General features: G+C 35.8%; 1 long non-coding RNA gene across 2 annotated transcripts; it reads left to right on the top strand.

Moving 5' to 3' along the window:
* The first annotated feature begins 13,176 nt into the window (after positions 1–13,176).
* LOC145686027 (uncharacterized) lies at positions 13,177–52,573 on the top strand. 2 transcript variants are annotated; one of them, XR_014131508.1, is made up of 4 exons: positions 13,193–13,378; positions 17,068–17,240; positions 49,679–49,818; positions 52,487–52,573. It is a non-coding gene; the product is annotated as an uncharacterized LOC145686027 (long non-coding RNA). The 2 variants fall into 2 exon arrangements; XR_014131509.1 differs by lacking the exon at positions 49,679–49,818 and having other exon boundaries at positions 13,177–13,378.
* The last annotated feature ends 19,516 nt before the right edge of the window (positions 52,574–72,089 follow it).

Below are 72,089 nucleotides of genomic sequence, written 5' to 3'. Positions count from 1 at the left end.
TGTATCCATATTTGTAAATATTATGTATCCAATTTTTTCCTTTTGTAAATATTGTACATGCATTTTCATCTGTAACTTTAAGATCTGACGATTGTAATGCTTTAGATGTCCTTTGAAGTTTCTGCAATAAAGACGATATGAATATGAATATGAATATGAATATCTACCGAATGGACTGCCTACTGTATTCTTTGATCTGCAACTAAAAGTGGTAGTAGATTTATGCCATTTAAGGATTTAAGATTTAATGCGATTTAAGATGCGATCACACTATCCAGTGAAAGGGAAGGAGGGAAGCGGTCTGGAACCTATATGTTAGGTATCACCCCGGCATTTGCCTGGTGCGAATGAGGAAAACCCAAGTAAACCTCATACAGCATGGCTGGCCTGAGAAAACATTAAAACGTTTCAACCGAATGTCTCCACCGGGAACGCTAATACCGAAGGAGAGAGCGTTAGTGCATTTCTCGTTTAAGTACAGAAACTTAAGTGGATATGTAACATATTTTTGGAAGCATACTTGATCACTGGAAACCATTTCTCCCTATTTGTCATCATTCTTACTCTATAACGATCAACGTTATGTCGTATGTGGCCGATTTCTGTCACTTTCGGTTTGAATGGTAGTGTAAAAGAAAGATTGAACCTTTCCTTAGAACGTTAAATAAATTCCATAGAACACAGTATTGATTCTCTTATTAGTTTTGCTCTATGGAGATGAAAATTAAGACCGGAAATCGTTGTCCAATTCTACCACTTCGGATCTTAGGGGATACTTAAAAATGGAAGTGGAATATATTCTTGGATGTTTAGCTGATTACAAGATTCGCTCTGTTCATTACTGGTTTTTACTCTATAGTGATCACCATTAAAATTGGAAGTGGTAGATTTTCTCCCAATGCCGTGTGGTAGAGATAATACAGCGGAGATGGAATATACTCTCGAGCCACTTAATGGATTGCTGAAAACCCCTTGTCACTATATGTTACCATTTTCACGATTTCACTATCAACGTTGAAACCAAAGTTTATATTTCCCACTTCCGGTTTCAATAGAGAGATTACGGTGGAAATGGTATACACTCTTGAAACGTTTATTTTATTCCTGGAAACCGTTTATCCCTATTTCATATCGTTTTCCTTCTTTAATGATCAACGTTAAAACCACAAATGGTTAATCTGTACCACTGCCGGTTTGAGTATCGGCTCGGAAGTCTTAACTCCTCTCCTAGCTTTTGACGTTTTACATTTTAGGTTTTATGATTTGGATTTCTAGGCTCTCGGCATCTTAGGCTATTTAACCCTTCAGGATTTGAAGTAATAACGTCCCTCGGCGAGAACACAATCCGGAGAAAGAGAAGGAACAAAGCGGCCTGGGACCTATAAGTTAGGTACCACTCCGGCATTTGCCTGGTGTGAATGAGGAAAACCCAGGAAAACCTCATTCAGAATGGCTGCCCTGAAAAAGCGTGTTACTCTTTCTCGACCGAGTGACCCCACCGGAAATCGAACCCGGGATCTTTTACATTTTGATCAAATTTGGTGATGATCTATGAACTAGTTCTTGATACTTTTTAACTCTCTGACGGGAAGAAAAGTAAATATGCAAGAAAAATTTTAGTAAACAAAACCCAATAGGGACTAATTCTCTCCTATACACTGAGAAAAATGTATGTGGCCTAAATAAAATCGCATGTTACATTTGTAAATCTTGTAGCTTTTAGACTTAACGTACAGCAAACGTATAAATGAATACGTATGTTTAATAATACTTTCTGTTTAACTGTTCCATCTGTACGTACTTTCCATATGAAACAAGGTAGGCGGTCAGGGTCTCATATACAACTGGACTTATATAACATGTAGCATGACGTAACATCTAAAGGTACTGAATATGAAGCATACCGCTGTCCGGAGAACGGATTTTTCTTAGTGTGCTGTGCTACATATTGAAATATAAAACATCACATTCACCTAAACGTGCATATTCCGCACGAATATAAAACAATTTAAATAATGCTACACGTTAACTAACTCTGTCCACAACATACGAATCTTATTTAAGAGACAAAAAAAAATGCCTGAGTGTGCAAAATATAAAGATTTAAAAGTGCTTTCAAATTAACATAATTATAGTCTAGAAAGAGAAGTAATTACAAAACAAATTTTCTATAGCTAAATAAAATCTGAATATCTAACAGACCAAAATGAAAAATAAAAATACTGCCTCGTTCATCAAGTTCATCGCCGTTGTCGTGTCTGATTATTAGTTGTTTCGTAACAAGTTGTGGGACTCTGTATGCTTATAAGAATTTACTATGACCTACACAGTGGACAGAGTTCTGGAGTTCGTACTTCACCAAATTCCAATTTGTCTATAAATGTGGTTTAGTTCATGAATAATTTACAAATATTAATACAGTTTTTTCTCATATTGAATTTTAACCTTCGAAAACCTTCGGACCCCTCCCCAAATTAGTCCCTGTGTACGTGCATTGATTAGAATGTTGGAAAAGTTTCCACGAAATACTATTTTGTCTCATATGAATACGTACATTTCCTGTAACTCGTCTAGTCCCGTACGTAACACTAACACTACGAGTCCGCCACCCTTAGTTCATTGTATTCAGACTACAGACTCGTTATTTTGTATATATATGTTTAAAATACCGACTACTTTCAAACTCTCTTCTTGCTTTCCTGTATCTCTGAAGGCGGGATTTCTTGAATGGAAAAATCAAGTATTTCGACTACAGGTTACGAATTGATCTAACATGAAATAAAATGAATGATAATGCAACTGTCATTTAGATCTTTCCTGTAAGGGAGGAACGAGCCCAGAAGTTTGAAAGAAACAGCAGGCAGAGCACGGTGAACTGAAGGAAATAAATAATTTGTTGTATAACATAAAGAGATTTAGTATTCCGGAAATTCTCTTGTCTCGTCGCATTTGAACGAATCATAGTTATTTCTTCACTTGTTGGGGCTAAAACTAATATGAAAGGTCAATGAAAATTTGCACTTCGAGTTAGAAGTCTTACCTCAACAGCTTATAAAAATAAATGCAAACTGTTTTGCATACAGTATATATTGACATTTCCTTACTATTGTGTGTGTTCCATTATTGTGTTTGATTTTGAACTAAACTTGAATAGTAATCGTTCTCGTTGTATTATATTTTGAACATTATTTGTTACTATAGTGTTTAAGTATTAATGTTGAAAACAGAAGAATTTATCTTAAATTGAAAATACATATTTATAATGTATATAAATTTACTAGTAAGATGCGTTGTATTCTCAGAAATTATATTGCTTTTATCGTTCTAGCAGTTTACTAATCAATATCTCACTGTATAGAGAATGACTAACCTATAAGGTTCTCGCAGGCTATTTCTTGGATTATTATTGTTTAGGGAATAATTTTTTCGCGTGCCTGTCATAAGCAAGAATATATACAGGATTTGGCCCTACCGTTTAAAGTAGGATGAAACCACAAGAGATCATGGACGGAATCAAACCCGAGACTCTCGGGACAAAGATGCGTATGTTTACCACGTATTTAGGAGCGAAGGAGCTATTACTTGGAATTAAGACATGTGGGTCTGTTCATATTTTGTGAAAGAAACATAATATAAAAATAATTTGATGTTTGCGTTCATCTGCACGAAAAATAGCTTTATTTAAATAAAGATATGTTTGTTTCTGATTTCTAATAAGTGTATATACGTGACGAGAAAAGAATGTGAAAGAAAAATGAAATTGTTCTCCATTTTTCTGATTTTAGCTAAAAAAAAAAAGAAAAAGAAAAAATAGACGCTGCTGCGTCAATGAAAGCTGGCTCACAAAAATATCTCATGCCATTGTTCAAAAGCGGACTACTGCGGACGAAGCTCAAAGTTAATAAATGTTACTTTCTGCAGTCTACTACAAGAGAGAGAGAGAGAGAGAAAAGGTTTCATGAATGTGCTATTCAAATTGTTACATATAAAAATGGGACAAATGAATAATTTAAAAATTGTAATTGTAAAAGTAAAAATCCATATGTGTAGTCCTTTGTTATGGATTGGACTTCATGAAAATATTTGTAATGATTTGTTCATTCGTAACTGAAAAACTGCCAATATGTGTAAACACATTACTAGATATGGGTTTCCAAATCAGAGAAGGCTTTGCTGCTGACAGAAGAGAAGATAATCAAACAATTAATATAAGAAGTTCTCAAAATATTGCTATATATATTTATTTGAAGGGATTTGCTGAAGCTTGGCGTCCCGAGTCTACATGAGACGTGGATTTACAGTTTAAAGCTGAACCCTAAATATCGTATTGCACTTTAAACCTCCTCATCTTGAATCAGATTTCAGACCTACTGCACGCAAAGCAAGCGCAGTGGCCATTATACAAGGGAGAAGGGCATCTAACAGTATTTCTGTAAATAACTTGTTGATTTTTTATGTATTTTTGTGATAATCTGCCACTTTATATAAGAAAAATAACCAAATAATTTACAGTTTCTCAATTCTTATATCCTGACGATTTAGGAATTTCGGAAAAACAAGAATAATTATATAAACCTATTTTACTAGCATTGGAACGTTCATTTTAGTGTACGTATATGCCAGGTTAATTATATTTGTAATGTATAACGATTTAAACTATTTAATTGGAATGCCTGTTCTTTCGGTTTCAAAACAGTGTGGAAGATATTCTTTTGGGAACTAGTATCAATGGTAATTTGAAAAAGTACTGTATTCTTGGGAATTCAACACTTTTTCCCTAATGTCGTGCTTAGAAACGCACGTCTTACTTTTCTGTCAGACAGTGTGGAGTTTCTCTCAAAAGAATCATGAAGTTCAATTAAGCAATAACTCTACTCTCCGCCTCATCTAGTACTTTGAACGTTCGCAGATCCAGTGAACGAATCCAGTTAGAAAGATTAAAGAACATATCTGTCTGACACGATTATTAGTATAATTTTAATGTAACTTACGAAAATTTTCTCAGTACGTGCCGTGGATGTATTTTTCGGAGGGCGTCATTTGGAAAGGACAGGGAACCATTACCTCTCCTTGATTTTGAGGAATACATGCTTCCAAAATATATTGTTTAGCTCTACTAAGATCCTACTAAGATACGCAAGACTCGTATGTTGGAGGACAATCTTGTTACCCTGGCAAAATTTAAAATGACATTACAGATTTCTTGTAAAAAATTGTTAAAAAATAGGGCGGTCATCTTGGACGCGGTGTCATTTAGGATACAGAAATATACGCTAATTTCTAGTCTTATTCTAGTAAAAGAAGACATACTTTGTTCCAATGTGAATATTTTTCAGTGGAAACATTTGGTCTCCGAAGTAAATGGGCTGTTTTAGAAACAGGAATTGAAGAAAAATGCAAGAAAAATAATCGATACAGTATCACTGGTGGTAGAGGTTGTAAAAGACCTCTTGTTTCAGACCAATGACACAGATAATAGTACCTGATAATAATAATAATAATAATAATAATAATAATAATAATAATAATAATAATAATAATAATAATAATAATAATAATAATAATAATAATAATAATAATAATAAATTTAAGGGATAATTCGGTGTTTTATTTGATATAATTTTCCGAAAGTGCACTGAGAAAAATGTAGGTGGTGTACTTAAAAACGTAGGTTACATGCTTAATTCCTGTAGTTTTTGGATTTAACGTAATTACACACGTATATAAATCCTCCAACAAACGTGTAGCTGAAAACGCATGTATTATATGTACTGTCCATATAAGTGTAATGACGTCAGTCATGTGACGTCATCTGCAGTAACATTATATACGTATAGGACGTGGGCAACATTTAGTTTTGTGATGCCAGGACCGTATGTAGCATATGGGTTCATAATGAGGACACATACTGATTATCAGAAGAGATTATAATTTCAAAAAGTTTGTAACATATCGTCATATGAGAAGAATAGGAACGTAATTCCAAAAATCGGATTTTTTTATATACAACTACATAATTTTTGAAAGGCCCACTTGGTGCCAAATCAATGTGACTCAATCTCTTCTCCTTACCGTTAAAAGGCAGCACCGTATCTCTCATTTACGAACTGATCTTAGAATCAGAGGAGAGTAACATCCAATACGTTCTTTTGTCTCATAAGAGGTCATTCAATTTTCAGGACCAAAGGGACATATTGGATCATACGTTTCTCTGACTTGAAAACAGATTAATTTTGAAAAAAAAATACGTTTTACTGAGTAACATTGTTCTAAGCTGGGATAAGTAATATTTACACTCAAAGCACAATGTTGTATCTTTATTTTAAAAAAACAAGTAAATAAAAAATAAATAATTATTACATAAGCGAAACGAAATGTCTGTTCACCTTTTACTCCCTAGGAAAATGTGCAAATTACATTTTTGACAACTACTAGTCTACAACAATGAAGGTTATTTTAGAGAGCCTTTAGTTGCCGACTTTTGATTTTTTAGTGATATTTTCGTTCCTTAGGAAGAATTACAAAAAAGAAAGAGTAGCAAATGAAGTGTAGTGCTGACTAGCACGTCATCCTCCACAGTTCGTTTACGAATTACAAAATGACTTCGAGGGAGAGAAGAGTTCTTGAGTTAATCAAATTGGATAACACCGAGAAAACGGTACAAGAAAACTTTGAGTCTTTACAGAAAACAAACAAAATATTTTGAGTTTTTTTTTCTAGTAATAATTATGTGCCTATTGCTGATCCAGAATCGTTACCATCAACATTAGAATCGAATAACGCCAAGAAAGCGGGCGAAGAAAACACTGAAACTAATGGTATAGTAAACGAAGGTCATTTTCAGTTCATGTTTAAGTTAAGATTATGTACCTAGTGGTAGCCCGGAATCATTATCATCAATATCAAATAATGACAACCCTAGATCCAAGTGGAAAGAGAGAACAACTAACCCAAAGGTGATAATACTAGGAATAACATGTAATATATATTAGAAAACTGGGTAAACAATAATTTCATTTGCTTCATACTGCTATCTAGTTCCCTTCTTCGAAATTCCGATATATTTTTTTTAAATATAGGCTTACTGGTACTACAATTTTACGCAATATTGTCGACATGTGTAAAATATAAAATTTATTCTGAATTTGGGTGTCCCCAAAAGCCTTGAACCCAGGCCCGTGCTGGCCCATCGGGACACCGGGACGTGTCCCGGTGCGCCCTCCGAAATATCACAGTATAAATAAAGGTACAATTTTTAGTAATACATTATTACAGTTTCATTGGTAAAGAACCCGTGAAAGGCGCAGTGCGCCCTTTACATTAGGCGCCCTTCCGAGACCACATCAAAGATGAACGATTTTATTTACTCTTCTGGTATAGCAGTTCTGTACAATAAATACACACAGTTACTGTTCGCGAAGAACCCGTGAAAAGCACAGTGCGCAGTTTATATAAAGCGCCCAACGAAACATCACATTATAGATAAGTGGTTTTAGTTATCCTGTATACCAGCTTTGTTTAATAAATACAAATACTGACTGGTAGTACAGAACCTGTGAAGAATACAAGGCGCCCTTTACATAAGATGCCCTGCGAAATATCGCTTTTTATTTTATTTCATTCTTCTGTATTTCAGTTTTGTATTATAAATTCATACAGTTGCTATTGGCAGAGAACAGGTAAACAGTATAATCACTTACAAAAATATTATAAAGTTATATAGCTATAAAACGAAACAATGTGATGCATCAAGAATGGTTCGGATAGTCAAACGTACGATGCATTTATGTAATACTACACTGACGCTAGTCTCTAATTTACGATTTTTACGGCATCGAAGCTTTCACAGTCTTAATATGCATCCATATATCTGAGCATATTCATTGTTCCTGTGTGTTTTAAAGCAGTGTTCGGATAATCAGTACTTGTTGTATTTCTGAAATATAGCTGTATTAATTTCCGTAAAATGTGGTCTTCCTGTCACCACAGCACGGCGCGTCCTCAGGTTGTGGATCGAGGAGAAGGCCTCTGGGATATATCATAGAGGTTAGCTGCGAATATAGTGAGTAAGCAGTTGCGGACAGACAAGGGGTGATAATCCAGCTTGAGAATTCGGTGTGAGGCTAACAACTTCATCCTGTAAAAAAAAGATTGTTCAGATAAGTTCGCAGAATCCTCGGATCAGAACTGATAACTTGGCACGAACTCCGCAAAGTAAAATCGACATGAGATTTGGAACATGAAACATAAGAAGTCTCTATAGGGCAGGCGCGTTAAAATTTGTAAAAAATGAGATTAGAAATAGAGGATGGACCTAGTGGGACATCAGGAAGTTAGATGAAAAGGAAATGGAGGAGTAAGTCGGGAAATTTTACAATCTCTTATGGAGAACGAATTAAAAATTACCAACTAGAAACAGGTCTTTTCGTTCACAAACGAATAATATCAGCAATTACATGGGTTGAATTTGTCAATGATAGAATTTCTTTTACTTCTCTTAAGAGTCGGTGATGTAATATTATTGTTTTAAATGCACATGCCCCAACAGAAAATAAGGATGACAATAATAAAAAGAATGACAGTTTTTTACGAAAGAATAGAACGGGTATTTGATCATCTCCCGCAATGCTATATGAAAATTCTGTTAGGCGGTTTCAATGCGAAGGTAGGACGAGAGGGTATTTTCAAACCGATTCCCACACAGCAAGGAATATTTTCTCAACCAAAAGAAAATATTTTCCTTGGTTTCCAAAAGGTTTTCCTTCTCTGGAGATTTCCATGCTGGTTTCCCTAATGTATTCCGAATATTTCCGGAAAATATTTTCCCAAAAATGTTTAGAAAACATTTTAGAAATGACCGAAAGTACATTTTGAGAATGCTAGCCGGAAAGTATATCCAGGAAAATATTCACAAAATGTATCAGAAATATTTTATTGGATGTAATCTAATATGTTTTCACTATTGAGAAGGAAAATATTTTCGAAATGATAATAAAAATGTTCTCAATATATGATATGGGAAACAATGAAAGGAAACATATTACATATATTTGAAAAATGTTTTCTAATAGGTTATTTGCAATATTTTCTATTTTTACAAGAAAACATATTGAATATATATATTTTTAAAACGTTTAGAATATTTTAAAAATAAATTCTTTCGTAATATAAGAAATATTTTTCAGAAATGTTTTAAAAAGGTTTACTTAATTTTAACAAAAGTATTTTGGTAACCTTCTATTATAACTTAAATGGAATATTTTCGTACAATATTTTAGTCTTATTTCCAGAATATTTTATCGGATTTTGAATATAAAACTCTAAAACAGGGAAAAGTAAACATATTAAAAATGAATAGAAGATGTTTCCCGTTATATTTTGGAAAATGTTTTGTGTTTTTAGTAAACAACATTTTCTGATATATTATAGAAATATTTTTACATTGTTTTCAGAATATACTCTTCCGTTACTGGAGAAAATACATTTCTTGTTATATCTGAGAAATATCCCAAATACTTACCGGAAATATTTTTAAAAAATGTTTGGAAAACATTTTATGAAGTACAATAAGTATATTTTTAGAACGTTAGAAGGAAAATAATCTAAGGAAAATTTTCACAAATTCTACTATTGTGTTGAATGTAATGCAATATGTTTTCAATGTTGAGAGAGAAAATTTTTTCAAAGTAATACTGAAAATGTTTTACATACATTATATAAAAAACAGAATAGGAAATATATTCCATAGATTTTACAAATGTTTTCCAACTTGTTACTTGCAATCTTTTCTATTGTTACGAGAAAACGTATGAAATATAATTTTAAAAATGTTTCGAATATTTTAAAAATAAATTCGTTCGTAATATGAGAAATATTTTCCAGAAATATTTTCAAAACATCTATTAATTTTGTATGGAAATGTTTTTGTTACCTTCTACTGTAAATTAACCCTAGGAAGTCCAAGAATTTATTTTTGTCTCAAGTAGGTCGAAGGGGGGGTTCCTTGAACCCACAGTATAACATACTATAACTCACATAATGCCATCAAACAAGAAATGAATATAGAATAAGCATTCAGAACTTACTCGTGGCTGATATGTTGTTTCCCAACATAAGAACACAATCCTTGTTAAATGCAAACGAAAAAAATCTAAGTTCAGGAAGTATACTTGTAGAAGAAAATATGTCACATGGAAGTCCAAGGAGGGGGTTCGATGAGCCCACTACTTAGAAATAATTTATAATTTACAAGTTATTAAATAATACCGCACATTAATGATGTGGATTTATGAAAGAAGTAATAATAGACAACAAATAAAATTCTCAATATTTTAATCAAGACTTACGACGGAGTTTTTCAGGAAATATACTTGTAGAAATTATGTCACATGGAAGTCCAAGGAGGGGGTTCGATGAGCCCACTACTTTGAAATAATTTTTAACTTACAAGTTACTAAATAAAAATGCACATTAATGATGTGGATTTATCAAAGAAGTAATAATACAAAATAAATAAAATTCTTAATATTTTCATCAAGACTTACGACGGGGTTTTTTCAAGAAATATAAACGAGTGGGCTCGAGAAGCCCCTCCCGGTTACTGTTTAGAATAGAATATGAATAGAAACTGTTTACTATCATGTTTATGCTTTTAGCTGATAGTATTTTATTATATATCAAAGAAATACTTTTACATTATTCTCATAATATATGCTTCTGTTACAATAAAAGTACATATTCCTTGTTATACCTAAAATGAATTTTATCGCAATTGTTTCTGAAACATTTTTCTAATTTAAATATGTTGGAGAATATACATAATTATTTTTTTAAGAAGAAATAATGTACATATTATAACTGAACGATGATAATTGAACAAAGAACAATACACTGTCCATCGATACATATTTCATATATTCTCTCACACTTACTACTAAAATTTACGCTACTCACTTCAACAAATGTACATCGCATTCCATATATACAAGAAAGTAAATCCTGATACACATAAGTATGCATACTAATACATATATTTTCACCATTCAACTATATCTGAACCAAACAAGATTTTTTAAAATTTCACTAATCGGCTCTACGAACTGAAGAAAGGAAGACGAAAAGATCAGGGCCAAGTAGCCCTTCTGCAAACTTAGTCTGTACAATATTTATATGAACCTATTTGGAAAATTTCTCATCACATATTCTCTGTATAAATATTAAAATTTAAACTCAAAATTCTTTTTCCAGCTTGGCGCTCTCTTCACCTAGCGCCTCCTGCGAACGCGTAGTTCGCGGGTTCAAAATGACCTTATTATGAAAGAAATGGTGGAGTTTGAATATTTTAGGAAATGGAAAAGAACCTTGAAAACGACGAAAAGTATGTTGTCCATCACAAATTTGCGTGGTCGGGATCAAACCAGGGCCGCCTCACACTAGAGGTGAGCACTGTACCGGTAAACCACCATACGGTCTTTCAAGCGAAGAAGATCGTATTGGAAATGATGGATTAACTATCTTATGTTCTCAGTCTCTAACCTTGTATACAACTGAAGAACTGTACACATTCCTACACGAAGAATACTCGAACAAAGAAAGAGCTTTTAAATACAAAAGTGGAGAAGAGTAAAACATTTATTTTACCTTGCCTTTCGGTAGTACATGCATAAATTTAACATGTAAACTGAAAAGAGCATACAACACACAAAGGGAATAGGTTAGAATTAGCAGATTAAAAAAGTTGATGAGATTTGCTAAGTACACTTTGAGAAATAAATGCATTTCGTTCGTTGTCACTTGTGATCAATCTTAGGAAGATTAGTGAAGTAACTGAAAATACTTCTGAATACAAATAAGCGTGTTTGTGGAAGTTAGAGAAATATAATTAATATTTTTTATTACAAAATAATATTCACATCTATGCAACCCATGGTTAGTTTTATTTATTTTTAATTTAATTTTATGTAAGTTCATAAGATCAATATAGCGATGTAAAAACAAAATAATACAAAGATTTACGCTGTCAGCCGTCAATCCAATTAATTTATCATGACGAGTTTCATGGATAGAGTAATAAAACATAGAAACTATATTCTCTTTCACATTAACAACATGAGTCGAGTTCCGGCAGGAGCGCATGTGGTCGGATTCCACGTTAATCAGTAGGTCCCGTACCATATAGCCTCACTGCTGAAAGGGACATTAAACTCAAAATCAACTCAACTCAATGAGGCGAGTTGTGACCATACTAGTATGTAGCTGCATTTGCACGCTTTTAAAACATGTATTATTGTAGATATCAAATTTGCAACTTAAATTTTCTAATATACTTACTTCAGGGTTACACAATTATTCTAAATAGTTTGTTAATATTCCTCAGAAACCTTTTAGTTGTTGGCATATGTTTACACAAATAATTCATGACAGAAGAATGTGTGTGAATGTATAGTTATATTTGTGCGTGTGTGATGGTCAGTGAAAAACACACAAGTTATTTTGACAGTACAATATAGCCACCATATAATGGTGGCTACGGTACAGACGGTCGCGTTCAGTGCTTACCATTTTTCAGATGGAAGTTATCTCTTTCCTCTTAATATGTTTGGACAGCTCTGCGGGGAAGTCGTGGCTGGCGTTTCTTGATATTGAACGTTGCTTGCTTCATTAAGGTGTCTCTGAATACAGAAATTAGCATCACACGTTATAGTTGTGACATCACTGAAATTGACTCTCCACAGGACGTTCAGTCTTGGAGCCACTTTTCATACCGATTTGCGTCAATGCAACGCAAAAGTAGTGTTTCATTTGGCCGCCTTTGAAGTCACGCAGAGGTTGGTATAGTTCTGTTCACGACATAAAATGGGCTATTTATGTATGCTGTGATATTTTCAGTTGAAACATGGGCTGATCCTGAAATACGAATTTAATTATTAGTGAAGATTGAGATACAATATAAAGGAATGTTCTTTGCCGGCCTGGCATCATTGGAATTTTCGTATGTTCCTGTGTCGTGCGTGTGTATTTTAAAAATTTTATTCTGAGTGTTATGCAGGATTTATACTGTACCAATTATTATCCGGTGAAGTAAAGTACAGGAAAATAATGTATGAAGCTTAAATACTGTCAAGTTAAGTTGTGTGAAGCGAAGAGTTATCTGAAAGAAGGAATCATGTATTCTCTGACTTCTGATACGAGATCTATAGGGAAGTTAATGGATCGATTCAGTAGCTATGTAGGTACTGAAAATACTTTTCCGAATAGACCTATAGCCACAAACTAAATTTTGACGACACATTCGACCTCTTAAATAAAAGGAAAGGGGATAGTGATGGCCAAAGACAATTACGGAAAAAGAAAAAGGAAGAACCATCAGCAGAGGAAGGTAGATATCGACGTTGGAGATATTTTCGATAAAGTATCTTGTGAGCATAAAGTTAATGTAAACGGAAATGAGTGTGCAATGAGTCTGAGAAAGCAAACTATAGATTAGTCTATTCCGTGCAGTTTTACTATCCGGATCCATAGTGTATGCAGTATTAGGAGTAGCCGTAGAAAGGTTAGAAGCTCCCCCCTCCCCCAGGGATTCGTTGGGTTCTGTTCTCAACATAAAATGGGCAAATTAAACACTTTCCAAAATTTTTCTGTACATTTTACAATGTGTGGATCCGTATAGTAAAACTGCACCGTCTTTTCTGTTCTAATTTGAGGTTCCTGATTGCAAGGGCCAGGCTTGGGTAATAAAATGTGGGGTCAATTACATAAGGCGAGAATAAAATTAATCGTAATGTACAGAATAAATCTGCTTAACACTGAAAGATCTGGTAAACTTCCATAGTTTTTTTCTTTTTTTTTTAGGTTGATAAACTAACCCAAAGTGGAGATGAGTTGTCAGAATACAGCAGCAGTAATGTATTAACGTATACTGCGCTATTCTATTTTAGGTCAGATACTGCCAATATTTATGTTAGCTTCTTTAATCGGAAAATTCACTGTTTACTAGCTTAGAGAATATTTTCAAAGTGAAGAGCTACATTTCTCGAAGCAGATTCAGTCTAGGAAGGCTTTAGCTTTGTGCGAATAAATATAGTGTCGTAGAGTTCGGATATACACCATGCTACAGTTCAAAATGACCCGTGCTGTGTGGGAACTAGCAAGCACTAGTGCTGTCTGAATCAGAACGGTAAAGGTAGAGGAGGCAGCAAAGTGTAGATGCGACTGCGAGTAAAGAGTGATATTGAAAAATAGAACAATTTACATATTTCTCCTGTACATTTTAATGGTTTATTCTCGCATATAAAAAGCAATTAAGAAGTTGTATTTTACTGGAACATTGCCTTCATAACTTGAGTTCATGGTGGCTTCCTTGTGCAGTATGTAAATACAAGCGTATACTTTGAATTACGTTTTAAAACTTACACGTCAGATTACGATTTTCATCTGATTATTTCATCCATATTCACATTCCTTATATTTTGATTACTTATATACATTCTTGAACAGAGTCAAATTTTAACTTTCCGGGATGAGCGCTGTAGTAGTTTATGGCAGAACGAGCGGTGTATTTTTTGTAACAGTAGAGGTTATACAACTTGATTTTAATTTGTATTGTAATGTATTTGTTTTAGTTTACATTTACGTGGGAATGTACTATTTTAGGTCCGTATAGATTTGCAAAATTTACAAAAGGAGTACTACTTTTATTTCAGTGTGCAATTAACAGTGCAGTGTGTAATTAACAGGGTTGGCTGGTTTAAACCAGCTGTTTTTTTTTTTCAAAAAAAATCAACTGGTTTAAACCAAAAAAAGAAAAAAAACGAAAAATGCTTTAAATCGTGTGAACTTCATGGTGACGTTTCCACATATCAAACCATCCGCATTACATTTATCTACTTTCCACCCTTTAATCAAGGGGTCCCGTGTTTAATTCTCGGTCGAACTACAACCCATCTTTGAAGTGTAAACCAAGTAGCGATTCGAGGTGTCCCTCTAAGCAGAAGTCTTCTCCGTGATAAACTTGGTATTTCATAAGGATGTTAAGCCTAAACATACGAAATGAAACCAAATGATATATTTCTACTTGAATGAATGCCTGTTGTTTTATAAAGAAGCCAAGGTTGCTTAAATATATTGATAGAAATTGCCAAATTTATCAAGTGCCTACGTAGCTTCCAACATCAGCTTGGATTTGACTTGGTTTTAATTTTATTGAATGATATATACATACCAATTTGTAATTTAATACTTCAATTTTAGCGTAGTGATTATGATCCGTTGACCTTAAAATTTTACATACAGATACATGTATAGTAATAACAGAATTTTCCTAATGGTTAAGGCGGGAGTTTACCGATTTATATATAATTCTTTATAATGTTTTTACTTGTGTAACTGTTTGTCTTTTTGTCCTTCTGAAATTACTCTTGACAATTATATTAACAAGTAGGACCATGTAAAGATCGGTACAACGTATTTTTATCAGAAGTCCTTCGTGAGTGAGTCGGCAATCGCATTTGTGACCAATTAGTCCCGGTTTCGTGTCCAAATGGACAATTTCTCTTGGATGTAAGTCGAGAAGCGGTTTGGATTCCGCTTTAAGCTTGTTACCCCTTCCAGCATAACCTTGTTGTTGCATAATAACACCAAGGGAAAACAAACTAATTTCTGTCCATATTTAATATGAATACATAGAGTAAATTATTTAAACCAAAAAACTGGTTTAAACAAAAAAAAGTTTAAACCCCCCCCAAAAAAGTTTTTTTCAATAAAAACCATGGTATTGGCCAACCCTGGTAACTAATAACAATATATGATGATTTTTAGTCTTTACGTAATCATTAGCTTACGCGAATACGTACCCTCGCTGACGCACATATTCCTTACGGACGCAAATTCACGCTGCCCCATTCCTTGTTGCGCTCCTGTCCTGACTCGATTATGTAGCATTTGTAGTTTTTAGTGGCAACCACATACCCATGTTGGTTGGTGTTTATATCACAACTGTTTCAATGGCATTCCTTCGAACGCGTATTTACACCCGTAACAAAAAAAATGAAATGAAATCTTTAAGTTTTACGTCCCACGGTTATGCCGGTTAGGCTAAAGGAGACGGTGATTATGAGAGATGAGTGAAATGGTGGAATGAAGGAAGTGGGAGGAAACGGGAGAACCCCGAGAAAACCCACGAGCACGGTGTTGGTCCACCACAAAGTTCACTTGGCGGGGGCTGGGATCGAACCCGGGACCCCAAGCACCAGAGGTGAACGCTCTACCACTGAGCCACCGCGCCCCCCCACACCCGTAACAAGTAAGCCTTCCTAAAGTGTCTTTCGCCCAGTAATATAACTCTTCCCGTAAGAAATACTTTAGTTGCTGAGAATGAATTTACTGATCAAAGATTTGAAATGTAATGAATTTGAGTATGTGGAGCTAGGACAGTACTTTATACTTGTTATCTGGCGTATATTGTCTTTCACTTTGAGTTCTGTTATTACGCTGAATAAAATTAACAAGTCAAAATACAGATATAGGCGTAGTAACAATGCAGAACGGGCTGTTCTTTTTATTTTTTTAAATATATATATATATATATATATATATATATATATATATATATATATATACAAGAAAGGGAATTTCCATAAGTGATGACAAATTATTGTTGTGTTTGATCTAGTTACGCATCGTGGTTTTAGTTGTTAATTATAGAAACGAGCGTAGCGAATCTTCTACAATTCGACTCGATCGGCATTTGTTTATTTGTTTTTCGTTTGTTCTATGTTAATTATCGTAAAAGTTAAAATGAAAACGCGGCGTGTGTCTTTCTTCAACTGGTGGAAATAGTACTATTGCTTGGGGTTGTAAAACTTCAAATGAAACGTTTGTTTTATATCTTAACGCTTATGCCATGTAGTCTAAACAAGACGTGGGGATCACCGTGGTTCATTTGTAGAATGCTTACTTCTGTTGCGTTGGGTAAGCAGGTCACAATACTTCCTTGAGAATTCTTACATATTTATACAGAAAGCAAATTTAGGAAAATGATAATATTTATTTTTATTATTATATTTTCAGTTTTAGCTGAAAGGTTAGAAACAGCGGAAATGGAACTAGCTAGTTGTCATGCGAGGAACAAAGTGCTGGAATGCAACATTAGGGATCTTAAGACGTCGAAAGAAGAAATGGAATGTAAGCTGAAGCAAGAAAGACAAGCTCTAAAAATAGAAAGGGATCATGATAAAGAAAAGGTGAGTGAACTATGTATGTTCAGATAACGTTCCATAGTTATACTCTTTATGCTAAACGAGATGGATGAAGAATGAACGTAAATAATTAAGAAATCACATTTTTGTACTCTCCCGCAGGGAATCGAACGTGAGACTACGTGCCCGAAATGCACACACACTAGTAACTAAATCAGTGGGCAGTACTATGTATTTTCAGATTACGATATTCATTTCTTCTTTTTGTATTAGAACAAGTGTAATTTGTCAGTTAATTACGTTACACAGACACAGTTTATTCAACTGAGTGTGAAATTGGGGGGTGGAGGGGCTGTAGGCACGGTATTAAATAGTAGATCTCTCAATGAACCTAGTTCGTTCCTAGAGTATGTGAGTTTTAATGGACAACGTGATAAGCGTGAATTTTCTTTTTCCCTTCACAGTTTCTTTTCACCAATTCTTTCATCAGTATCCCTAGTTCGATCCTAGAGTATGTGAGTTTATGATGGACAACCTGATGAGCATGAGTTTTCTTTTCACCGATTCTTTCATCAATATCCCTAGTTCGATCCTAGGCTGTGTGAGTTTATGATGGACAACGTGATGAGCGTGGGTTTTCTTTTTCCCTTCACATTTTCTTTTCACCGATTCTTTCATCAATATCCCTAGTTCGATCCTAGGCTGTGTGAGTTTATGATGGACAACGTGATGAGCGTGAGCCGCAGCTTGAGGCGTGAACGTGAGCTTTGGCTAAAAGTGTAATAATTGGTTTCTTTCTTTACCAAAGTTTTACATTTAATTCACATAATAATGCCGAGTGAGCGTTAGCGAGTGGAGACGGGTTAGTGCCCCGCAGGGCACGTTGTTTTCTGTTTTTATTACAGCTAAATGGGAAGACGTTCCTGTGTTCTATAAGATTGCTGCCTTCTTGGTTATGTCACTAACCGTTACAGTAAACAATATAACTTTCTCCACGTTTTTTTATATTAGTATGTATCAGGGTTGGCAAGAACCATGGTTTTTATTGAAAAAAAAACGGTTTTTTGGTTTAAACCAGGTTTGTTTGGTTTAAATAATTTGCTCTATATATTCATATCATATATGGACAGAAGTAAGTTTGTTTCATCTTGATGTTATTATGCAACAACCGGGTTATGCTGGAAGGGATCACATAAGCTTAAAGCGGAATAAAAACCGCTTCTCGAGTTACATCCCAGAGAAATTGTCCTCCATTTGAACTCGGAACCAGGACTAATTGGCCACAAATGCGATACGTCTGCCGACTCACTCACGAAGGAATCCTGATAAAAATACGTTGAACTGATCTTTACATGCTTCTTGATATAATTGTCAAGAGTAATTTCGGAAGAGCAAAAAGATAAACAGTTGCACAAGTAAAACTATTATAGAGAATTACATATGGACAATTTCTAAGTACTACGGAGTACAGAACTAACTTAGTTCAAGTTAGTTAACAATGACTTTTATTGGTCCAAATTAAAGAAATACAACGACTTAATTTGCATATCAGTAAGAAAAGTGAATAAAGATACGAATTATTTGAGTCCACTTTGGCTCAGACTCATTTATACATAAATAGATACCAAAAATAGTTCTCATTTCACTAAATGCCTCTCGTGGGGTCTGTATGACCCCCCCCCCACACACACAAAGTACGGCATTTCGAAGTATTTTATCAATAGTAAATATTGAAACGAAACAATATTTAGAATTTTTCTTTAATTGCAATTACATAACAATAATAACAACTACAAAAAAATCACAAACATTTATAAACTTAAAAAAAGTTGCTTTTGTAGTATAATCTTTTTGAGTAATGAATGAGGAATTTAGGTCTGAATATAATACGAATAATATACGGGAGTGAAACGTGATAACCCACAAATGTGTGTTCATCAAGATTCTACAAACACTTACACTTTTACGAACATTTTTCGTTTTTTGGTTTAAACCAGTTGGGTTTTTTTGAAAAAACCAGCTGGTTTAAACCACCTTGGTTTAAACCAGCCAACCCTGGTATATATATAGGGTGTAAAAAAAATTTAAAGCATCAAACCTACAGAGGTGATTTGTCACATCAGAGCAAAGGAATAGTTCATATGGACCTGTGGTAAAAAGTCCATACTTTTCGAAGCTATAGACTGTCAAAGACATAAGAAAATAAACTTTAAATATCTATAGCTTCAGTGTGGGACCGAGCGCAGTCAAGGAAGACATCACTTAAGAACTAGTATGTGCTCTATTCAAATACCCATGTTTCAGAATTCTGCGGTGCTTGCGTATCAATGGACAGTTTATGAGCACTTCAACTTTTCTGAGTATTCCTCAACTGGCTCTATAAAAATTAATGTGTAAGTGCCGCAAGATTCTGAAATATGGATATTTGGATAGGGCACGTACTAGCTCTTAAGTAATGTGTTGATTCGATTGAAATCGGTCTCACACTAGTGGAACTCTGGACCTCTAAATTTCCTTTTCGCACGTTTTCGGCAGCCTGTAACTATAGACGTTTGACCACGGGTCCATATGAACTTTTTTTCTTTTCGTGTGCAGAGTAATAATTAAATGATAACTTAGCTGCTGATAGTCGAATTTCGGTTAAAACTACGCTAGAAGTCGTGTAGCCGAATAGTAACCGAGTAGTACTCAGTGATACTACACTTTGCCTTTTCCTGGATTAGTATAGTACGGAAGGTATAACGTCGTTGCTTTCTCGTGAAAAGTTGTAGTGACGTTTATGGGGAGTTGTGAGCTTGGTTACTCGTGGCTCGCTGAGCGCAGTGAATGGTGGCTGGTGATTTGCTATCCTCTTACCACACCTCCAGTGACGAGCAGGTCCAAGTGCCGGAAGCCAATGACGCTATACCTTCTGACCTTTAGTTACCAAAGAAAATTGTCAAAAGGTGTTAACCAACTTACTTGGTTACATTAAGCAAAAGGAATAACAGCTGTACAGTTTTGCGGTAAAAATAGCCGTCTCGTCTTTGAATTTGCTCATTGCACTTAATTATTGCCGGTACTTGGGCTGTTATAGACAATTAGTTATTTTAACCCCTCTTCCTTGGTTGCGGGACTCAGTTATTCAGGATAAATTAACACGTCTCAATTGATCTTTCTTCTCGAGTATCGAAATTCATATATAATATTAAATTAGCTGCAGTATGTGATATTTCGAAGTAAATTTTTCTGGTCACAGTATGAAACATCCTCAGATATGCTAGTTGTCATTGTCGTTTATGCGATGCAGTAACCAATTAAAGTGTATACACTAGTGTATGCTAGTTACGGCTCTCGATTAATTTAATCGTGTGGTTGGCATAAATATATTCATATTTATTAAAAATTAGTTGCTATATAGATGTATATGTAGTATATAAGCGAGTTTTAAAGGGAAATGTAGACATAGTAACTCCCACAGGATTTTTTTACAGAGGGGAGTGGGCAAAATGACCGACATACAAGCAAAGACGCGGATACAAATACCTAGAACCACATAATATTTAATGTAAAAAAACAATTATTACAACTCACTACTAACTTCACTAACTGTTGTATGTGAATAAAAAAAATTAGCATATTTTAATACTAATTAGGAAAATCCATTGTTAAAGCAAGTGCTCCCTGCAGCGGGCGGCTATGGTTACAGAATACAGTTTTAGTGTTATTGATACTTCGTAAGTGAAATCCTCATTTAGTTGGGCGAGGAATCTAGAATATAATAGTGCTATGATAAAGAAAAGAGTAAGTTTTTATATTTTAGGTATGTTTTGTATTTGTAACCTGTTCTTCTTTCCGAAAGTATATTCTCCTTTAGAACAACTTAACTCTGTGCTTGAGAAGTGCAGAAGTACAACTCTTATGTAAATCAGGCGCAAATATATATGTATTGAAAATTGAAAGTAAAGATTACCATGAAAAAAAGCAATGATAGAACGACAGTGCGAAAAATACGAACCAACCAGTGCTAGATAGCCACTGAAAAGCACGAATTTTATTAACAGAGTGAGCACAAGGGCGTAGCAGGATGAGCTTGGTGTGCTTCCGTATGGAGCGGGCATGTCAGCGACGGTGGATATGCACGTAACCGAGGGTAGTGTAAAAATTTTATATCCCATACAACTATGCCTTACATCTAATAGAGCTTTACTTTACTCCTGTGGTTCTGCATCATCACTTTACATAATGCCTTGAGTACATAATAGCTTCCTTACGGAGTACTATGCATTACGTATTTTTACCTATGATAAATATAATAGATATAAGGTTCCGATATATAGTTACATGTAGATTGCTATTGCAAAATGAATCAACATATAAATAAAATAAATAATGGTTTGCGTCTTCCATTTCAACTCAGCCAAAAAAAGTAGCATCACCATCTCAGATATTGTTGAAACTTTTTTTATAGCAACTAGACATGTTTTATAAATGACCCGTATTTTTTGTTGTCGGAAAAGATTTTCCCGCCAAGTAATGGGCCATCAAAACGGGAAGTACAATTTACGAATTTTAGAGGACGTGGAAAATGGTAAACTTCGTAGCCTCACCATTTAGCTATGGAGACATATAGTTATAATTGAGGACCTTGCCGGACAAAGGGCACATAGAGTAAAAGTGTACTTTCGGGAATGAGCTCTCAAAGTTAAGAGTTGTAATTTATATTTAGTTATAATTAAAGAAACACCTGTGATGAATATTTTTTGGTGGGACATTTCATTCTTTATATGTTAGTGATATTACTATGGTGATTACTGAAAAGTACTTTTAGTAAAAAATAAAAGTTGTAAGACATGTTATGTGCCCTTTTTCCAGCAACCAGTTATCATGTTTGGAAACAAAACACAAGTTTTAAAAGAACAAACTTTATTACAAAATTACATACCTAAATCATAGAAAGGATGTTTTGTTAGGTCTAGTTAGGCCTCAGCGTTCTCTTCAAGCAAACTTTCCAGCCAGTTTTGGTCCTCAGCGGTCAAGTACTTCATCAGACTTCTAACATCAACCATTTTAGCTTGTGACACTTGAGGAAATAGCACTGTTGTTGGTTGAACTTGTGCTAATGTTGCTTTATTAACATTTTTCATGAACTTGAAAGGCGAGTAGGTAGGGATGAAATTGGGAGAACACAATACAGTTCCATCACATTTGTATTTGATCATTACATATTTCATGATAGTGAACTTCAGATGTTTTGAAGTCTTTTGAATGTTTAAAAAAAAAGGCTCAAGGCTCTCGTCCCAACTTTTGATCAGATTTCGATCCATTATTACAGTAAAGGGGCTGGGTTTCTGCCGAGCTTGAACCATAGCTTGAAGCCATGGTTTTGCAGTTCCAATGACCTCTTTCTTTTTTATATGAGACCGAACGAGCCCAAAGTTCCGATCACACTGTGTGAAAGAATGTCCCCTAACTGGAAACAACTGAATTAGTTCAACATTAAACACTTTGCTGAACCAAGAGCAAAACTTAATCATTGTAGCATTGCGGTTCTGTCCTCCCGCAGAGTCTGATAACAAAACAATAGTTTTTACTTGTGATGTTTCTACATATTTTTTAAGGCAATCATACAAAAATGAAGCCACACTGTTCGAGTTCTTACATGCTTGTGATTCCATGAAACAGTAAAAGTAAGACTCGTCATCATTAAAAACATGTACATTGAATGCATATAGCCATAAAAGCCTTTTATAGAATTGGCTGTTAACATTCAGCCTTGGCACCGCGTAGTTTTGTGCATAATCAAATTCACATACCAAAAAAGATGGATCATTTTTTGCTTTTTCAATGTACTCATTTCTTAAAGCTTGTCTTCTCTTATACTTCCTCTGATGAACCTGATACGGTACTTTGATTGGGTCATTAGGATTTCTTGCCAGTTTTTCTTTGCACTCTGTGCAATAATCACATACATCACTTTTAGGTGCTCTTATACCAAATTCATTACTAAACTTAGACTTAAAACACTTAAAATAGTGGGGGTAGCCCATTTTCAAGTTTTCATTAGTTTCAGCCCTATAAAACTCTTGAAACATAGTGTACAACGTTTTAATGTTGAGCTCTGGGTTGTCAAAGTATTTGAGAGAGGTTTTATTACCACTATAATGGCTTAGGCTGTGTGGAATTGATTCAAGGTGCGTCTTCATCAAATGCAAAACGTTCGGTTTCAATTTGTGGGGCCGGTTGGTGTGATGACCTCTCCGTTCTGTAAAGTCTTGTGAATTCAACATTTTTTGTTGGATTACCCTTATTCTTTTAGGACTAACTTGTAGTAGTTTCCTTAAGAAACCCTGACAAACTGATACATTCAAACCACCAACGTTTAGGCTATAGGTCCATGTATTGATTCGGGCCTTTTTGGGATGAATGGCGTGAGTTTTAAGTTCTGTTTTTGTTATACAATTAGAAATAAATGAGTCTTGGAGCTCTTTACCTTGATTATAAAAGAACGAAAATAATTCTTCCTGATGTTCTTTAGTAAAACGAATACAACACTTCTCACTACAACAATCAGGAACATAACCAAACTGTTTGCCACTTACAGTCTTCCCACATCTGTTTACATACATTTCACCTTTAAGTCGATTCACTTTAGCATTTTCACGTTTAAGATTTATATTGTTACTGTATGATTTACGTTTACGTTTAGCTTTTGACTGCTCCATTGCTTTAAATATCTGTTATTTAATAATAAACTTCCTTTATAAATGTAACCTCAAAACAACAGGCAAAATACGTAAACACCACTGTTGTCTGCTGCCGACTATTTCTTTGTTCTTTCCAGCTGCACAGATTCAAAAAAAGTTTTGCCACAGACTAACGAATAGAGATTTTTGTTTGAAACTTTCTGGGCACAATCACAACAACATGGCGGATCGTTTAAAACGATTGCCGGAAAAAGGGCACATAGACCTATGTTCCCTTTGTCCGGCAAGGCCCACAATTCTTGTTGTGGTATGTACACTCATGACAAAAATTATTGTCGCATGTCTATAAATATGTTGTTGTAGGAATATAATTTGATAACGAATTCGTCCGGTATTTCTTATAATGTTAGTATGTGTATAATCGGGAAAGACGATGTATGTGGCAAATTTCATGTCAAAAGAGCAGTAAATAAGAACAATAAAACGAAAATAAAACTTTCTTGTCCATTTAGCAACATTTTGTTCTACTCATTCTAATTTTCGTGTTTGTAATTCTTTTCTTCTGAAATTTACTACGAATATACATTTCCCGATTATACATGTAGTATCAGTATCAGTAGTACCCTGCAAAATCATTATCAAATTATATTCTTACAAGAAGACCGTTATAGATATGCGACAATCATTTGGACATGAGTGTACATAGGGATATAAATAAAATATATTTTATTATAGTTTGGTTTGCGCATACGTATCTTTTGGTACACCTTGTCTCAAAAAGGTTGAGCGCATTCTTTATTGCTGTTTCGAGGCAAAAATTTTCTAAGTCCAACTTCGGGTATCTTCGGGAAAAAGTAAACCAGGTTCGAACCTCGAAGCCAACCTTTGCAATCGGGAAAAATCTTGCAGATGTGTTTTTCTTCTTTTAAATATAATAAAACTTGTTACCAATTATATATAAAAAAGCAACATTGATTGAAATACTTAATGATACAATATTTCGAAACTGTATTAATGCCAGCACATGCTTCTTTTTCATTTTGCTCTCCATACTTAATGGAATATTTAGATACGTAAACGAATCTTTCCATATGTAAAAGAATGGTGAAAGTTAAGACATAGAACATTATTCTCTCCTGAGTACTAAAATAAAAGTCAAAGTAGAACAAAAACAGCGTTTGCAGTGGATATGAATGTAATTATTATCTTAAATACAGTTATATATCGCTAGAAGTATCATTCGTGGAGCGCTTGTGTTAGCTCAGTGGTACGCCGTTGGATTTCAAATCGTAAGGTCGAGGGTTCGATTCCCATCTGAGTCAATGTTTTTTATGAAATTCTATTTTCCGCAATGCATGAAAAAATATATAAAATAATTACATTAAAATACGTCAGTTGTATATATATAACATATAATCATTGCAGAACATAGTGATTATTATGTTTAAAATATAACAGGTGTTCACAGTACGTTGGTATTCTATGATATATGTGAATGTTAAATACAAATTAAGAAAATAATATCATCGCAATAAATAAATTATGTAGGGTATTTATTTGCAGCTGTTTGTCATATAGGGGGTACTTCTGAACATTCGTATATTACAGCATGTCATTGATATTCTTGAAAAATTATCCGAGGCATAAAAAGAGGGTATAAACAGAGAATCCAAAGTCGGAACGCTCGCAAGAAATTCATGAACCCCAAAGGTCACGTGAGCAGACTGGAATTGTCCTTATGAAGCATGCCACAGCAGAAGGTCTTTACATAGATTTTCAATTCAATACCTGATATATGCTTTTGCAATGTGGAAGTGGTGATGCCTTTGGTCGCTCTCTCTCACTTTCTCGCTCGCTCACTCTGTATTTATATATGAAAGTGGATGTATGTGTGTGTTTCGACATAATTCTGATATGTCTAGAGCAATTTTAACCATATTTCTTACAATCTGGAAAAGAGTACTGTCGGGATATATATCAAAAATGCTAGAAAAGGATCGATATTAGTATCGAATCCATAGTTTCGTGGTCGCTTAGGTAAACAGTTCTACTTTCAATTCAAGTCCAAGTAAGCTCCCATTAGCACCCAGGGTGGTTACGTAGCAACAAAAAAATATCGAAATCAACCAATATTAGAGTCGAAGCGTAAGTTTTCAGTGCCGCATTTCCCATTAGTCCAACTAGGCCCGTGCCTAGAGGGCAACATGTTTGAAGAGCGCAAAGTTTAAAATTTTAATTTTTTTCGTATGAAAAAGTTAAAAAAATAGAGAGCAAATATACTATTTCATGAGCAGTTCTCTTTTACTATTCTAATATATTTAATGATAGCGTAAGAAATCTGAAAATTATTCAGAACATGTTTCCGATTTATTTTTTGTTACGTAATTGTAGCTGTAGCATCTAGTGAGTGGTATTTAACTGCAATAAATTTACTAATTAAGCATATTCGAATTAAGTTTTATTTGTAAGTTAGGGATCAAGGGACGGAGAAATGTGTAGTTATTGGGGGCGCCGAGAGCAAAAGTGCGTAGGGACGCCGAGCTTCTAAATTCAGCACTGTTCGCTAAATTAATTGGTAGAAATTTTAATGCCATTTAAGACCAAATTTAGTCCTAGCAGTGGCAGTATCCGTTTGCTGTCCTAGGAGGGATGAAAGGGACTGACATCAAAATTATAAAAAAAGACCTACATTAGTGTCGAATCTATAATTTTGGGGGTCTCTTAGGTAAAGATTGGAACTTCAGATGCCATGTAAGTTAAGCCCTCATTAACACAATGAAGGAGTTTGTGAAATTTGTGACATGTAGAAATAATTGAAAATAACCTATGTTAGTATACAACCCATATCTTTCGTGGTCGCCAAGTTCATTGGGAGCAGTTCTGATGACCTTTAAGTTTAAGTTCAACTTCCAGTAAGAGTAAGATCCCCCAGCACATCTAATAAGGAGAGCGTAGTTCTGGAATGTCTGGGACAACCTTTAACAAACTTGGGGGACATATTACTTTCAATCTAAGAAGAAAATATTGTAGTAGTATGAAGTTATGGAAGTTGGGAGGTGTGACATGTAAAAATAATGTAAAACGATGATCTTAGTGTTTTATCCATAATTTTCTCGGTCGTTGAGATGGATAGTGATGCTCCTAATGGAGGTTACATCCAAATTCATCCCCATCTTCACAGGATGATGGCCTGGGAGAGCTAAAAATAAAATCTCAAAAATTACTAAAATATTTGTCGAATTCATAGTTTTCGGGTGAGGAAGCGTTTCTAATAACTTTGGAAGGTAATTTGTACCAAATTTCACAATATTAAATCCCCACGTTAAGCGGGTTTGCATATCCAGGCTCCTAACTATGAAAACATTTACGCTCAGTCCAACCTCAATCATTTCACGAATTCAACCTGTTTTACGTATGTTATTTGGACATAATATCGATTGTGATTTATTCTAAAAGCACTTTTATACATTGCAAGAGCTGTAACGTCCAAATATTTACTGAGAACTCATAGTCGTATCGGAATAAAGAAAAGCGATTATGGAACAGTAAACTGCAATAACAAAAGGCAAAAGAAGACATTCAAAGGCATAGAAAATGGTCGAGTGTTTTGGGTCGATACACTATCAATCACATGTTTATGTGTTCAAACCCGGTAGCAAGTTGTTTCTTTTTTTTAAGTGTCTTCCTATTTTCATCCGGAGGCTGAAAATATTTCTTTGAGTAACTCGTTGAAAACTTCTTTTGTTTCAAATTCGATTAGAACGGAACATTATATGAATTGCGAATCTTAAATCCATAGCTAAAAAAAATGAAGTATACTCACTACTCTATTATCCTCTGATTTGTAACGATAAACTATTTATAAACAGTGGTGACTTCAGAAAATTATCCTCGGGGGGAATTTCAATATGCGGGTGGAGGGCAAACATTGGTAGTCCACATTGAGCACGATCGAACATATGGTCCTGAAGGCGGAAATTTCTTAGCTCGAGAGGGGTCTCAAATTTTCCCTCAGATCACGTCCTGAAAGCATCATTGCTTAAAAGCTTTTGGTAACAAATATAATATTACACTTGTTTCTCGTTCTACATTTAGAATTGGTAAAATCATAACTTATAGAGGATTATAATAAAAGCATAAAAATTACAATACCAATCATGTATAAATTATCCTGTAAGTTACCAACTTTGGGTCAGATTAAAACTCAAATATTTGTTTTCGGATTGCACTTAGAAGTAAGTCCTCTCTATATAATCCTGATTGGAAAGCCATGTTTAACACTAATTAATTAATCAATATTTATAAGAATATTTTTTATTTTACTATTTTTATTATTCAATAGTATATACACTTCATTTCCAAAATCAAAATCTCGAAAATGTATATTGTACGAGTGCAGACTCGCGAATAAATTATTATTTATCATATATATTGGTGTCTATTCGAAATTCTATTTAATCGAATACGACAGGAACACAGACAGAAATATCGAAAACAGGTGAAAAAAAGAGAGAAAAAGACGTTGTACCCGGCGGGGACTCGAAGTAAGTCCGAATGGTGCTTTACAAGCCGAACGCCTTAGACCACTCGGCTATGGTAACAACTAGTGATTGTAGCAAAGGCTTCGAGTAGTAGTTGTTATTACAGAATAACATTTTCTATTGCCTAAAATTTAAACCTAATTTACTTTGATATAATATATCTATTAATTTGTTACATGAACACGTTTTTGTTACTTTGATGAATGATGTATGGTGTTGATATAGATTCTATTACACGTTCTTTCGTAAATATTATAGAAAGTATCAGGGTTATTTATGATCTTTTATGGAAATTGATTGACGCATGCGCAGTACACAGACAGTTCAATTGGAAGGCGAGGAAGGAAACGCTAACACACTGTTAGAATGTTTCCCTCGCAAGCAGTAGTTCCCAACCGAGGGACGGCAGGACACACTTCGTCCTCCTGGGGTGGCGTGAAGGGTTTACGAAGTCCCTTCGTTGTCTTATATTTCTTGAATGATTATACACAAAATCCAGTCACATCTTCTACACATTTGGAAGTGATAAATCGTAATATAAATAAACCGTCCTGCACACACAGTGATTGTTGCTTTTCCAAGATTATAAACTGAAACACTTATTATTTCAATAGAATATAAAAGTTTCAATGGGAGGGGCTACAACCCCCTCAACCCTCTGGGTCTTCGATATGTCACGGCCTAAACTGTAACTTTCAAGTTAGAATCGAAAAATGGAAACATGTGACCTACTAAATATATTTTTAGTTCATTATACATTTTCATAAATAAAATATCCACAATTACAATGACAGTAAATGCTAAGTAATTATTGTAAATCTTTGTACTTTCATTTTCCCTCTTTCTTCTCAATTGAGCTTGAAAAATGTAAAAATGGGAGGTTTTGAACTTCAAATATTACGTATATTTTAGCGTATTACGGAATTATATTTAATAGAATCCGGAAGGATCACAAACGGAAACGTCAAGAAGAGGTAAAACCAAATTGTACTGGGGTTGGTTTCGTTGTACTCTCGAATGGTGCCTCAAAATCTCTAGCCGAATGCCTTAGTCCACTCGGCTAATGTGACAAGTTGAAAATATAGTAAGCGTGTTCATGTTCAATCTTTTTTTACAATATGAAATTTATTTTGTATTCTCTAAAGTTTAAGCCTATTTGGCCTGATGTAATAGTCTGTGGAAATTGTTTTATGTTTACGGTATTCTTTACTTTGACGAATGATGTTAATATAGGTTCTATTACGTATTCGTTCATAAATATTACAGCAATTGTCAGGATTATTTATGATCTTTCATGAAAATTGACTGGTGCATGCGCAGTAGAAACAGAAAGATGCACTTTACCAACATTTGCCATACACGCCAGAACGCAAATTTCTAACAGGTTCTCAAAATGCCTCATTCTAAAGGTTGTGGAGAACTGTCTGTTGCTCTGAGAGGAGAAGTCATAGGCCGAGCAAAAATGGGACAAACTGTGCCTCAGATTGCTAGAGATCTGGGATGTGACAAGAAAACGGTCAAGAAATGGGTTCAGCGACATGAAGAAGGTGGTGAATGGTTCAGGTCTCGGTCAAGAAGTGGAAGGCCAAAAGTGACAACTGCAGCTCAAGATCAAGCTTTAGTTACAGAAGTAATCAACAGACCTCTACGCCACACGTCAATCCTCTTGGACAAAGCCAGAGAATTAATTGTTCTCACGAAACAATAAGAAGAAGATTATTGGGGGCTGGTCTACACTGTTCAAGACCCGCTAGGAAGACTCTCCTGACTGAAACTCACAAGGCCAGACGAATGGAATGGGCACAGAATAACATAATCCAACCTCAGTCATATTGGGACTTAGTCATCTGGACCGACGAGAAGGTTTTCAAGTCTAACCAAAAAGGCAGAGTTATATTGTATAGACCGCGCGGAACCAGGTATGCTGAACAAAATATTATCAGAACTTCTTGTTCAGGACGAATATCAGCACACTTTTGGGGTACATGACGGCTGCTGGTCCTGGAAATTTGGTTGCGGTGCCTGAGAGAATGAACAGCAGTGTTTACTTTAATATCCTCGAAAATACGTTGTTACCGTCCTTAGAAAGAAACTTTCCCGAACAGGAAGAATATATATTTATGCATGACAACAGTGCTGTTCACACTTCCCGGCAAACACGAGAATGGCTAAGTGAACATCCAGAATTAATTTGTACTGAGTGGCCCCCTCTAACCCCAGATTTGAACCCAATTGAACATTTGTGGGCCTACATGGTGCAAGAATGGGAAGAGAGACGTGAAGACAGAGACCAAACGTTTCTTCAAAATCATGTTATGGAACTGTGGCAACATTTTCGTGACACACTGTCGTATTGCTCGAGACTTGTATCTAGTATCCCCCCCAGACTTCAAGAAGTTACTGACTCTGGAAGTGACTACACGAAGTACTAGTGTGTTATTTTTTGTGTAAACATTTATTTAAGTTTCATTTATTTATTAAATTTTTTCAAGAGCAATACTTTCGTTCTTCATTCTTTTCCTTTGCTTGTTTACTTATTAGTTCGTTAAAACGTAAAGGAAGAGTAGTATATCTTCAAAAAGTATTCGGGAATTTACTTTGAACGTTTCTAAGAATACGTTTATTTTTTTCTTTCTCTATATCATGCCCAATATTACTTTCATTTCAGTTAATTAATAACTTTATTTCACATCTCGGATAAAAGTATTATTGTCTTTTTAACGATATTTTCCCTTTTGATTGTGTAATTTCTAGTTTCATTGAATTATCTCAATTCGAATGAATAAATCACATTTTGTTTATTGTCCCTTCCTTAGCTAAGTTCGAATTCGAGAACAATGTGGTGTAATATACGTTCTTTATTCTTCATATTGTGCAGTAATGACAATATTAATTATTTCTCATGAGTCCAGTTGATTAGTGAGAACTTGGACAAACATTAACCTGCTGATTCTGTACGCAATGACAAGCGTAAAATACATTTTAGCTGTTCTTTATACTTCACAGCGATGAAACATTCTAACAGTGTGTTAGCGTTTCCTTCCTCGCCTTCCAATTGAACTGTCTGTGTACTGCGCATGCGTCAATCAATTTCCATAAAAGATCATAAATAACCCTGATACTTTCTATAATATTTACGAAAGAACGTGTAATAGAATCTATATCAACACCATACATCATTCATCAAAGTAACGAAAACGTGTTCATGTAACAAATTAATAGATATATTATATCAAAGTAAATTAGGTTTAAATTTTAGGCAATAGAAAAATGTTATTCTGTAATAACAACTACTACTCGAAGCCTTTGCTACAATCACTAGTTGTCATACTGTGTTTGCTTGTTGAAGTGTGTAGACGTGTCTTCGCTCTGTGCAACAAGCTCTGACGTGTTTACTTTCAACGCTGCCTTCCTTAGCAATCAGGTTTGCTGTTGTTTTTTTTTTCTTTCTTTTTTTCTGTGTTCTTTTTGTGAGTGAATTAGTTGAATGAACCATGTCGTTAAAAAGGGTAAATACTCTTAAATATGATTTTGGTGGTGTTTCGCAGCGACCAAGCACCTTGAGTTTGCATCAGTGGCTCAGTGATAACTTCAAGTTTACTGTTGATGATGTATTAAGTATCGAAATGGATGTTTATCGCAAATTGTTATATGTGAAACTTCGTACCGAAGAGCTTTGTGAATCAGTTTTGCGTACTTCTGACGGAACTGTGTACTATAGTGATACAGATGGGAACCATCCAGTACCAGTTTTGTGGGCCGATGTGCAAATTGTAACCGTTAAGTTGCTTTGTACGCCAATGGAACTTGATGATGCTGAAATTAGAAGAGTTCTTGGGGACTATGGTGTTATTTCTAAAATTTCAGATGAACTTTATTCTGCTGATCATGTTTACCCTATACGAACCGGGCGTAAATTGATACGAATGGAAGTGAAACGACCTATTCCATCGTTTGATGTAATCCAAGGACAAAAGTTTTGTGTTACGTACCCCAATCAGACCCGTACATGCCTCAGGTGCAATGGGGCACATATGTATTCTAATTGCCCCCTTAGAGTTCCCAGTGATCCCAACAGTTATGCAGCTAAGGTTGCCCCTACACTTCGCACTAATAATTCTGCAGATCGTCTCATGCCAAAATTTGACAGTTTGCCCATTACTTCCCGCCCTTGGAACAAACCCACCATCAGTGTATCATGCTCATCTGACCCAAGTGTGCCTACAGTAGATGCAACTCACTTTCCAGAACTACCAACTACGAATGTTTCCTGTGAGCCGAACAATGCTACTAGTGTCTCTTTAGAATTGCCTGTACGTACGTGTCCTAATTCTTCCACTGAAAAAAACAGAAGCCCCACAGCAGTTACCAATTACATCTGATGCCCACTTGTCTAATTGTGATACGGATGTTGAACCAGTTTCTGGAGAACATGACTTCTCATCGATTACGTCGGCTTCTACGATCGTTCATCGTAACGAGTGCTGTACTTCTGGTTCCCAGGACAATTGTGGTTCGTCTGAGGATATGCTTCGTGCACCATCCACCCCATCCCCGCCTAGTGAGATGCAGGGTGCTTCTCCTATCACGGACTTCAATGCAATTAGTGACGAAAATCGAAATCGCCGCAAGCGTTCCAAACGTAATGAACTGAGTCAAAAACTGTTTAAGAAGTGTGAAAATGACCCGACCACATCTATTGTATCTACAAATATTGATACTATGTAATGATATCATGGTTGGTGCATGCGTTATGTGTCAATGGCTCCAGATTAATTGTGTTACGATCAGTTAGTATCTCCTATACTGCGTTAGATTGACTTGTATGTCATTCCGATGTTCTACGCTTCCCTTCACAGTTTTACTTGTTTTTAATTATGCTCTTATCTTTATTTTCTTCGCTCTTTCTTTTGTATTGGTGGTGTTATGTGCTTTCTAGTGTGATGATGCTTAAAATTGCTACGATTAACATTAATAACTTGCAAAGTTCTGCCAAACAATCTGCACTACGTGACTTTTTGCATGTAGAGGGTATTGATGTTGCTCTTTTACAAGAAGTTGGTCTTTTTGAACTGAATCTCGGTCCAACCTATACTGCAGAAAATAATTTTGACAATAGTGGCACAGGTACAGCGATTGTTTTTCGCGATTCAACAAGTTTCTCTTCTCCTGTGTTCCATCCGTCCGCTCGAATCATACGTTGTAACCTAGGCGATATCAATCTTGTCAATCTTTATTCTCCGAGTGGTTCACAAGCTCGAACCAGGCGAAATACCTTCTTTTCCCAGGACGTTACTCTGTCGCTTGGATCCAATGTTGAAAGGTTAATTTTGGCGGGAGATTACAATTGCGTTTAAAGGCCTGAAGATCAAACGCCGGGATTTAACTACTGCCATGCTCTCCAGGAATTAGTGACTAGACTTCATTTACGAGACACATGGATCTGTCTGAAGCCGCAAACACGGGATTACACCTACTTATCACACCAGAGTGCGTCACGCCTTGACCGCATATATGTATCTCCCGTATTGGTGCCCTGCATTAAGCAAGTTGAAATTGCCCCCACCTCCTTTTCTGATCACTCAGCTTATATTGTATCCTTCACCGTTCCTGATCTAACTGTTGAACGAGGTCGCGGTTATTGGCAATTCAACGCATCGTTATTGGAAGACGATCAATTTTGTGCTGAGTTTCAATCCAAATGGCATTACTGGCTTAGACAACGTCAATACTTTCCTACTGTTAGTGATTGGTGGCATGCTTATTTCAAACCACGATTTGCAAGTTTCTGTCGGTGGTACTCAGCTGAAAAGTCCAGAGATCTTCGTAATCTGCTTTACTTTTATACCAAGTGTTTGCGCGAATCTCGATGTGCTGCTGTTTCTGACTTCACTATGTTCTCTCAGGTTAAGCGTTATCAAGCCTTGCTTCTCAATTTGCATCGCCGCCGTATAGCAGGTATCAAGGTCAGAAGCAAGGTTCCAATAATAGGTGCTGATGAAGAGCCATCATTACATCATATTCTCAAAGAAATCAAACGAGGCCAAGGAAAATGGATCCATCGAATCACAGATGACGAAGGACATCTTCATCATAATGCTGCTTCCATTAAACATGTGTTTTGGTTGCACTACTCCAAACTTTATGGTATGGCTAACATTACTCCAACGTCTGAGGAATTTTCTACACCACCCTTTGCTCTTCTTGATGATGCTGCACAGCAATCTCTTGTTCGCCCTTTTAGTATTGAAGAGGTACAGCATGCTGTCCTTGCAGCTCCCAAAGGTAAATCTCCAGGGCTCGATGGAATCTCTGCAGAATGGTATGTCAAGTTTTTCCCTCTCATTGGTGAAATAGTGACCTGTATCGTTAACGAGTATTTCAGTACTAACCCACAGCGACTGTATCGTAGCCAAGGTGTTACAGTATTTATACCTAAGCAAGCACATCCCACAAGTGTTAATCATTATCGCCCTATTACTCTCCTCAATTGTGATTACAAGTTACTTGCCCGCTGTTTGAACAATAGACTCAGACTCTATATTGATATTCTCGCTGGACCATTTCAATATGCAAGAGTAGGTGTGAAGAAAATATACAACGTACTTCAAACTATTCGTGATGTTATCGCAAATTTTCAGACTCACACTACTAGTCATGCCTTGCTTGCCTTAGATTTTAACCAAGCCTTTGATCGTGTAGATCACAATTATTTGTGGTCACTAATGAAGCATATGAACGTTGGAGACTTATTTGTTCGTTGGATTCGCGTCCTGTATGATGATGCGCAATCAAAATTAAAAATCAATGGGTTCCTTACTACACCTTTTCAACTCAAACGCAGCGTCAGGCAAGGATGTCCATTAAGCATGACTCTTTTTGTCATTTCTATCTGTCCGCTACTATACAGAATTGCCGAGCGTATCCAAGGCCTTAATATTTGTAATGTTCCTGTCAAGGTGTATAGTTTTGCTGATGATGTGCATGTTTTCCTTCGTGATCCACAGGATTTAGCAATAGTTGAAGACTGCGTTCAAGAGTACTCTGAACAGTCAGGAAAACTTCTTAATAGACTGAAAACGAACCTCCTGCCGTTAGGAAATGGTTCTACAACTGCATTTATAAATTTTCCTCAAGTAGTGAAGAATATGAAAGTACTTGGAATTTATTTTTCCTGTAACTTGCATGAGAGTATAGCCAAAAATTTTGACGATGTTTTTCTGAAGATAAGATCTGTTTTACATCAGCATAGATCTCGTAACCTCTCGTTGATATCTAGGGTCTACTTTGTAAATACATATGCATTTTCCAAGTTGTGGTACATCTGTCAAATTCTGCCTATGCCTACACCTTACATTCAGAAGTTCACCAGCATTGCTAACTGGTTTGTGTGGACAGGTATGATTTTTCGAGTACGCTATCCAATTCCATGTCTACCATGTAGTGCCGGGGGACTAAACCTTCTACATGTTGCCAGCAAAACGAAAGCCTTATTTTCTCACCGGGGGTTCCAAAACATTCAAGGTATTGGAGATCACCTCAGTACTACGCTCCTTTCGTCTCTCGTAGCTACTAATGATGGATTACTACCAGTGAACTTATCTATGATTCCTACCGATTTCTGGTATTTTAAAGATGTCATATGTAATTATTTTTATTTGTCTGTGAGTGGCCTGCAAAACTTACCTCAAACAGTAAAACTTCTCTATAAATTGTTTCTACACGAACAACCCAGCGAACGTCATCATATAATTTCCAAATTCCCATCTGCGAATTGGCAACGTATTTGGAGGAACATTTCATGTAATTTTGTGTCCACCTCAGCTCGTTCGTTATGGTACAGATCTGTTAATTACATAATAGATACTAAGGATAAACGGCATCATCTTCAAATTACAGATGACAACCAATGTCATATTTGTGGGAAAGTTGATACTTTGGAACATCGTCTCACTACCTACAACGAATCGCTCTTCGTTTGGAAAACTTATCGTGAAATGGTTCAGTACTTGTGTAAAATAAGCATGGATTGCATTACTGTTCAAATGATCTTGTTTCCTGATTTTAGATTTTTTCCTACAGAGAAGCAAAATTCTGTTGTTTGGCTATCTGCTAATACTATAGAATTTATTCTGTCGCCTAGGTTACCTCAAGCACATCACACATACAAGGATTTCCTTTGTTCACGATATGATAAATTCCCACCACCAAGAAAGAAAAAACTCTTTGCACATTACCTCAACTACTTATTGAATGGACGCCCGCTATAATTGACATGTAATTTTTTTTAATTTCCCCTACTATACATTGACATTGTACCAATGTACACAGTGTGTACCAATATGTAACTTTATTTTTGTATTTTGATACAATATGTAACATCAATTAGTAAAAATAAAAAGTGATTAAAAAAAAAAGTTGTTACCATAGCCGAGTGATCTAAGGCGTTCGGCTTGTAAGGCACAATTCGAACTTACTTCGAGTCCCCGCCGAGAACAACGCTTTTTTCTCTCTTTTTTTCACCTGTTCTCGATGTTTCTATCTGTGTTCTTGTCGGATTCGATTAAATAGAATTTCGAGTAGAGACCAATATATATGATAAATAATCATTTATTCGCGAGTCTGCACTTGTACAATATACATTTTCGAGATTTTGATTTTGGAAATGAAGTGTATATACTATTGAATAATAAAAATAGTAAAATAAAAAAATATACGTATAAATATTGATTAATTAATTAGTGTTAAACATGGCTTTCCAATCAGGATTATATAGAGAGGACTTACTTCTAAGTGCAATCCGAAAATAAATATTTGAGTTTTAATCTGACCCAAAGTTGGTAACTTACAGGATAATTTATACATGATTGGTATTGTAATTTTTATGCTTTTATTATAATCCTCTATAAGTTATGATTTTACCAATTCTAAATGTAGAACGAGAAACAAGTGTAATATTATATTTGTTACGAAAAGCTTTTAAGCAATGATGCTTTCAGGACGTGATCTGAGGGAGAATTTGAGACCCCTCTCGAACTAAGAAATTTCCGCCTTCAGGACCATATGTTCGATCGTGCTCAATGTGGACTACCAATGTTTGCCCTCCACCCGCATATTGAAATTCCCCCCGAGGATAATTTTCTGAAGTCACCACTGTTTATAAATAGTTTATCGTTACAAATCAGAGGATAATAGAGTAGTGAGTATAGTTACTTCATTTTTTTAGCTATGGATTTAAGATTCGCAATTCATATAATGTTCCGTTCTAATCGAATTTGAAACAAAAGAAGTTTTCAATGAGTTACTCAAAGAAATATTTTCAGCCTCCGGATGAAAATAGGAAGACACGACTTGCTACCGGGTTTGAACACATAAACATGTGATTGATAGTGTATCGACCCAAAACACTCGACCGTTTTCTATTCCTTTGCATGTTTTCTTTTGCCTTTTGTTATAGCAGTTTACTGTTCCATAATCGCTTTTGTTTATTCCGATACGACTATGAGTTCTCAGTAAATATTTGGACGTTACAGCTCTTGCAATGTATAAAAGTGTTTATAGAATAAATCACAATCGATATTATGTCCTAATATCATACGTAAAACAGGTTGAATTCGTGAAATGATTGAGGTTGGACTGAGCGTAAATGTTTTCATAGTTAGGAGCCTGGATATGCAAACCCGCTTAACGTGGGGATTTAATTTTGTGAAATTTGGTACCCACGTCAAGATGGGCTTTTTAATCATATCAATTTCTCACCTTAAGAAGAAATTACCATTACAATTATGATATTAAGCCAACCTTCGCAATCGATGAAAAAATTATGTGGATGTAAAACAAGACATGTTAAAATCAAAGATGGAGTGGGTCAGTGGGTCGGTTGGTAAGTGGGTGAAATGGGTCAATATTTGTGAGTTGATCAGTAGATCGTGGGTCAAAAGGACGTGACCTACTGCGAAACACCACTCACCGTGACTCACACTGGCCCACCCGGTGGCCACCCTTTTAGTCCGAAGATATTTCGTCCAAAGAACATTTCATCCAGAGACATTTAATCCAAAGACATTTGGTCCAAAGGACAATTCGTCCAAATGACATTTCGTCCAAAATACAATTGGTCCAAAGGACATTTCGTCCAGGGATGTTTAGTTCAAAGCACATTTCGTCCAAAGAACATTTGGTCCGGTAACGCTTGGGGGTCAAGGGTTTGTTTCTATTAGAAGAGTAAAAGTGATTCATATAACATTATGACTCAGTAGCTTCTTATTTCTAAAGGAAATTTGAAATAGAGATTTATTCCGCAATTTTCATTTTGATAGAACAAATAATGCTGAGATATTCAGAAAAAAGTAAACGCCTGAAAACAACATGGCCGAACAACAGGAGTGAGGGAAAGGTTGTAGTGTGAAGTATGTTGCTGTAATAACTGCTAACATGACATCTAAAATTTTCATGTTGTGAATGAAATAGTTGTAAAATAAGTACCGGTAACTAAAATTAATGGAGTTTAAATTTGAGTAAGTTAAATATTAGGTATTCAAACCCTTGTGTTAGAAAAGTGAAAAATTATGTGTCAAGTATCTTTGAAGAAATACTGAGAATAGAAAAATACACATGTGTGAAATATATTCTTAGTGTCCAAAGATAATACTCTTAAACAGTCACATTCTTGGCTGCAACATTGTGAAAGGTGATTGACAAATATAAGATGAAAGTTGGAACATTCGTGTAGAATATACGTATCTTTTCAGGTTAACCACAAGTCTGATTTTTATTTGTAGACTATTGATAGTGTGTAACTTCGGCAGACGTTTCTACATAATTAGTGAGTTGTATGACAAACCAGAATTGTTAACTTGTCTTGTATTTTTATTTCAGTGTTACTCCTTATGCAAATATAGTATATACTTTTCCTTTCATATTAATTTTCTCGGTACAGCACAGTACATTTAAGATATCCATTGCAAAGTCTCAAACCAAATACAAGATTCACATGACATGCGGAGGCAATGTTGTCCGCAAATGAAGAGGGAGTATGCTCTTCAAAGGGTTGTTTATCATTTTGGGAGGTGAATTCCTTAACCAACGAAGCTAGAACTGTATTTCTGCGAAGCTAAAACTGTATTTTTGTAAAATTATTAATGAAAGCAAAGGAAGGTGGCCATTTAGTTTTCAGGCGTTACGTTTTCTCTGAATATCTCAACATATATTTGTTTTATCGAAAAGAAAATTGCGGAATAAATCTCTATTTCAAAATTTCCTTTAGAAATAAGAAGCTACACAAGTAACACTTCCCAGGTGTAACACTCCAATTTTGATAAAAATTTGGCAGGCAGATACTACACATAAAATAAGTAAATACGTGTTTTTTTATTTTCTGCGGAAAAACGGTTTTAGGGGGCAAAAGCCCCCACCCAAAATTTTGAAAGTTGTCGCCCGAAAGGCAAGAAGTGGACCGAAATGAATGAAATCGTGCACAAATATTGTAGACGAAAAATGATGGAACACGGGTTTCGTGTTTTTCTAGAAAGAATGGTTGGGTGGGGCGCGGACCCCTCCAAACCTTTGCTCATGTAATATCAAAAGTGCTAGTAACAGTATGCCAGAAGTGCCTAAATTTACATGAAGAATTTCAACGAAACTTTGTGTATGGACAATATGCAAAAAATAAATGAACACGGTTTTTTTTATTTTCTGCGAAAAAAAGGGTTATAGGGTGCAAAAACTCCCACCCAAAGTTTTGAAAGTTGAAGCCCGAAAGCCAAGAAGAAGTGGACCGAAGTGAATGAAATTGTATGTAGATATTGGATACGTAAAATAAGGCCTTTCGTGTTTCACAAGTGTCTCCATCTGATTTCTTCAAATTTGGCAGATCAACAACAAGCACAAACAGTATAGTGTATTTTATAGCATTTCAGGAGGCACCTTTAACCCTTACAATGTTTTTCCGCATAAACAAAAACACGTGTCGATTAATTTCCTGCTTGCTGTTAATGTGCCAAATTTGAAGCAAAACGGATAGGGATACTTCAGGAACACGAAAGACCTTATTTTACATAGGGTCTCTAAAATGTCTACCCACAATTTCATTTGCTTTGGTCCGCTACTTCCTGCGCTATTACGGTAATATTTACTTTTTTCGGAGAGGCCTAGGCCCCAACACTGTTTTCCGCACAAATTGTTTTCCAACACGTTTCGTTTATTGGTTTGCGAATTGTCCCTATACGAGGTTTCGTTGCAATTCTCCATACTCTTTAAGAACCTCTGACGTATAATTATTGGCACTTTTGACATTTTGTAATCAACAGTTTAAAAGGTCCGTGATATACGCAACCGTTTTTTAAAAGTAAAATACGAAACCCAATTACCTCAATTTACGTCTACAATATCTGTGCACAGTTTCATTCAATTCTGTACACTTCTACTTGCCTTTTAGGCCTCAAATTTCAAAATTTTTGGTGGGGGATTTTGTCCCTTAAAACCGTTTTTCCTCAGAAAATAAACTCGCATTCGTTTATTTTTTGCGTATTGTCCCTACACAATATGTCGTTCCAATTCTTCATGTCCTTTAAGCACTTCTGACATACTGTTATTCGCACTTTTGATGTTTCACGATCAAAGTTTTGTAGGGGTCTGTGTCCCACCCAAACCTTTTTCTTTTTTTCAGGAAAATACAAAACCAGTATTCCCTCATTTTATGTCTACAATATCTCTGCACAATTTCATTCACTTTGGTTCATTTCTTGTGACTTTTCGGGCCTCAAGTTTCAAACTTTTGGATGGGGGCTTTTGCCCCCTAAAACCGTTCTTTCGCAGAAAATAAAAAAAACGTATTTATTTATTTTTTGCGTATTGTCCCTACTCAAAGTTTCGTTGCAATTCTTCATGTCCTTTACACACATCTGACATACTGTTATTAGTACTTTTGATATTTCGTGATCAAAGGTTTGGAGGGGTCTGTGCCCCACGTAACCATTTTTTCCAGGAAAATACGAAACACATATTCCCTCATTTTACGTCTGCAATATCTGTGCACAATTTCGTTCACTTCGGTCCACCTCTTCTTGCCTTTCGGGCGTCAACTTTCAAAATTTTGAGTAGGGGCTTTTGCCCCCCTAAAACCCCTTTTCCGCAGAAAAACACGTATTCGTTTATTTTGTGTGTAGTATCTACCTGCCTATTTTTTCAAAATCGGAGTGTTACACTTGGGAGGTATTACTTGTGAGTCATAATGTTATATGCATCACTTTTACTCTTCTAATAGAAGCAAACCCTAGACCCCCAAGCGTTACCGGACCAAATGTTCTTTGGACGAAATGTGCTTTGAACTAAACATCCCTGGACGAAATGTCCCTTGGACCAATTGTCTTTTGGACGAAATGCCCTTTAGACCAAATATCTTTTGGACCAATTGTGTTTTGGACGAAATGTCCTTTGGACCAATTGTCTTTTGCACCAATTGTGTTTTGGACGAAATGTCCCTGGACCAAATGTGTTTGGACTAAATGTCTCTGGACGAAAATCCTTTGGACAAAATGTTCTTTGGACCAATTGGCTTTTGGACGAAATGTCCTTTGGACCAATTGTCTTTTGGACAAAATGTTCTTTGGAGAAATTGCCCTTTGCACCAAATGTCCCTGGACCAAATGTGTTTGGGCTAAATGCCTCTGGACGAAAATCCTTTGGACGAAACGACCCCCAACTACCCACCATCCCATTCTGTTCTGAAAGTAACTATGTCTGCGTGATTATCACGGTCAAATTGCAAAGTCAAATGAAATGACATTTGGTATATAATCAGGCCCCAATCCCAACTGCGAAGTTATCATACGCATATCACTTTCATTATAACACATATCCTTAGTGGGGAGTAGGTGTCCGAATTTTTGCGAAAAACTGAGTATCTTACAAGCCGTTTAACTTAGAGAGCTTAAATTCAGTATATAACTCTTTACTAAAAATAAACAGAACGTGTCCTGGCATTTTTAAAAAATGTGTTTTATGAGCGGGGGGGATTTTCTATATATTGGAAATTGGTAGTGGGTTGATTTGTAAAAATTATCGAAAACTATTGATATTAGTTGAGAAACTAATTGAGGAATGAAAACTACAGTCCTTTGCATTTTATACCCACTGCTTTCTAATATAATAATTGCTGAAGCTGGTGTTTAATATATGAATCGTTCAGAGCATAAGGCAATCAAACCATAAAGTTGTGAGAAAAATAGACATAACATTTGTATTCCAAGCTTAATTTCATGAGAATTTTAAATTAGTACGGCATGCTTAATTATATGGAAAACTAGTTTTTCTTTCTTTTCTTCTTACGTTGGTCTACTTTATCTTGATTTGATACTTTCAAATTTCATCCTGTTTTCTACTGAAATGTATATGTAAGCTAAGAAAGAAATAATTATATATGATAAATTTAAATTCATCTTAATCTGGAAGATGAGAAACACTTTACCATTGTATATCGTAAAGGTCAGATCCACCGGTATTGTAACAGAGCGGTGCTTGAGCGATTGACGGTAGGAATTCAAACTCCGATAAGTGGAAATTTCACAGTCTTGTTTTATTTCAAGTGTAACCTCTTTAGTCAATGGAGAGAAGGACGTGGATCATGGGTCAGAGTTGATTACGTTGGTGGGTCGGAGTTGGTCACAATGGTTCAGAGTGGTTCTTAGTTGGTTGTGGATCAATTCTGTATTCTACCATTAATTTCATAATTCGCAATCACCCTGTCCTTTAGCTTAAAGACACAATCGTGGAACGTAGAATTTAATATTAGTGATGTAATAAACCCATAATGGGGCGCTTCTTGTTTTACCTTGGTGTATTATACTTTTGCAATGGTAAGACAAGTGTTTACCTTTTCTGGGTAGTTTCACAGTTTCACATTTGTAGAGGTGGTCAAGGAGTTTTCAATGAAGGATTTATTACCATCTTGAACGCTCGCTATTTTGCACAAGTTAGCATAAAGACTCGGGACTCCTACCATTTTTTTAAATTTTAGTAATACTTTTAAATGACATACTACTTGATTCCCCTTACCATTTTCAAATTTTGAGTTGCACCCCTCCTGAGACCCACCGGGGAACCTTGGGGCAAATCTTTTTCCTCGACACGGGGTACCTTTGAAATTATAAAATACATGTTTTCCGGTGTTGACATCTGTTTCATCGTTTCAGACTTTTATTAGTGTCAACGGGCTTCATGGATACCATGCTTCTTTATTCTCTTAGTTTTCAGATACAAGCCCCCATGTCGTAAGCGTCAGTGGACCACCGATTCGCAACTGGCGACATTTCGCCAAAAGTTGGTGATCCCGCAGCTACGATCCGTGGTGGCCCCACTTTGGTTTTGAAAATTATACCACCAGCGGCAGAGACTCAACGAAACGCCAACGAACCACAAAATTTCTCCCCCAAAATATGTTAAATCGCCCATATGCTTGATTTGTTTATATTCAGGTGAGTGTAAAAAACACTAGGGGAAAAAAAGCAAGTATCCCAAGGTGGGCGCGAACCTTCAACCTTAAGTTTACTTGCCGCATATTCTTCTGACTTCGCCACGGAAACGATGAAAAAAATCTCGCTTGTAGAAGGATAAATTATTGAGGTCTTAATTTAGCCAATCAAACAAATTCCTCTATCTCGAGTTCTGTGAGATGGTACTGTGAACCTTTTCGAGATTTATTGCTTTCTGGTGGGGTATTATCTATGTGCAAAATTTGAGAAAATCGCCGATGCGCACCTTCGGAAACTCTCCTCTTTAGTGCAATGTTGACAAGAGATGCTGTGGGTCAATGAAACCTTGATCCACAAAATACTGACCCACTACACATCGTGACCCACAATGACTCAACACCCAACGTGACCCATTCACCCACCATGACCCACTCTGACCCACCACCAACTATAAACAACTCTGAACCATTGTGACCAACTCCGACCCACTAAAATACATCGTCATTAAGTTTGATCCATTATCCACGCCATCCTCTCTACTGACTTAAGAGGTTATATTTGTAATAAACCAATTTTTTCCAGTAGTTAGCTCCTCTAAAAACTCATAGCCTGCATCTCAAAAGCCAAGCAGTAAGTCCTATTGCCATGTTACAACTGGAAATATCAAAATCCAAAAGAGCCTGAACTTCTTTCTTCATTACAACCAAATGAAAAAAAGAAAAAAAAATGGAGGTCTTGAAAGTAAAACGTAGACAAAGTTGCCAGTGTTCAGAAAATGCTATCTAGGAGGCACTGAGCAGAATGGGTTGGTGGGTCAATGGGTCAGTGTGAGTCACAGTGATGGTGTTTCGCAGTGGGTCACGCCTTGCTGACCTACGATCCACTGACCCACTCATAAATCTTGACCCATTTGACCCACCGACCAACTCAATCTCTGATTTTACATTTAGTATATCATTTAAAAGACGAAACATACATCTACACAATCTTTTCTCGATTGCGAAGGCTAGCTTGATACATATACTAGTTGAGATGGTAATTTCTTCTTAAGGTGAGAAATTGATATGATTAAAGAGCCCATCTTGAAGTGGTTACAAACTACATTCCAAAGTTATTAGAAACGCTTTTGCGACCCCAGAAATTTATTACTTCGACAAATATTTAAGTAAGTTTTTACATTTTATTAATCATATCTCCAAGCCCCTCATTCTGTAAAGATGGGGATGAATTTGGATATAACGCCATTGAGTGCCTCACTACTCATCTCAACGACCGAGAAAACAATGGATAACACTCTACAATCAGTCATTTTACACTATTTTTACATGCCACTCTACCCAACTTCAATCCCTTGAGGTATCTGAATTCCACAATATTTTTTTTCCTTAGATTGAAAGTAATATGTCTCCCATGTTAGGTAAAAGTTGCTCCAGACATTCCGGAGTTTCGCTGGAATATACACGTATACATACATCAAAACATTTAGAGCTGTGTGAGCAATGCTTTTGATGTTGCTCCTGTAAATTCAAAATCCAGGAGGCATAGTTGCTCATACCAAAACGTGGCATTAAAAGACATTGTGTTTGTAACAGTGTCACGAACTCAAACTATGGATTTGACACTAATCTCAGTCACTTGGGACATTTTATTTTTCATCGCCCGCCATAATAATGGGTTTTGAATCAATTGAATTGATTTTGAGTTTAACGTCCCGTCAGCAGTGAGGCTATATGAGACGTAGACCTACTAATCAACGCGAACTACATGAGCTCTCGCTGGGGGCCGAATCTGGGTCTCCCACACCGAAAGCGTGTACGCTATACGCTTAACCACAAAGGAGCTTTACGATGAGAGTTAAATTTGGACTTTAACCCTTTCGGAGTTGTAATTATTAATCTCTGCAACAACGAGAACTATGGATTCGACACTAATATCGATCGCTTTTACTTTATATATATTGGCGGAGAGAAAGGGACCACATCCATATACAAAAGCCTTGCAGATTATTAAACTGAAATCCTTTGGAAAGAAATCCTATTCTGCCTTCTTTCTCGAGTATAAATAAGTCTCTTAGACATGACTTCGTGTTCGTAAATTTTCTGTTTACATAGTTTTGGGGATCGGGAGTTTTGTGTCTGTAACGAAGATTGGAGTTTGTATAATAATTTCTGTTTATACCCGAATAGTCTCTTTACCTTTCAGAAAGCGTAAATCACTTGCTGTAATGAGAAAATTCAGAAGTAACTTCCGATGACAAATAGCTCCAAATAAATACACTACATAATTTATTCATTGCGATGATATTATTTTCTTAATTTGTATTTAACATTCACATATATCATAGAATACCAACGTACTGTGAACACCTGTTATATTTTAAACATAATAATCACTTTGTTCTGCAATGATTGTATGTTATATATATACAACTGACGTATTTTAATGTAATTATTTTATATAATTTTTCATGCATTGCGGAAAATAGAATTTCATAAAAAAAACATTGACTCAGATGGGAGTCGAACCCTCGACCTTACGATTTGAAATCCAACGGCGTACCACTGAGCTAACACAAGCGCTCCACGAATGATACTTCTAGCGATATATAACTGTATTTAAGATAATAATCACATTCATATCCACTGCAAACGCTGTTTTTGTTCTACTTTAACTTTTATTTTAGTACTCAGGAGAGAATAATGTTCTATGTCTTAACTTTCACCATTCTTTTACATATGGAAAGATTCGTTTACGTATCTAAATATTCCATTAAGTATGGAGAGCAAAATGACAAACAAGCATGTGCTGGCATTAATACAGTTTCGAAATATTGTATCATTAAGTATTTCAATCAATGTTGCTTTTTTATATATAATTGGTAACAAGTCTTATTATATTTAAAAGAAGAAAAACACATCTGCAAGATTTTTCCCGATTGCAAAGGTTGGCTTCGAGGTTCGAACCTGGTTTACTTTTTCCCGAAGATACCCGAAGTTGGACTTAAAAAATTTTTGCCTCGAAACAGCAATAAAGAATGCGCTCAACCTTTTTGAGACAAGGTGTACATAAATTAACAAATGAACGTAAGTTTATCTCTAAAGTCGAAGTTTGCGTCGAGCACTTCCGGTTCGAATTTTAAAATTCTATTTAACGGTAGGTAAGACCTAGTTACGCGCTTCTCGAAAAAAAAATTGTATTGCTTGTGTGTGTAACCGTTTTGTCGCAAAAAATTCGTGAAACCGTCAAATTGTCAAAGTCACCTTTCTCGAAATCACCATAATTTAAAATCCTGAAATGTCAAATTGTTCAACTTTACATGAATAATAAACACTCCAAATAGCATTGTCGACCAATGCTTCATGAATGAACTACAGCCTCTTGAAGTTAGCGAAGTTTCATTAACTTCAATGTCACCGTTGGCAACACTGAAAACAATGAAAGTACAACAATTTAATGATGTTTGTGGTTCACATTCATTAAATAAAGAATAAAAGTTTTTCCTGGCTCCTTTTTATTATTTTGATCAAAAAGGCTCTCTCAAATAATAAGATAATCCTCCCCCTACTCCGTTTTCTTAAACCGATGTAACCTGAGGTGTAAATTACAATTACGAAACAAAGTTTCACTGATTTTTTCCACTCTGAAGTAATTATTTGCTTACTTAGTGTCTTCTTCGCTAATAGCATGTAACCATGGCAGATGCTCCAATAGGTGTAGGTGCACTCACAACTCGTAGCACGTTGTCGATAGTCACAAAACACTTATATTCTCTTCTGGAAACCTGTACCCTGTTGAAGGTCCATGTGGAAACAAAGAAAAAATAATGGAATGATATCTTGGGAGTTTTACGTCTTACGTTTATGCCGGTTAGGCTAAAGGAGACAGTGATTATGAGAAATGAGTGAAATGGTGGAATGAAGAAAGTGGGAGGAAACGGGAGAACCCCGAAAAACCCACCAGCACGGTGTTTGTCCACCACAAAGTCCACACGGCGCGAGCTGGGATCGAACCAAGGACCCCAAGCACCGGAGGTGAACGCTCTACCACTGAGCCACCGCGCCTCCTGGAAACACAAAGAACACTGCAATTTCGTGTAATATTTGATTTATTGATAATATTTCTGCTATCCATCACTGATTATTATATATGTATGTAACAAAAGTTAATTTTTGCAAATTTCTTAAATCTACACTTTGAATTGCAGAGGCTCGATTTTGGGGAAAGCATGAAGTTAGTCCATGGTGACCCGTTACTGCCATAAAAGCCAAAGATGACTTCGATAAATACCAGTTACCGGTCGCACACTTTCCCACTTTTTTTTTTTTAAATTGTCGAATTCGGTTTTTGGCAACAAGACGAGAGTAACACCCGGAGTTGGTACTTGCACTATACTCACGAATTTTTCTGCTGGTTTAATACTGTGAATCTGTTTTTCGTTTTCCCGTGTTGCCACATTCTTATCCCCCCTCTCCCCAATACGTCGCAGAGACCCTTACCACGGCCGGTTTCACTGAAAAGCCAGTGCTTTATTGGACCTGTCTGCATCTTGGACATCTGAAAGCAATTTTTAAAGTGGAATGCAGCACCATCAGAAATCACTGAAACGGTTTATTAAATTGTAGACACTTATTTTCACGTACTCGAACCTTTTTCTATAACGCATATTTTCGCTTTTCTTCGAGTATTTTTAGAATCTTATTCATGGCTATGAGTACGAGCCGAATCGTGTGCTTTGTCATCGCTTATTACGGCAAAACTGTCAGTTGTTTCATAATAATAACATACTCCCGTAAAGAAGGAGATTTGCTCGTTTCTCCAGTGATCACTCTGAACTTCCCTTTGCAGAATAACAGTCCAATTTAAGCGAAGTCCACATGCAGCAAAATAGAATTTTTGTCCTGAAATTTTACACGGTGCTTTGCGGTAGCATTTTTCCACTTTCATTGTTGCAAACTGTGACTTCAAAGTTAACGAAAGTTCGCTAACTTCAAAAGGCTGTAGTTCATTCATGAAGCATAGGTCGAGAATGCTATTTGGTGTGTTTATTATTCATGTACAGTTGAACCATCTGACAAAATTTAAGAATTTGAAATTATGATGTTTTTGAGAAAATGACGATTTTTGAAAATGTGACGATTTCTCGAATTTTTTGCGATAAAACGGTTGCACACAGAAGCGATACTTTTTTTTTTGGGGGGGGGAAGCTGGTAACTAGGTCTTACCAACCGTGAAAACAGAATTTAAAATTCGAACCGGAAGTACTCGAAAAAAAGCATAAACTTCGACTTTTCACAAACTTACGTTCATTTGTTAATTTATGTACCTAAAGATACGCATGCGCAAACCAAACTATAATAAAATATAGTTTATTCATATCCCTATGTGCATACCACAACAAGAATTATAACTCTACATGTCTCCATTGCTGAATTGTGAGGCTCCGAATTTGACCATTTTCCACGTTTTCTACAATTCATGAATTGTACTCCCCGTCCTTGATGGTCCATTACTTGGTGGGATTTTTTTCGACAAAAAAAAAAAAAAAGGGTCCCTTAAAAACATGTCTAGTTCCTATTAAAAAAAAGTTTGAACAATATCTGAGATGGCGATGGTACAATTTTATTATTTATTTATTTATTTTTGCCTCAATTGGAACTCAGATATTTAATTTAAGTTAAAAACAATGTACGTTTCTCATTAATTTTTAGTTACTATAAAGATGTGACTTAAAATTTGTAAAATACTGTACATATTTTAATTTTTTGCATTTTCTTTTTCTTTAATAGATTATTAAAACACATGGTACAAAACGTAAGAAATGTTTATTAAGTACTGACCTGTTCCGAGAGATCAGAAAAAATGATTACGAGCTGGTTTTGGAATGAACATAGCTGTTCTTTATGCTATGTATTGGGTAGTTCAGGAAGTGAGTATTTATTGAATGTTTTATTATTATTATTCGATATGCCCATTAAACCATATAGTTGAGACTATTGTATTGATAGAAAGTTGAGACACTATAATATTAATAAATTTTCATAGAAATAGGCACTAACTATACATTTAAATAGGAAGAATGGGTCAAATAGAATTTACTGTAGGCAGCCAGTGACACCCCAAAATAAACAAACTTCTGTTCTTTATAATATATCGAACGTAAAGGAACGACATTGGTTGATTTGGCGCTTTATTGATGCATTTCGAAGAAAAGAAGAGAAGCAGGACACGAGACAATGCTTCAAGAAGACGATCCGCCCAAGAAAAGAAGAAAATTCCCGACGAGAGCTCACGTCGTGGTTCGGATTCCACGTTAATCAGTAGGTTCACGTTTTGTATAGCCTCGCTGTTCACAGGACGTTAAACTCAAAATCAACTGAACTGAAAGAAGAAAATATATTCAAGCTGATAAAAGAATTCGCCGTACAGAATTTTGAAACTGTTGACATTGCAGAATAATGCTGGATTTGGCCCATAATTCCGTCATGGAATGTTAATGTCATGGTAATTGTAACATAAGACAAAGCAAATTATTCAATAGGTATATTAGATTTCACTGTTGTTTCCTTTCCAATTATCTGTGTTGCAAATACGTAGTAATAAGCAGTAATGCAGTGTAATGAATTGCTATGAAGTTATGAATATCCTTTACGTTAGAGATATTGTAAAGATAACTTCACAGAAGTTTACTTTGTGGTGTTGTAGGATGCCTACAGCAAATTTTATTTTAGCCCAATATAGATTCATGCTGAAAAAATTTCTGCAGGTCATTGTCTCCGATTTTCCTGAAATTAGGATATATCATTCTAAAAACAAAATAATTAGACCCGTTTTTTTCTGCACTATACAATATATATATATATATATATATATATATATATATATATATATATATATATATATATATATATATATATATATATATATATATATATTAGAACTAAATTAAGCATTTGTTGCAACTGAGACTTTCAGTGACTGTTTGCCATGGCATTTTAAAGAAAATGTGGATCAAATTTAACCTTTCCGAACTTCTTAATTTTAGGTTGTGCAGTTATTTTTTGAGTTTTAGTGATATTAATGCCTATTTTTAAGGCTTTCAGTACGTAATCATCCGGTTTCTATTTTTGAAGTACATTATAACCCATTTAAGTAGATTAACCTATTTAGATATACGGCTTTGCGTCCAAACATCTCGCGCCCAAACGTCCTGCTCCGGTATCACAGGGTGGTATAGGAGCAGAGGGCTGGTGTTATTTATCACTAGCCTTTAAGATATATCTATAAGTGAGCATAGTGAGAAGGACCACATATACTTCTACCTTATTAATTTATACAGTATGGCGCTAAATTCGGTGTACAAAAGCAGAGGGGTGATTCCTGAGAGTTAAAAAAAAAAATCAAATAAACATAGGGCGAAAACTCCATCGTTTATGTGTTATAGGCTGCTGAAATCATGAAAAAATGAACTTTAAAGGTTCATAGCTCCAAAACTATGGGACCTACCTTGGTCCGGTCAAGACTTCCCTATCCAAAAATGCGTGTTTCAGAATCCTGAGGTGCTTCCACAACAATGTTTATAGAGGGAGTTTGACTACAGGCCTATGATATAAAGTACTCTCCAACTACCTGCATAAAAATTGTTGCGTGAGTACCTTAGGATTCTGAAACATGTATTTTTGGATAGAGCATATATTAGTTCCTAAGTGAAGTCTTGACCCGACTTTGGTAGGTCCCATAGTTTTGGAGCTATGGACCTTTAGAATTGATTTTTTCATGTTTTCGGCAGCCTATAACACGTGAACGATGGGCTTCTCGCCCTAAGTTTATTGGAACTTTTTTGTTCGTTTTACTCTCAGGAAACACTCCTCTGCTTTTGTACGACGAATTTAGCGCCATACTGTAGGTATCGTTAAAAAAAATGTAAATATTATGCTAGGCTTAATCTGCACTTTTTAAAAAAAGTTTATATCTCTATTACTTTATGGCAGGCATGCATATGGCGGAGTTGGGATTTGGGCACCAGAGTCCAGCGGGCAAGCTCTGTGTCGGTTTTCTTCATTATTTATTTACAAATACTGAACAAAAATTCAGAATAAATTAAATCTTTTAGAAGTTTTTTTTCTTTTTAACTCTTTTTAAAGCGAGCTTATCTTCTTTATCTTTTAAGTCGAAGCAGGAAATATAAAACACCGAATGATTTCTGTGTATGAACTCTGTCAAACTCGTAACCCAGCTGAGTTACTTTCCTTCCTTCGCTCAGTAATACTCATGCATCTACAGTTTCCATTTTCATCCTAAGTTAAGTTTATTGTGTTCTGTAATATCATTATTTTAAGTTTGGATCATAGTTTCAATTCTATATTTACACTATAACTTTATTCACCCAATTTGAGTGATAGTTATAAAGATATTAAGTATATAACTTCCAAAAGTATAGGAAACAATGTTTTAGTATTTTGGATAGCCTGAGGTAAGATACAAAACCCGCATAAAACGCTTCGTTTGACTTAACCTTGATTCTGAGATATCTTTCGTTTTTAAATTTTGTCACACATGCTACAAATAGTAATTTTACAACAATTGGTTTATTTTAGGAGTCCACTGTGTTTGGAGGCTATCAACCGAGATGATTTCAAGGTACGCCGCACACAGGTACTACATAGACGGTACCAAATTTGACCGTAAGTAAGGATGAATCCCAGAAAAAGGAATAAAGTGTTGTGACTCACCTAGCATTTCAGTGTCTTCCTATGTGATAAACTATCATCAGCCTCCCATCATTAGCGCGCGGCTTGCTCAATTTGCAGATTCGACGAAAAACGTTTTATATATAGTGTGTTTGGCATAGAGACATGTAGTATAGGAAGTCCAAAGTTCATAGCGTCAACATAACACCAATTTAAAAATATAGACTGAAGATCTGATTAATTCTTATTGACTGTGATTTTTTTATTGGCGTAGCTCGCTTCGTGTGATGTGTATGGTACTCATTTAAGCTAATTTGCGGGTATATTATGCTTAGTTTTAATTTATGGCAGTTAAATCACACTTCAGATTCTAAAGTAATGTATAATATACCTATTTCGTATCGCTAAATATATTCTTAGATGAAGGTGACAGAGAACTTTTCAAGAAAAGTTTAACTTATTTTGTGTGTGTTGAGGGGAGGGGGGACGTAAGTAAACGCATGATTCTGCTGCTTGGTTTTCGGTGATTGGTACAGTCATCTTCTGAACTACAATACTAGGGTGTGGGGAAGAGTTTGTAAGCTGCAACTCTGTTCGAACTTTTCTTACAAAGTAAGTGTGTGTTTTTTGTTATGTTAAATAAAACTTGTTAAAATTGATACACTGATGAGGTGTATATACATTTCAAACTATTTTAATATACGGTATGCAATTAGTAGAATTAAATTAATATAGAGTTTTTGTTTATGTATTCACAATAAATATATTGTGTACTACAAATGTATACTTAATGTAAAATTTAATAAATTATTACTGTAATTATTCTCAATAAATCTACAGGATTTTATTTTATGTATTGTCTTTTAAAGGTTCATTCCTTTATTTGGCTTTCGGTTTATGTATTTATAAGTAATGTAGGATGGTGGAATTTTGATCATTTTAAGGATAATTTCTCTATTATATACGATTACTCAAAGAAATAATCGATTGTATATCACATTAAATATTTACATGATATAAAATAAGTTATTTTCCCCATTTATCATGTATAAATCTTACCACCAGTGGGGTTCTGTAGTATAGACACTGGTTGCCCAAGTACTTCACAAGTTGCGGTATAGTCAATGCGGTCTGGTTGCTTGAGCACTGACTTCAGGAGTGGTAGAATGAATGACTATTCGGAAACAGTGAGTAGCCTAGTGGTTAATGCATCGACACGGTAAGTTGAAGTTACAGATTCAAATCTTAGTCCAGTCTTGCATTTTCTTTCCTTTAGTAATTATGTACTTTAGCTTAGTAGACCTGATTTGTTTATACTCGAGTTATTTCATCATGATTTTCAACACAAGGACGACATGAACCACTCACATGTTGATAACTGGGATGTCTTCCTTGTGCTCTGTCATTTATTCTACGCACTACAATAGCTGTTTTAGTGTTGTGTAAAACATACAACGAAGAGCACAATTAAGACACCTCGACTGTGGACATCTGAGTGGTCCACGTCGTCCTTGCGTTAAGAGTCATGGTGCAATAAAATGGTTTCATGGTGATATGATCACGTTTTATAGTGATTCTTTATAAGAAAAACTCATTATATACACGTGTTTGTAAGTTTCGTATATTTTTAATACTTCTGTAAATAACTGTACTATAGCATTTTTTTTTTAGTTCCATTAAGAATACTTTTCACAAAATGCGTGATTTGTTCCGATTGTTATTGTTCCTCCATATCATTTTTCAATGAATATTGGCATAGATATAGACTGTGTGTCCGAGATAATTTAGTCTTCTTCACTTGTACTGCACAGTGCCCCCTGTGGTGTCGCCTTGTAATATTAAGGGATCCCGGGTACATGACAAAATATTTAGAAAACATTTTCTGTACATGATAGAAAATATTCAGAGAATATAAGGTAGACAAATCAAAAAAATTTTCAAATTACTTTTCTTGGTGTTTTGTAGCAGTAGCAAATGTTAAGAAAATATTAAACTAGTTTCAGACGTATTTGTGCTAACAAAGAAAATATTTACGATTTATTTTTCAAATAGCAATTGATATGTTTTTGATTTGTTATTGTATGTAGTTTCAGAACGTACTTAAAGAATTTTCTAACATTTTCTGGTTTTCGCAGAGAAATATTTTAAATTCTTTCTGAATATTTTTCCGTCATTACTACCATAACACCGACAGTTCGAAATACATTTCTTTCTTCAATCTATAAGTTAGAATACTAGAATTTATTTCAACAAATTTATGTGATGATAGAAGTTTCCGTGTGTTCTAAACCGGTTCCAACATACAGAGACTTCTACCACTCCATCAATTTGTACAAATGAAATCCAGATATTTTAACTTACAAGAGTTGGAAAACTGTTCAGTATTGAAAAAGAAATATATTTCAAACTGTAGGTGTTATCGTGGTAATGACGAAAAAATTTCAGAAAGAATTTAAAATATTCTATGTGAAAACCAGAATTCGTTAGAAAGTATTTTAAGTACGTTCTGAAACTAAATACAATAACAAATCAAAAACATATCAATTGCTATTTGAAAAATGAGACGTAAATATTTTCTTTCTTAGCACAAATTCATATCTGAAACTAGTTTAATATTTTCTAAACATTTTCTACTGTTACAAAACACCAAGGAAAATAATTTGAAAATGTTTTTGATATGTCTACCTTATATTCTCTGAATATTTTCTGTCTTGTACAGAAAATATTCTCTAAATATCTTGTCATGTACAGAAAATATTCTCTAAATATTTTCTGTCATGCACAGAAAATGTTTAGTAAATATTTTCTGCGATGTACGGAAAATATTCACTAAATATTTTTTGTCATGTATAGAAAATATTTTTTGGTATGAGTGGAAAATATTTTAAAATTATTATTTTACAGAACATTAATTTTTGTTAAAAATGGATTAGAAATCTTCAGAAAACATTTCAACTAAGTACCCAATACATTGTAAAAATATTTAGAAAAAATTTCTTTATTTTAGACAAATGATTTTCAGTGTTATTGGCAAATGATTTTAAAATATTCCATGCGAAACATTTTAAAAACCATTCCGTTAACATTGTATAAAACGTTTCAAATACATTTTCAGTAATGTGTGGAAATGGTACAGAAAACATTTTTTGGAAAACTTTTCTAACGGCGTATAAAATATTTCTACAACGTTTTTGAGTATATTGCGAAAATATTTTTAGTATTATTTGGAAAATGTTTTCAACAATATATGGAATATATTTCCTTAAGGGAAGTAGGGTACATTTTCTGAAGGAAAATGATGGTACGTTTTAGAAACGTTTTGAAAATATTTCGTTGCTGTGTAGGTTATAGTGATAAATGTCTGCATAAGGAAGGTTGTGTGACAACGGCGTTAGACTCGTGAACTTTGCAACATCCAGAAACCTTATCGTGAAGAGTACAAAATTCCCACATTGCGACATTCATAAATATACTTGGACTTCATCAGATGAGAAAGCACATAATCAAACTGATCACGTTTTAGTAGACAGAAGGAAAGTCTAGCACAACTGATGTTCGTCGTTCAGAGGAGTTGATTGTGATAGTAAGAGAGAGACTATCGTTGAATAAAGGAAATATTTAATATCTGAAAACGGAGCGGTTTTTTTAAAATAGAGGAGAGTCAGGTGAGAGGGGAGCCAGATTGAAGTGTCGAATAGATTCTCGGTTTTAGAAGGTTCGGAGTGCACTAGTGTTCAAGATACTTGGTTGAAATTAGAGATAACATTAAAATTTCAGCAGAAGAAATATTGGAGCACGCAGGGAATACGTAGGAACAAACCATGGTTCAACCAGGAATGTACTAAAGGAGCAGAGAAGAGAAAACAGAAGAAACTGCGTTGGCTACAAAATACGAACGAAATAACTACATAAAATTTCATTGTCATCTGGCAGAAAACTACTTAAACTTTTAGAACAAAGAAACGCGACTTTTGAAAGTTAAAATTAATTAACTTGAAGATAATAGTGAAAACAAAAACATTCGGGACATGTATAAATGCATCAACGAACTTAAGAAAGGCTATCAACTTTGTGCTTATATATTAAAGAAACGTAAAGGAACAGTTCTCACTGATACAGATAGCATCTTAAATAGATGGAAAGATTTCTTTGACGATTTGCTTAACACATAGCCAAAAAACTAATGCGCGTGGAGAAAGTGAAATGCATGCAGCATAACCGTATATTCCAGAACCTAACCAGACAGAAATAGGAATCGCTATTTAAAAAAGTTAAACACTCCGAATGTAGACGAAATTCTGGTTGACTTAATTTTAGCTGGAGGGGAAAATTGTAGAGCAAGATACACAAACTCATTCTCATTATCTGGAACAAGGAGGAATTACCACAAGAGTGAAGAGAATCAATCATTGTTCCAGTTCAGAAGATAAGCAAAAAAAAAAAAAAAAAAAAAACAGATTTAATAATTATCGAGGCATTTCTCTTCTGTCAACCTCCAATAAATCCTCTTAAACATTGTATTAGCAGGATTAACTCCATACGCAGATGAAATTATTGAGATTATCAGAACGGATTTAGGTAAAATCGATCAACTATCGACCAGATATTTACCATTCGACTAATACTTGAAAAGAAATGAGAGAATACAACATCCTGGCATATCAATTATTGACTTTAGACTTTGTTAGGGGGGAAACATTGTACAACATGCTTACAGAATTTGCAATATCGATAAAGGTAGATTAATTAAGATATGTTTAAATGAATCCCAAAGTAAGGTTCGAGTAGAGAAATTCTTGTTCACGAGCTTTCACGTTGAGAATGACCTGAAACAAGGAGATGCGTTGTCGTCATTATTATTTACTTTGTTCTGGAGAACACGATAAGGAAAATCAAAGACAGCAATCAGGTCCTAGAGCTGAATAATTGTATTTGCAAGGTTATGGCGTATGCTGATGATGTAAATTTAATAGGTAATGATAGAGTAATAGAAAGGAATGCAGAAATCTTAATTAACGCTTGCAGGGATATAGGCTTAAAAGTAAATGCAGAGAAAACTAAATAAATAGAAGTTTGTCGGGATCGTAATACTATATTTTATGGATGCGTTAAAATTCCAAATAATATTTTCTTTCGACAAACTGGTTACTTTCAAATATCTAGGATCATTATTAACAGACCTAAACCATAATCACTAAAAAAATTGATGTCAACTGAAAGCAGGGATTTCATGCTATTATTCAGTTAAAAATCTTTTGTTGTCACTAATTCTGTTGAGGAATTTGTAGCTCAAAATATAAAACGATAGTCATGTTTGGTGTGCTGTACGGTTGAAAAACATGGTCTTTGACTGAGGGAAAATCGCAGACTGAAAGTATTTGAAAACAGGATTCTTAAACCAATATTCGAACTCCAAAAGGAACGGGAATGGGAAAAGGCGGAAACTTCATGTGGAGGAACTGCATAATTTTATACTGTTTACCAAACATTGTTAGGATCATCAAGTCTAGGAGGCTCAAATGGTCAGGTTATGTAGCCAGAATGGAAGAAATTAGAAACGCTTTCGAAGTTGTAACTGGAAATCCAAATAGGAAAATGACCGTTAGGAAGACCGAGGTGCAGATGGGAGGACAATATTAAAATGGTTCTCGCAGAGATTGAAATATAAAGCAGAAACTGGGTTCAGTTTTCTAAGGACATAAATCAATGGAGCTCTTTTGTAAACGCGGCAATGATCCTCCTGCGTCGATAGGCATGCTATATTAAGTTGTTGATACATTTAACTTCTTTTTATTTGACAGAAATGTTATTACAGGAACTAAAAAGTTTTCCTGTAGTAAAGAGAATTTCGATTCCAGGTTAAAATGGCACCCATACTTTCTTTCAAAGTCTCTCTCTCTCATTCTCTCTCTCTCTCTCTCTCTCTCTATATATATATATATATATATATATATATATATATATATATATATATATATATATATATATATATATATATATTCCCGTTTGTGTGGGCGCCCTTTTAGTAGACTTGTCCACCGCCCTCATTAGTATCCCACCACGGCCCTGCTTGAACCCCACTCGAAATGAATTTCTGATTACGTGTCTGACTGCTGTCATAAACGTGTTACAAAAATTACTTTCTTATTGAAATTGTTGAAGGTAGTTCCGTATAAAAAATGATGGAAAAAGATTCAGGCTGTAGGTAGTGTACATGGCTGTGATAAGTGATTCTCTACATGAAAGGAAACAGGAAAGCTCACTGAACAAAATCCAGACCGCGGTTTCTAGTTTGAAGCACACTAGTACCAAAACAACGACTCGGTGAACTGATGCGGAAATTGATCCGTAATAAGTCAGTAATGAAAGTCATTCTTTATCTCTGAATAGAAGTCGTTTTCTGAAATCTTTTATACGTAGAATCCCCTCTGACACGAACATTGTTCAGACCATGAATAAGGAATGGAATAGATTAGAAATTGTACTAGGTCAGTCGAATAACTACATTGTTTTTTTTTATTAAGCTTAGTGTATATGGAAGAGACTGATAACCCTATCTTCTGAGTCTTATAATCCATTTGTCTATTTTCTATAAAAGTTTAATTATTTACCTTCTAGTTTGGAAGTTGGTGATACTTAAGTCTACTTGTAGTACCGAAGGATGATTGGATCATGTAATATTACAAACTGGAATTAGCAAGATTAAGAATGTATAAAGTAATTAGTTATTCTCTTTATCTATTATTAGTTATGGTTAAAGTTTAGCAATAAACATCATGAATTGAACTCTCGAAAATGTTTGTGTCACCTTCAAAACATTCGCCAGAATTTTAAGAATTTATTGACGAATACTATAGTTTCGTATGCTAATTTGAAATGTCATCTACCTATTAAATTGATAACTAAGTTTAGTGGTCCGGGTTAACCACAATTGAAATAAAATTGAGAAAGAAAAACTAAAGTGCTTCGCAGTTTATCTGCTTTCTATTATAATAACTGATTTGAGCACTGCATATCATCTTTTGCTGCTTCCTGGATCCTGAATTCATTATATTTACCCCACCTCTACATTCGCCATAATTCAACCCTTTCAAGACCACCAATATGTGTTATTAGCAACAATGTTAATGTGACATTCTTGGTCTCACATCATAAACCTGTACGTGCTTAATTGTTTTTATTTTTCAGTCTTTAGTCACCTCCATCTATGTATCTGTAACTACTAAATAAATAAATAAAGCATTACAGATACATAGAGGACCAAAAGCATTACGACATCTCTTACACCATCCACCTTCGAATTCATCTAACCTTTATACATATGGAGCACTTACCCGAAAAAGGGCAAAACCCTTTAAAAGGGAAGACGGACCAAAGAAAAATCTTTAACGTTTAAACACCATAAAAGTGATCTGCTATAGTGCAGGCCCGTATCCACGGGGGGGGGCAAGGGGGGCGCTCCCCCTAAATTTTGGCTGGACCCCATACAATATCAAGGTAGGCTTGAAAATGAACTATAATATAATGATGAAGTATAATATGATTGGGTCGGGCCCCTGAACTTCTACCGCCCCCCCTAAATTTTTGGGCTGGCTATGGGCCTGCTATAGTGGTAGTCATTTTGTGCGATTTTAATTCTTTATTTTTTGTGGTGTACTACGTTACGAAGGGATTTTCGCCTTGCAAATCTTAATTTGTGCACTGAACTTGTACTATATTAAAATAATGGAAAAGCAACTGGATACCTGAGGATAAATCTGAAACTGTCACCTCAAAAGCGTTGCGATAGTGCGGAATTTAGAAACATAAATTGCGTTGAAAATACAGACTATATATACCTACTTTAAACGTATAAAATATATCACGAAGGCGGACATCTAAATTACTGATATACGTATAATGTACGTACCCCATACAAAACCTATACAGACAATATACGAATACAATGGCTAGTTCTTACGGCTTAAAATAATGGTTGATTTTGCATATTGGAACTGTGCATGTGATGTGCAATCAATATTAATATCAGAAATCAGTAGTTTGATATTGTTTTTACATCTTCAAATCGCTCGTATGAGAGTACGTTTTGCAGCTAGTATCTATATAAAAACAGAGGGAACATACAATTCCCTGTGTATAGATCTGCGGGAGTTGTGACGGATCTAGGCTCACTTTTTCAAACTTAACGAGCTGAACGAGTAACCACCTTTTTGTGAACAAGTGTGTGCTGTTTATTTCTCTCGTTAACACGAGTTGATTGGTATACACGTTTTACTGCTCATCCGCTGCAAATAGAGAACACTCGGAAACTGTATTAGGTTCCGGAAGTGACTAATTAAGGTATTGATCACTTTCTTTCGTCAATACAATGTTATATATATGCAATTGCTGGTAATACCCTACATGTATTAGTACCGTTTACCACAACTGACCAATTCCGGTATCGATCGTTTTTTTTTCTCTTCAAGACGAGTTGATTGACATACAGAGTGTATACATACAAATCATAAAAACAATTCATACAGGACACGTAAGGTTGGCTCTCCACTGTACAACACGTGTTGCGGTTGCCGATCGTTTTTTGTTGTTAATGTGTCATATAGACCTTCCTCTTCCGTCAGCAGTAACCAGTTCACCTGTGAGTGTCGTGGTGTGAAAGTGGTGCGGTAAAATGGGCGACTTGACAGACTTCCAAAGAGGCATAATCGTTTGTGCCCGTCTGGTTGGAGCTTCAGTGGCAACAGTGACGAACATTGTGGGGGTATCAAAAGGCATTGTGTCCAAGGTCATGGCGGCATACACAATTGATGGGCATACGACGTCCGCAAAGTACAACAATGGTCGAAAAACAATCCTGTCAGATAAGGACCGGAGGGAATTAAAAAGGATTGTAGCAGCTAAAAAGATGACCACTGCAATGAAAATTACGTCCGAATTGAATCCCGGCCTACAGAAACCGGTTTCATCGAAAACAGTTCATAAAATGAAAACACTTCATAAAATGAAAATTCATGGCAGAGACGCCAGCCAAACCCCTGGTCACAGCATTAAATGATAAGAGGAGTATCCAGTGGTGCAAGCACCACAAGAAGTGGACTCATGAGCAGTGGAAAAGCGTAATGTGTTCCGCTGAATCGACCTTTACCTTGTTTCCAACAACCGTAAAGCATGGGGTATTTGCGTAGGGAGACTGTCTGCCTATGATACAGACTGTCTGCTCCCAACTGTAAAGCATGGGGTAGTTCTGTTACAGTATGGGCCGTGATATCGTGGTTTTTCTATCGTGGTTCAATGATAGCCCTGCATGGAATGATGAAAGCTAAGGCCATTTTGGGGGACCAGGTACTAACCATGGCACAACTCTTTTTCCTTGATGGTGATGTCATCTACCTAGATGATTTGACACCCGGTCACGCTGCAAAAACGGTGAAAGCATGGTTTGAGATGCATAACCAGGAGCTATCACACCTCCCCTGGGTCCCAGAATCACCAGATCTTAACATCATATAGCCATTGTGGTCTGAGTTAGAAAGAGTGTTCGGTCTCATTACCCTACACAAGTATCCGTTAAGGAACTGGCTCATGTTTTGGAGGAACAATGGTACAAAAATCCACATACCACGATTCAGAAGCTGTATACGTCCATTCTACGTTGGATCCAAGCTGTTTTGGACTCAAAAGGAGGCCCCCTCACCATACTAGATATGATGTTTACACTTTGGCAAACGTTTTAGATTTTTTGTCCTTCCCCTGTATAAGCATGCATGTGTAAAATCACTGTAAATGCTGCTCTCCTGCAAACTGAATTAGATACCGTGTACCGGGAGCGACCAATTCCTGTACCATTTGTTACCTTCCTTCAACGGATGTTGATTGGTATAAACGTTGTATGTGTTCAATCGCTTTTAACACAGAAACCCTGGAAACAATATTATACCAAGTACCAGATGTGACTAATTGAAGTACCTGTCGCTTTCTCTTGTTCAAACAATATGATTGATACATCTGTTGCATTTGTGCGATCGATGGATATACCCTACGCGAGGAAGCTGTATTGGGTACTCTATGCCCGAAGTGGTTTGAGGGAACTGACAAATTCCGGTTGCAACCTCTTTCCTTCATCAAGATGATTTGTTTGATAATTCAGAATAAGAGTTTATTTTTTCTACAAGACTGTTGATTCAGCAGTGTATAGTGACATCATTATTTGTGACTTTGCTCAAGGAAGACGAAAACTACTGTTGTTTCTAACAGGATGGAATAATAATTCATATATTAGATGAGTCAATAGAGAAGTTCAGACATTTCTTCGGGAGTCGAGTCATATACATATATAGTCCAGTTGAACATTTACAGTTCAACTGAAGTATTTTGGCCACAGTGAAGAATTTAATATCTAAACTAACAAACTAAAAAATGTGACAGCAACATAATGATAATAAATTAGTTCCAATTGCCTGATTACTGAATGAAGTTTCTAGTACAGTGTAGGCTAAGATAGGCGGATGATTAAGGGAAGTGAATGATTATAAAAGAATTGAAGGGCTTGTCGTTTGTGAAGAACGACATATCCTAGAGAAAACACATGACCACAATGTTGCCCACCAAAAACTGAATATACTAGGATCAAATCAGAGACCCCCTAGCACCGGAGATAAACGCTCAACCATTGATCCACTCACTGCCTACCTGATTATGAACGTTTGTGATATGTCATCATCAGTGATATACACAGTATTATGTTTTAGTGAAGGATCTTATAAAATAGAGGATCTGCCCTTACAACAAAATCTTGAAGCCATACGCCACAGTTTTGCCACCCCTACTCTGTCCACTCCACCCACTAGGATCGCAATGTTTTGAGCCAACAAACTTGTTGGAAACTAAAATAGCCAATCAGACGATGGCGGAAACTAGAGTAGACAATCTGACGTGCCGATGCTCGGTTGTTTTTTGGCTTCATTATTTAATAGGATGAAGATATGTATGGGCAGATCCTCTATTCTATAAGATCCTTGGTTTTAGTGAGTCAAGCAATATATTAGAAACCAACGTAGACTAACGAAGAAAAGAAAGTGTTGGACTTTAAATATTTACTTTTACGATTTTTTTTTGTTTTACTTGTGCAAAGGCGAAAATATACAAAACGCAATACTTTCACATACGATCTTTTTGCAAGTGCAGTATCATATACGAAGCGTTACTTACCCTCAGAACTGATAACAGAAATAATGTAAATATACTTATGTTCATATGCTTAGGACACTATTTGGTGAGTGGTTATTGAAAAGAAAAACAATGAAGTTTAAAAGTAACAACACATTGCTTCTCTGCCAATATTACTTTTGTTGAAGCTCGAAAATCCCACGAGCCGGTAATCATGGCGATTGGAAATATGAGTATGGCGCCTGTATAATTTAAATCGGAAATAAAATTATTTAGACCCATGCACCTAATTGTATTATTATTGTTATTATTATTAATTATTTAATTATTAATTAGTTATTTAGTTATTAGTTAGTTTTTATTAGTTATTTAATTAGTTATTATTATTAATTATAATTATTATTATAATTATTATTATTATTAATTGTGGATAGTGATGTAGCCGTATCACCATAAGGCGTTCTAGTGTCTTGCTAAACTCGTAAGTAAGGGTAATGGGTCAGTAGGATGACACAGCAGTTGGATCTTTGTGAGATTTTAGAAACACCACAATTTTAGCAAGTTTCCGTTTAGTTGGAAAATAGTCTGTAGATAAAATAGTTGTATACAATGAAGCAAGTAAGGCTAGAAACGCCACAGGTGCCTTAAGCAGTTGCCGATATGTAATTGAGTCTGCCCCCGGAGCTGTGTTGCGACGGCATTTTAGAACAGCTGCAATATCATCTGTTATTGGAGCAGTGAGCTGATTTGTTTGATCAAGGCGGTAGTTGAAATCAGGTTGTAATAATGGCTGCAATAGAGACCCAGCGTGTGAGATATGGGTATCTGTAGAAAAGTGAACAAAGGTGTAGTGTGTGGAGTGAAGGCTCCCTCAAGATATGTAGCGAAAGCAGTTGCCTTTTCTGCATCCGTCGTTGGTACTTGGCCAGCACATATGATGAGGTATTGTGGGCCCTGTTTCTGAAATGTGAGACGTTTAAAGGTATTTCAGAATTTAGTGGGATTTGTTTCTTGCCGCAAAGCATTACAAGAGGCACACCAGTGTAGTCGTTTGCGGGCTACTATGTAGCTCTGTACCGTTCGTTGGAATTGACGATTCAGAAGAAGAAATCGGCGGTCATGTGTGCGACGAAACTCTGTTAAATACTCGTTTGAGCGCCGGAGAAGTTCGAGGGCGCGTGCTGGTAAACGAGGTCTAGACAATTTGTTGGCACATTTAGGAACAGCGTAATCCGAGCGTGAGAGACTCTCCCAGTCAGAGCATGTGAGAGTGTTTCAATAGATGCAACTGTTGTCAGAGTAGGTGCAGTAGCAGGCAGATTTTCGGTAATATAAATGCTGTACTGATCCCACCGAGCTTTGTTAAAGTTATATCTGGGTGTGCGTGGTGATGCAGATGCAGTGGATTTCAGACGTGGAGTTATAGAGAGAGGTATTGGGAGATGATAACTAACTATGATGATAACTTAGACCAAGGATATCAATAGTAGTAAGTGTTAACAAATAATTGGAAATGATTGCCACGTCGGGACTAGTGTCGATTTCCGGACGACTAGGATGTGGAAACTGCAGTAAAGAACTATGAGTAGTTTGGAGGAAATCATGAAAGCGTTGTTTCTGAGCTGCTCTACAAGAATGGTAATTGATGCCTGCTAAGAAGATGTATGTTTTAAAGTTGAGATCTAAGTACGTCAGAAAACGATACGGAAGTGGCTGTGTAGATAGAACATAGATGGTGGCGATGGTAATAGTACTAGCTGGAAAATAGAATGTCTGTATGGCGTGTTCGGGATATTGCCCAGGACAAGGTGGTATGATATGGCGCTGTAGAATAGAATGCTTAACGGCTATTGCTGCACAACCACGTGCGATGATTTGTGGCAGATCAGAGCGTATGAGATGATAACGTGGAAGATAGAAGCGGTCAGATTGTTTTAGAAATGTTTCATCTGCATTGTGCTGAGTTGCTAAAGTTTCTAGGAGAACTCGGTTGGTAGGTAGAGAACGAATATTGCAGAATAGCAACGTAATAGACTTCCTTCTCTGACCTGTACTATTCATGATGAGTGTCTGTATGAAAATGGAAGTAGGTAGACAGGCCGGAATATGTAGCTGCCATGTGGAGCTGGAATATATCGAAGGCGGCTTTGATTGCATGATTTAGAATAGCCTCTCGCTGGAAGGGAAAGGCATTTTGAAGAACGATAGTGATGAACTTCAAAATACTTTCCACAGTAGATGGTGGTAAGTAAGATGTTTGTGTGGTCGCTGTAGTACTAGTCGGACGTGATGAGACATGGACGCGTAGAGGTACAACAGTCTCAGGCTTGTCTGGAAGTGGTTTAGGTTTGCCCTTACACTTGTAGGAGTAAGTTGGATATTCCCCGTCACAAGTATTGCATCTGGAGGGTTCGTTGAGCTTAGGACAGTTTTTTATTTTATGATATCCTTTGCAGTGGGAGCATACGAAAGGATTTGTGCATTGTACATGTTCGTTGGATGCGTATTATAAGTTAGGCAATTTTCAATCGTAATGAGAGAGGCGGGGGTGTGGGCAAAGGCTCCACCCGATGGTGGCAACGGTAGATGTAGACACCGTTATTTAGAAGATCGTCTACCAGTGCTGTATCATCTGTTAATAGTCTGACATGTCTGTAGGGCCATTAGCATTCTTAATACGGAGAGCTCTAGTAGATTGAATCCCATCTTTTTTTAGTTCCTCTAGTAATTTGTTCGGTATAGGTAGGATCAACTCCACGGATAACTACAGAGAGTAATGGAGAACGCTGAGGCGGAGAAGGTGTTTTGATATGAGGATTTTTAAGGAGTTGAATTTTCGTGTTAACGCCAAACGTTGCTGGTCCCACTTTATAGATGAGATGCTTATAAAGATGGGATTTTTTTTCAGGATGTTTACATTAGAGTTCTTGTTTAATTGTTGAAGATCCGATCTACAAGAGTATCGTATTAGTTTTTGATAAAACTTTTTGATGTCCATGAATTCAGCAGGAAGATTAGTAAATAGAATTGTAAAAATTAAAGTAGGAACAATGTCCATAGCATCTTCTGAAGTAGATGTCGTAGATTGAAGTTGGATGCTGGCTGTACTGGTTCTAGGAGGACTGCGCAAAGCATCAGTCTATCTAAGCTTTTTAGGTGAGCATGAACGGTCTCTGGTTCACGAGCTGATGAGAGGCTAGAGGTAGATGAGTGAGATGTTGATCGTGCACGCGCCCGTGGGCGGTCTATTGGTGGAACAATAACAGTTGGCGGTAGTTTATGGCTTTCAACTCGATGGTCCGGCGGATCAGAACCCGGCATTAGAGAAACTACTTAGGTATTGCCTTGTCGAAAATTGAGTAATAATAACAGGTTAGAAGAGAAAGCGATAAACAGCACACAACTGATTTCCGGTAGCTCCTCCTCCGAAGACGAGAGAATCAAATAAATCGAAAGACCAAAGAAATAGCAAGGTCGTCAACTTAAAATCAAGAACGTCTGTTTACCTACGTGGAGGCTTAGAGTCAATTCGACGGTTGTTTACTTGACCATCAAACAGGCAAGTAATCCAACCGTATATGAGAAGATCGCAATTTCAGTTCACGAATGGGGATGGAAACACCAAGTGACTGGCTTATTTTTCTCCGCCAGCTAGGGATACCCTATTTTTATCCAGGTTAGAGCTCCAGGTGGCCCGTTCTTGAATGTACAACGATCAGAAGCATCATTCAGTTGAGATTCGTTTATATGTATGAGTTTTTTAACGTTGGAATTCCGTCTCATTATTAAATACGGAAACGCTAAGTAAATTAAGATGATGAACCTTCAGGGATAATGATGATGTACCGTAATATTTTTACACCCATTTTAATAAAAACGTCCGATGATAACATTTATTCACAACTCTTGACATTCAGCGGCGCAAGGACACATACACAAACACATACGCTATTGCAAGTTTAAAGCGAATGACAATGAAGATTAAACGCAGCTTCTCCATGTTAACTCTCACTTACATCTATTTTCTTTCCCTCTTACACACACATACACCTATACGCGTATTTGCGTACTTGTTAGCCCCGAGTTGCGAGACCGACTTGTTGGAACCAATTATGCATAAAAAACTAGAAGAGATACAAAAACGAGAGTGAGATCAAAAGGCATTAATTTTATTCTTATTAGCGGTAGGAAAACACTTATGTCGCTATTTCTGGCAGTTTCTTGGGAAATACGTGTGGTGCCGTACTATATTTATTGGATCCTGGTGCCAACATCACCTGCAAGATATAAATGGTACCGGTACCAGTAACATATCTGGAAGATCTAATGTTACACAAACACACACTATTAACATAGCAGAATTGCAGGCGTTATGAAGGTCTCTACAGTGTTGCAATATTTCAGTTATCTAGAGTGTAAAATAATAGCACAAAGTAGAAAAGTACACGCAGTTTTGGGGAAATAACTCTACAAGAACTTAAAAATATGTGGAAAGAAACACATAGTTGTTTATATTTAAATTATCAAATATCCGTCAAGTGAACTTACTACACTACTCCTTAAATCTAGCAACCACGTTAAACCGGGAGACACTCTGTATGTTAGGTCTCAACTTCGCTTTATCGGGGTAGAAGTGGGTATTTAAAACAAGTTCTACCGGGAAAGAAACAACGCGTTCGTAAACGTCCGAGAGGTCATTTGAGGTTTGCTATGATCACAACTGCTTGCTGCATTTGTTTATAAACGCTCAGAAGAATATATCCACCTTTTCAATTTACTCTCCCGCCATTCAAACAGTTCCTTTACCTTCTGCGTGACAATGACGTAGTAACTTTCTCACGACAGTGAGACACCTTTTATATCACAATCGTCGATAGAAAGGAAGAGCATAAGATATGAACTCTTTCGAAAGAAAAATGTTAATACAGAAACATAAATAGGGTATGCTGAGAATTTTAACGCGTAGCTAATTTTTGCATTTTCTTGCTAAGTACTTAGACGTTCAATATGGGAAATTTGGAATTGCTTTTCGGATAGATGAACAGGACGATTGATGTTGCTCTTGTATTGATCATATGAATTTAAATGTATTCCACATTTGACACTTTAAGCAACAACTTAATTACATTGAAACAAGAGCACTCAGTACAAAAATTGCACAATAGAAAATGACTGACAACTTTGTTTCCACAGTTGGTATGTAATTTCTAGAATTAAAAAATATTCTTGTAATAATCCTGGTCACTGAGTAAGATAATTCTTTTGTCCATCATTATTATATTACTGAATGCGTCTCTAACAAGGAAACTTACCGCAGTGTAACTCACCGATTTGAATGAAACTTTGCAGATTTATACATCGAAAAATAATTGACAAGTATTTTTTTCTAATTTAGGCAATGGTGCGGGATTAAGGTCTCTCGATAACCCTTTGAACCTTAGAAGGTTTGGAAACATATACAGAAAACAATCATTTAATATTGAAAAGAACCATTTAATTTAAAACAATCATTTAAACAAGGGAGGTTTAAAACAGCTGATTCAAAATCTGACGTCAAAATTAGAAAATTCAAAATTGCGGATCCAATATGTTGATTACAATTAACAAAAGTCTTCTGGTTTGAAATTGTTTGCAGTTAGCCAAGAACAATCATAGCTGGCAGGAGTTATTGCGAGAAGGTTGCGAACCGATTTGAAACCTTCATGTTTAATTAAAGTGAGTTTTTACCTATCATTATTCGGGGTGCTTATTTAAAGTGAGGCTCCTCACCTCTCACTGTTTCTGATGCTTATTGAAAGTAAGTCCCCTCGCTTCTCACTATTAGAGATGCTTATTGAAAGTGAGTCTCATTGCCTCTTACTAGTTGGGGTGCGTATTTAAGTGATTTATATTATATTTGAGTTCCGAGTTAAACCTCAAAAGAGTATTTCAAAACAGAAACCATTCCTGCAGGAACAACTGGTTTTAGCATCTTGATGTACTATTCTTTAGTCCCTGGTAAAACATATTGTGACATTTTTCTGGCACTGTCCTTCTCTATAACATAAATTAACATCTCCGTAATAATATAATTAAGATTCAATCTTTGATTCATAAATAGTTTTTTTCGCCCACATTTGCAAATGTTATTAGGTATATGTGATACGAAACCGGTTATTTGTAATAAAAACCTCCTACGTTTGAGAATACCATAAAATTTTATTTCAAAGATTGTGCATCATTTTGCAATTTGTGCGCAGTTATTGCTGTAATAAGGTGTGCGTTGTGTAAACTATGTTTATGCATCACACATCTTTTTACGGAATATCATTACTGTAAAACGTGTTTCAATAAATTTATAATTATAACAAGAGTGGATATATGAAACTCCAGTATAGCCGTCAAGGATTTTTTTAAACTGGTATTCATGCTCTAGAACATTGCTGGGAGAAGTGCATTGTAGTGAAAGGGGACTATGTGGGATAATGGAAGATCTTCTATATCAGGAATTATCGAACACTCCTCGTAATATCATTCACCACTGCCTACATTGCCTAATTCACCCATATATACCGATTTTCCGTCCTATACAACGTGAGGGGGGCCGGTTTTCAACTCCTATGCATGAAATTTTGCCTCTGTCGTCTCCCGCATTGTATGGAGAATATCTCACGAGAATAGAATGTCTTTAGATTTATTTAGGATGTGTTTTTGCGAAACCAAATCATCAGCACGTCTTCAAAGTTTGGCAGTATTGTTGGTGAACTTTTGCTGTTTGACGTTTTGTCAAGCATGCGTTCGCAAGACGGCTCCACGAATCGTATACCTTAATCTTTCGATGTATCAGAGGTAAAGCAAAACATTTATGTGATTGGTGTAGAGCCCAGGTCGTTTGGTCACTGCAGTTAAAGAAAGAAAACAATCTATAACCCAAGACAGCAAAGAATGGGAGTGCAGACATGGCAACACCTTACTAAAATAAACAAAAGTTTCCAGTACATAAATAAGATCTGGCACTCGAGATCCTCCGTGGCTAAGCGGTTAGCGTACGCGCCTTTGGCGTGGGAGATCCATGTTCGATTCCCGGCGGGAGCTAATGTGGTTTGGATTCCACGTTAATCAGTAGGTCCACGTCTCATATAGCCTCGCTGCTGAACGGGACGTTAAACCCAAAATCAACTCAACTCAAGGTCTGGCACTGATATTAATTATGCAGCAACTTGGCACAGTGGTGACGGAACCGGTTTTGTCTTATTCATCTGTAGACTAGAACAGTGATGGGCTAACTACGGCCCACGGACCAGATGCCACCGGCTGATACATTCTATCAGGTCCGTAATATGAAAAATGAAATGAAATCTTTAAGTTTTACGTCCCACGGTTATGCCGGTTAGGCTAAAGGAGACGGTGATGATGAGAGAGTAGTGAAATGTTGGAATGAAGAAAGTGGGAGGAAACGGGAGAACCCCGAGAATACCCGCGAGCACTGTGTTTGTCCATCACAAGGTCCGCAGTATGAGTCCTGATCTACAGAATTTAACTTCACTTCTGAAAATCCTGAATCCCACTTTAATCAATATTGTGAGAAACTTGTAGAAATGCTGTACAAATTTCATTTAGCACTTCCATTTTATAGGCTTTCAATCATGGGCTTAGTATTACAAGATTTTTTAAACAAAATGTATAAGCCACCTAATTGTCCTTTTTCTTTGAATATTACCTCGCCAAAGTGTTTTTATTTTTTCTTTTGGCCCCTTCCTAAATAAGTTTTCCCATCACTGAAATAACACCCAAGCCCTGTGCAAAACAGTTTCGAGGTTCATCCCTCCTCCAGGGGTCTGCAGGATCGTTGCTACCACCTGTTTGCTTGACAATATTATTAGCACTGTAGGTTTAATTAATAGTATGTATGCTTGCGATAGAAGAACACAAATTTATCGAATTAAAAAGTTGGTGATTTAAAAAAAGTTGGTTCATTACATGATAGTTAAGAAGCAATTCCTATCAAAAACAGAGAACCATTATGGCAGCCAAGTTTTGCTTCTCGTCGCTCTCTCTAACTAGTCCTGATACAAAGAATGTATTGATTTTATTATATTTAAGTCAGATATACGAGGGATCTTCAAATGGAAAGGTGAAAGATGACACTGTGGATATAATCGAAGTCTTTGTTCGAAAGTGATTACCAGACGCCTGAGCACAACTATCCCACTGTTTATGCTATCCAGTGAGTGTGATAGCAGCCAGTCTTCCACTGTTTCTTTCAGTTCTTGCCCGAGTTCAAGCGCTTGCCTTTAAAATGTCCTTTTAGCGGATCAAACAGATGGAAGTCGCAGTGAGATATGTCCAAACTGTAGGGCGGAGC

The sequence above is a fragment of the Thermobia domestica genome, chromosome 5 (assembly GCF_964235325.1).
Source record: "Thermobia domestica chromosome 5, izTheDome1.hap1.1, whole genome shotgun sequence".
Taxonomy (NCBI): domain Eukaryota; kingdom Metazoa; phylum Arthropoda; class Insecta; order Zygentoma; family Lepismatidae; genus Thermobia; species Thermobia domestica.
This window is presented reverse-complemented; position numbering and strand designations above follow the sequence as displayed.